The sequence below is a fragment of the Sipha flava genome, unplaced genomic scaffold (genome assembly GCF_003268045.1).
Source record: "Sipha flava isolate LNK unplaced genomic scaffold, YSA_version1 572_pilon_pilon, whole genome shotgun sequence".
In the NCBI taxonomy this organism is placed as follows: Eukaryota; Metazoa; Arthropoda; class Insecta; order Hemiptera; family Aphididae; genus Sipha; species Sipha flava.
The window spans coordinates 264,158-328,449 of NW_020273552.1; the positions used below are offsets into that span (position 1 = coordinate 264,158).

Sequence of the window (64,292 nt, forward strand, 5' to 3'; positions counted from 1 at the left end):
GTTACGTTATCTAACGTTAACTTTATAAGTTCTTTCATTACCGCTTAGAAATCAAAGGCTAACTCGGAGTGAATTTGAACTGTGGCCTCATAAATGTATTAAAAACATCCCTGGAAATGTGTCAATGTGAACATAGGCTCTATTTCCATGATAACTGTAAGAGTATATAGATATCATTCGATAATGAGATGTTTTGTCTTAGTCCATCACATGTTCAGTATTTTAAAAACTAACCATTTTTTAGATTTGAATTTGAATACAATAAAAGTTTCAAGTATTTTATATCCTGTTAAAAAAAAAAAAATTAATTTTCAGAATTTTCAGCGCTTCAATAAATCAAAAAACCGGTAGTTTTTACTATATTGCACGAGTAATAGTCAAAACATATCGATATCAAATAAGCAATGGTTTAAATAATAACTTTTTATTTCAATTATAATTGCAGTTCATTAATAATTATTTAATATTTACATATTTGAATTTCTTATAATTATATAATTTATATAGCTAACAGAAAAAAACATTATTTTTCTTACTATTTTTTATGTTCATAAGGTATATTACAGTGCTTATTTTGAGATATTTTAAGTTATAAATTAGCCCATATTTCAACATTTTTTAGCACTATAAAATTTGAACATTTATATAATAACTTTATTATGAATAACTGTAAATTATAATAAATTAATAACTAACGAAAGGATATTATTCTTAAAAGAAAACTCAAAAAATATATGTGTTTATTAGCTGTATAATATAAACATATAAATTAAATGAAATAAACATTTAAAATATTCTAAACATTTTATGTTATAATGATATAGAAGTAAAATCAACGTTTCATGTTCGTTTTTATTCGATAGATAATAAATAGTTTAAGTTAATATGAATGTAGAATACATATTAATTTATAGATTTTTTTCACTTCTGATTAAATAAAATTAAAGTGATGTAGAAAAATGCTGACCCAAAACTATCTATGATAAAATAAATAAATTGAAAAAAGTAAACTAAGTAATCCCTAAAAAAAATATTTACTCACCTTAACTATACGTCACGTTGATATAATATTATACTAATATTTTCGTGGCGTATTGTAATATTATGTTTTACGCGTTTTAAGGTTTTGAAAATAGTGTGTGAAAAACGAATAGATTCAGTAGATTTCGTGACGTCAATTAGATTAGCGTTGAAGAAATATTTTGGCAACGAAACGGTTGGTAAGTATCTGCGTACGACTATATTATTATTATTATTATTATTTATTATATATTACTTATTTATCCGAAAAAATAATGTACCACACTCAATAGGTTCGTGTTTGTGAGTTCAAAGTTTACAAAAAAAGTTTTCAAAGTATCAAAATAATTGTTGATTAAACGATTCACATAGTAATAGTTGAAAAGCAGTTACGCAAATTCAGTCTAAACTATTTGAACATAATATATTAATAAAATTCGATGATATGAGCTACGTTTGTCAATTAAATGTGATTGTGTTATTTGTTTTTTCAGTATTGGGTGGAGTGATTTTAATAGAAAACGGTAAAGTGAAAGTTCACGTGTGTCCGGACTATTCGAAGACACCTCTGGACTCTGAAAAAAAATTAAAGGATTGGTTAAAGATCTACGACTTGCCTACGCCGTTGGTGTGCCTCGGTTACGTCGCCTCTCATGACGCAGTAATTATACTTATATTATTAATCGTTATGGTCATATATTGTGTTCGTTTTTCTGCCAAGATTTGTATTCCTGTTAACATTTATTCACGATTATGACATATTTGTCTTTAAAGCGAGAAAGAATTTTGCCATTTTGATAACAGTTATAGAAAATATTGGTGTATGTTTTTTTTTATATTTTAAAAACATTTTTAGTATATTATTTTTATATGAATATGGTATGAAAGAAAAGTTTAAAAATTAATTTTTTTTATTTATTTTTCAAAATTATCATAAAAAATTGTTAAAATGGTGTACCGTAATTTCGTCGCTTGACAATTCGACGGGGTCATTTGGATACACAAAATTGGTCTTGTGTAAAATCTACGCATGCTACATTTGGTCGTGTGTCGTTTCGTTAGTTTTAATATATATTTTGAGGATTCTGTCGCTGGACAGCCTTCCTCCTCATACTATTATCATGTATATATTCTCCATATAAATTACCATATTTGCTTAATGTACAAATGTTACAGATGGTAAATTTTCTATTTTAATAAAAAAAATACTAGTATACCCATTGCGAAAATTCGCAATAGATAATTTATTTATATTATAAAATGTATAGGTGCAACCGAATCAATACATAAACACATTTTAACAAATCAATAAATGAGTATAATATCGAAAATTGAAAGACATATCGAAATGACAGAGAGTGTTTATTAAAATATATGTTCCGCAGCATTAGGATAGACTATGTATAAGAGGGTGTAAATATTACATAAAATCATTTTACAGTGCTTCTTTCCAGACAATAACTAATATAAGTAATAATATTAGTATTGTTTGTGAGTTATTTGTTATTATACCACTGGGTAAAAGCCAATGAGAATGCAGTATTTGGAAAAAATTGAAAGTAAAGTTGATTGTGCACACATAACTTTCCTCAAACATAACGAATTTAAGCAGGTAATAGCTCAAAAAAAAAAGAGCTTGATCCACTGAGTGTTTTTAGAGTAAAACGATTAAGATCCATTAATTAGAAGAAAAGCTATGAGAATTCGAATATTGTTTGAGTGAATGTGTTCCATAAGAAACGTACAGGGAAAATTGCGTTGATTGGAGTTGAGTAAATTTCAATGGTTGATGACATATCGGTGTCTGATATCGGTGATGGTTTACTAATTTAAATTTAAATGGTTTTCGTATTAAAAATTAAAAATGTTGAAATTTGTAAAAAAATAAAAATATATAATGAAAAATCTTCAGTGACTAAATGCATTACACTTCAGCTTACATCATTATAATGTACATATATTTGTTTGTGCTTCGCAGGGCCTGGACATGATGCCTCTACAGCATTTCCATGTGTTCAGCGATCACGGTTCGGGTGGACATTATATGAACGATGTAGAACCGGCCACTATCAAATACACAGCTTATTTTAACATCGCTAAAAACTTCATCAGAGTCGATCAGCCAGAAGCACCTTTTTCGTTTGAAAACTTCTAAACGTTCGTTTAACTGTACAAATAAACCATTGCGTTGCTTTAATGTTTAGTCTTGAAGTTGTAGCAGTAGAAAAAATTAGTATAGATACTGTTTTAGCTGTGTACACTACGGAACTGAAACGTTTGTAAAATAGTGAAGTTTTTTTTTATAGTACAATTCGCTGTTTTAATTTTAAATACTTGATCAAGATTCAGTGCGAGATAAACACTAATTACATAGGAACGTTTAATTACGCGAGACAGAGTTTTCTTCATAGTGTTCAAAGTAATGTCCATCGTGTTCGAAGTTAACCTTGGTGAGGATGCAGCTACAAAAAACGTTAAATCTAATGTATGGAATCGAAAGATTTTACTTTGTTAATTCTAATGTTTAAGAACTTGATTTAAAGTGCCATTTATAATATAAAATATTGACGATTATTTTTTAAATTTTTTTATTTATTTTTAATCTTTTGTAATTTTATGCTGTGTCTGACATTTGAATGTCTCGCCAGAGCTTCGGAACAAATCTCGACACTCCGTCGTGTCCGCTTCCATCCAAAGGTATACGCTGTAACCAGTTTCGTCTCACGAGTTTACACTATTTCGATGCATTTTTTTTTTTTTTTTTTGAAGAATTCTCACTGGGCGGCAGACCATTTTTTCTCTCAAAACAGTCAATGTACAATAATTGGTGGTAGGATTGTGATATTAGGGTACCTAGTATTTCACGTTCTCTCTGCATAATTATTAAAAATACATCTTAATGCTGATAGAAAAAGTAATTATCGATAAAATATGACAATATATTATATTTTGTACAGATCTATAGTTCTGTATCCTGGTTATGTATCATAAATGGGGCTTAATTTTGGTTTAAGCTTTTTTCTGGTTGGGAGTAAGAATATATTTTTATTTAAATAGAAATATAATTTTCAAATGATTATGTAGTAGGTGTAAAACTACATTGTTGTATTAGTAAATTATATTCTGTAAAAAGTATATTGGCGTTTTTTTTTTATCTGATATGTAAATAAAATTATTTCATGTACCGAAATGCATGGTTATAGTATTCAACACACAATACTGTTATGACAGTATTGAACTGTCATAACACATTAAAACCTGTAGCTAATACACAATGTTGGAACCGTTTAATTAGATAAAATTTAACTGTTATTACACGGTTAATTAAACCAAATGAACACTGTTCTAATAAAGTTCTATATGTGCACGGTTACTAAATCGACATTTGATCTCGAAGTATACGGTTTAACCCATGTAAAATATCGGTATTCAAAATCAGAAAAAATGGTGTCCTGAACAGAATTTATACCGTGTTTTGAACTATCACAAGTGAATATTTTAAACGCTATCTGCACTGCAAATGCTACTCGGGTATTTATCGTAAATTAGCTAATTATTTTTTTTATACAATTTAGAATAAAAAAAAAGTTTTTTGATTATCAACGAATTGTGGTGTGTTCGTCCAGTCTTTCAATATACTATACAATATAACTAGGCAACAAAATATTTTTACTGAGCGACATTTGTATTTCCTAAGTAAATGGTCTTCAACCTTTTCGACTCATGACCCACTTTTCTTACCAAATATTTTTTGCGACCTATGTTAACTTCGTTGACCATGAAAACCAAATAAAAAAGTTAAAATTGTTTGATATAAGCCATTGTAGAAATGTTTTTATAACTGAATAAATTAATATATATATATATATATATTTTTTTTTTAAGTATCTATGTAATATTTAATTTTTATTATAAATAATTATACAAAAAAAATGTATGTAATGATACCGAAATAAGTATATGTTATAATACATATAACTGAAATTAAAAATGGTGTAAAGTTAAGATTTATTAATAATATTTGTGATAATTTTCAGAGTTTGGCTTTCGCTAAGTGGATTTACTATGTTGGATGGCATGTTCAGGTCTGTGTGTATTGAGGTATATTGTGTACACTCCTCTACTATGTGTTCGACAGTTAATGATAAGTGGCATTTGTCGCATATTGGTTGAGGCTTTTTTTCTAATTAAGTATGAGTGTTTGAGAAAATAAGTGTTTATTCTAATCTTCTTCTACAAATTTAAAATAGTATAAAATAGTATGGTTTCGGGTTTATACGAATATTGTTTTATTCGATATCATATGAAATATATAATAATATATATATGAATATGAATTTTTTAAATTTTTAACAGAAGACTTAACGTGACCCAAAATTGGGTAAAAGAACGCATTGTCTACGTAGTAACGGTAGTGTTGATAGTCGTCGTCACTGGTTCTTGCCAATACGGCAAAAATGCAATATCGCAAAGCATAATATGCAAACAAGATATTTAAAATTTAAGTATAGGTTACTAAGTGCAGTTACTCTGGTAAACTTTTAAAAACAAATTACCTAGAATTAAAAATAAACATAGCGCATACCTAATTCCAATATTCCCACTAAGTGTACGTGGCTCGAAAAAGTATCAAAAAAGTTTAAAAAACACACTACATCGTTTCGTGGTACGAGTCGCCGTCCGGGCAACGGTGAAAAGTGACGTACTGGCGACTGACCCGGCAGTGAACTATGTGCCGTAGTGGTGTCGGTCACCCCATCATAGTGTAGCCGAGTCGTATTAAGCTGGGTCCACACCAAAGCAACTAATTGTTCCTGAAAGTTGACAAGTGTTTATAATTGTTTTTGTTTCCTTGGAACAAACTGAATTATTTATATATACTCACTATCCACATCATAGCAACAAATTTCCTGTAACAACTTAATAGAAACAATTCAAAACCTGTTGATTTGTGTTTTTTGCGATCATGTGTCCACACACGTGGAACATTTTAGTATAGTCAGTACTAGAATTAAATAATTTTTAAGGTTAAATACACGATAAAGTGATTTTGAGGTTTTGTTATTGTGGAAAATTTCATTAAATTTATTTATGTTACAACGATTTAAGATATTTAAATCACTTCGTGGATTTCACAGACACTCTTTTTCATGGTAAAGTTCAATCAATAATATAGTTCTGTCATTTGTCCAAGTCATAATGATAAAAACCAAAGTAATTATTAAAACAAATTAATTAACTTAATACTTTAATTAATAAATTGAAAAAAAATATGACCAGAAGCATCGAGTATAAAAACTACACGCTATAGAGACACGTGGCAACTGGCAACACAACTGTCACTATTTGTTACCAATTTTTCATTGTTTAGTGGAAAAATGTTTTCCCGTGTTTCGATTTTAATCGAAACATGAAACAAATAGAAACTTTTGCTACTGGCAACTTAAACATGCAGTGGTTTTTGTCAACATTTGTCAACTTTTGAGTAAGCAACATGTTGCAAGTGAAAAAGTTGCTGTATGTTGCTCTAGTGCGGACCCGGCTTTACGTTACATCGGCCGCGGAGAGTCATTTCGTCGACGTCGATTGCGGCCAACGCGTTTTCAGAGTCGAGTGGGCAAGTGTTAGTCCGGCCTCACCACCGTCATCGTCGTAGACCACGTCACGACCGCTAACTGTGGGCCGTACACGAAAACGGTTTAACTGTTGGATTCGGGATGACACATTCCTTCCGTTCCACCGATACGGTTCGCAGAATTGGAACGTCGGAGCACAACATTTTTCTCGTGCGTGCACCGTCATTCTAGATCCGCCGAATTATCAACGCCCCTTTGAAATGTGACGACTAAGATATGTAGGTTTATGTTAAAAACTGTCGACTTTCCCTTTGGTCAGGTCCTTTGATCTTTCAACGTGTTAAACGTATTTAAAAACAGTATGGGTTGTTTATTTAGTTATGTGTGACTCAATAATTCGTAAAAATGTTTACGAAATGGTTTTATTACAATATCGAATTCACTTTCAAATAAATCTTAACTTATAAATATTAAATATTTTGTGACGAACGCAATTGAAGCTCCTAGATTTAGAATGTTTACAAAGTCTTTATGCTTATCGAAATGTCTACTTTCATACATAAGAACCATTCTAGCGTGTAAAGGTTTTTTTTTTTTGCTTTGACTTGATTAACTGATATGCGCGTGTATAAAGCAAATTGTTTTCGGTTGACTAACATAATTTTGGTCTTTTGGTGTGCGATAGGCTAACTCAAGACTATTCTAAATTGTGTCTACTTACGTCACACGAAATGCAAACACTAATAATACAATTTTTTGTTAACGCCAGAGTGTCTGGCTGCTGTTGCCGGTTGTTCTTCAATGAAAAACGATTTGCTACTTCGTGATCGTTTGTTCACCAAATGAAAAAAGAAATAAGATAAAATGATAACAAAATTGAGACACAAAAGAACTCTATAATTATTTTGCATAAATAAATTAGTAAATAAGTAAGCTGCGGCAGGCGACGGCGACCGGTTGATCGATGAGTGTTTTTCTTATCGGTCACGGAGAAACACAAATAGTTGTTAACAACTTATAATAATTTATAAAGTTTAATGTACTGGAGGCTGGAGCGTGACATGTTTTAAGGATTAATATTTAGGCATTTCATATAGTATTTATATTTGAGCTGTGTGAGAAGTAAATTAATGTTAGTGTGTGTAATTCATAAAATTTGTTATCGTGTTCTTGTACCACCGGCACTCAACCACATTATGTATTGCCGGAACTACAGCGTACCATGATAATTAGTTTATCTAGGTACTTGTTTTATACATCCATAATTTTTTCATCCAAGTATATTAAACAAATGTATAATAACGATCTAATGTTGTAATCACTTACTGTAATTATTTTTTATTAAAATCTAATTTAATACTAATGTATGAGGTTCTTCTATAGGTGATGTATATTCCTAACATAAATATATAATAATTAAATAAAATGATTTTGCCCAATGATCATCATTATAAAACTCGCCATTTTCATACTGTTTATAAGGGGTTATAAGTTCTGATGTTAGACTATGTTGAAAATTATCTTCCGGTATAACTTGTAGATTTGTTGTATTCGAAGAAGTAGATGATGTTTGATTTATAAAATGTATTTACAACAATTTATAACTTTAGAAAATATATGATGACAAGTGGTTACGGTTGATGTACAGTAGGTTATAACTTATAAGTGGTCCACAAACTAAAATTAGGTGGTTTTCATTGTCTGATTTCAAAATGAGAAAAATTCAATTTTTTTTTTTTTTAATATTATGTCTATATCCTGTCGAGTTCAGATATGTAACTAGAAATTTATAAATATTTTTAAAACTCAAGTTATAGCTATTTTAATAAGACATTTTTCAATATATCTAATATTTTATTTTAATTTCGAACATAAATTGCATATTTTATATATTTTATTTTATACATATTTTTTGCCACAATAAAACTAAAAAAAAAAAAAAAAAAATTTATTTTTCAAATAGTACTATTCGTATTCTATAAATAGAAACAATAATGAGAAATATTTTTATTTTTTTTCAATGCATTCATAATGAAATTGATTCGGAATTACAATTTTTATTTCTCAAAGACTATGGATAAAATTTACTCAACTTTACAATATACATCCATATTAAAGAGAACATCCATATTAAAGAGAAACTCCTTGCCTGTTCAACGATATACATTTTGTTTGCGGTTATTTGCAGCAATAACGTACACAAATAATTATCACTTCTAAAGTACCAGACGTTTGTAAAAATTAGGTTTTTACTTGATTATTTTATTTTGATCGATATAATTGACTTTTACTTTTATTATTTTAGATTATACATTGTAATAAAATAAAGATAAGGTTTATCGGGTACTTCCTACACATACATTTTCGATCTGGTATATAGTAAACTATTGCGACAATCTTACGCGAAACGTACCTACTTATTTAGCTACAGTGCAATATTAATATTAATTCATATTGTACAAATATATTTTAATTACACCATTGATTGTTTTTTTGTTATTTTTATCAACTAATTGTAATTATTTTATTTTGAACACGAATAATCATACAGAAGGTAAGATGTATAATGTATATATATATATATATACAAAAACACATTTTCTAAATTCTTACAAGATAAATTTTGTTTTTTTAGTTGATCATACAACTAAGGATATAAATATTATATATTTTTATTTTGTGACAACACATACTATGTAATATGTTAACATTTAATTTTAATACCAATAGAAAAATATAATTTATTGATATTTTTAGTTCAAGTTTTTTGTATTATGATTTTACTTTTGAGTGTCTTTAATGTGGGCAAAAGCGATGCTTGGATAACATTCTCAAAGCATGAGGCCCTGGACAAATGTCCCACTTGCCCTACCTTAGCGCCGTCCCTGTTCCTGGTGCATAAAACAAATTCATATATCAATTTGCTATTTTTATCTGTATTCTATAACGATTAGCAAATGCTATAAAACCCGAACCTTTAATAATATTCATTATTAATGAGTATTATTACAATATTTTCCAAATATATAATAAAAATGTGCATATTATGTTATAATCAATTCATTGTCAATTTTACCCATTTCTAATGAAAAATGAGTTTGAATGAATTTGGATAATTCAGTAAACAAACCTTACTTATCACGGCAATTTTTTACACAAAATACCTACTCAGAAACGTAGAAACGAAATTTAGTTGAACATTTTGTAAAACTTAAAGTATGGAAAAATTCATTGTTTAATCTAAGAGAGTTTTATATATAATTTTCAAATGTTGGAATATTATATCTATGTCATACAATTATAAAAACATTATTATTATATATTATTACTATGTTGTCTTATAAATATAAAAGGTAATATGCATTATGTTTACATTTTTTACATACATAACAGTTAGGAGGGTACTGTACACACACACACACACACACACACACACACACACACAACACACACTAATGATCAAAATTCACACACTGATAGCATATTTTGATTAAACGTTACAAGTATGAAGAATTGTTGCATTAAATATATTTTTGAGTTTAGATGGGCATCACATGGATGCAAGCCCATTATTAAATTATGATTTATAAAAAAATAAACGTCAATTACAAATAAGATGTCTTTTTTATCCATTATTTTGTTTGTCTATTTATTATAATTTTTTAGGTTATTTTTATTTATACATTAGTTGTTATTACCTACATTATCTATTTGCTTAAATTTGTTTCATGTAGTTCTATATGTATCAATTATTATTATTATTAACATCATAGGTATATAAAACATTAATAATTATTATTTACAGAGCGTACTTAAACCGTTATAATTGGTTATTATAATCGATAATCAATAACGGTGTTATTGACTATTCTAACCTATACTCATTGTACTCTTCACTTAAATGAATGCATTTGTGACTTATCCCATATTCTACTCGACTGCCCTGCACTTCAACTCAATCGCATTATTTTAATTAATGAACTTAAGACTCTTAATATCCCCTTAAATATCCACTCCATACTTAACACAAAATCCACTACCGCCATCAAATTAATAATTTCCTTTATATTGGATGCTGGCTTCATTATTTAATATGTACAATAATGTTTAATGTATAATGTTGTTTTATTTATAATCTCTGTAAATGTCGAGCTATCATAATTGTATACTAATAGCTAATAAAAAAAAAAAAAAAAAAAAAAAAACCTATACTCATGTTTTAGTTTTATATAATGAATTTTTAATCTATTTATTACTGTCTATGTGTTAATTTTAGAATAATTATTATTGTTAAACTATGGAGGGCACCCGACATCAAAGGAATTTAATGTTAATTCAATAAATACTAATAGTAATCATGGAATTATTTTTCTCTATTAAATTTATTACACGTAATTTAAATTTATTCACAATTTTTTTTTACTATTTTTTTACTACACAATTTTTTCCGAAGTCGAAGTTTTTTTTGTTAAATTATTATTTTTTGTTTAATTGCTTTTTCTTTTTTATTAAATGAAAATCTAATTCGTTTAATGAATTTTCATAGCTACTCGCGATTCTCGATGTAATTAAACCAATCAAATAATACATTTATTTGAATATATGACAGATAAAATGTAGTCGGTGATCCGATAAGTTCACTGAGTCACGTAAATATAATAATTCACAGATTCACGTGAATAAAACTATGAATACATGTGAACTTTTAAGCAACGGGTCATATACTATTACTACTTAATCTTAATTAGTTTATAACTTATTACTACTTAAATTCATATTTAATTGATTTTGTTTCTTCAAATGTACGTTTATTCGTAAATTATTGATTAAAACATAGACAACATTTTAATAAACGTTGGAAAATTAATATTTATGACACTATTAAGATTCCGCATAGTATATTCCTACAAACAGTAGCATTACTTTATTGTTGTTCTTTATTGATGATTGGTTGAATGTTCTTTAGAAACCCCATCATGTTTACACGAATTATTTACTCATTTTATATTTATTTGTATAGCGATTTAATATTGATACTCGTATATACCAGTACCTACTTAGAATAATAACACATTTATTATTTTTACTACAATAAACTTCCTAAACTAATTAAAACAATACAAAAAGGAATAATAATAATCTAAAAATAGGGTAGAAAAAAAAGGTACATAAAGTAAACGATATTATAAGTCACGTTACATTAATAACTTACATAACTAGAATTATGCTTATCCACTGACTAATAACATATCATTATAATTTTCTTTATCACCTTTTATAACTTTCATAACTCGGAACTTCATTATTCTAAACATCACTATCGCAATCCATATCAATATTTTCGTAATCACGATCATCATTATGGCTGTCTTGATTATCGTCACGTGTATTATATTTTTTTCCATCAAAATAGCGGCCGGTAAATGGATTTATTCCTGCATTTAAAATTTGTTTGTACATTTCACGCATTGATGAAGGTCTAGGTGGAAATTCAGCTGTAAGTCTGGTGCGGTTAAATGGAAAATGCTTGAGGAGATACGGATGTATATATTTAGGGTCGTCAATTGTTGAATAATCTTTAATAAAGTGGCCATTTGTTGGATTTATTCCGGCCTTGACAATTTGAGTATATTTTTCAAGCATCGTTAAGGGATATAAGGTCTTAGATTTGGGTCCGAGTCGACTGGTTTTTCTTAAGTATTTAAAAGGAAAGAATTTTAGTAAATTTGGATGTATATAAATACTATCAACAAACCAATAACCTTCCTTAGGGCGGCAAGTAAGTGGATTTATCCCGTTATCATTAACCTGTTTTATCATTTCATCTAATGTTAAAATATATCTGGTTTTAGACTTAGGTCCTGGTTTCATAGATTTTCTTTCATTTTCAAATTCATAGTTTTTTATTAAATATGGATGTAGGTTTTCAATTTTACAACTATATGGTTCTTTAAAATGTAAAACGTAAGACCCGTTATTGTAATCGAGAGCACTACAAAAACCATCATCATATATTTCTTCATCAACATTTATTTCTTCATCATTATTTATTTCTTCATCATTATTTATTTCTTCATCGTCATTTATTTCTTCTTCATTGTTTATTTGCGGAATATGCTGAACAGCTATTGGATTTTCTTCAACCGTTTCCGAATCCGAGTTTTCGAGTTCCATACCAGAATCATTATCTTCTAAGTCCATATCTACCATATTAAAATCCATAGTTATTGATTTTATTCTTCTTATCAACGTACCTAAAGACAAAAAACAAAATATCAAATTCATACGTAGGTTAAACATAATAAGTTTTTAAATTTTTAATCGCAGACATTAAATACCTACAAAAATAAAATTATTTTTTTTCCCAGAATATAAGATAGTTTATACAGTATTTTAAATACGTTTTAACCAAGAATTTTAACTATAAATACGAAATGGCACTTTTTTATTTATAGTACTGAATAATTTTTAACTAATAATAATACAATATATTTATATAATGAAACCTCTAAATATCGGACACTGTCAGTCGTTGAAATTGTATTCGATTCAGAGATGTATTCAGAATAGCGATTCAGAAATGTACAGGGAGTAGTGACGGATCCAGGTTTTTCTTTTTTCTTTTTTTTTTTGGGGGGGGGGGGAAGGGAGTTGAAAAATGTTTTTAAGGAGTTCAGTATAAGCAATAATATTAGTGCAACCTATAATGCGTGTGCGTAGTTAATGTTAGTGACTTGGACCAACAATCACGACTAAAAAACAGAATAGTTTGTAAATTACCAAATCCGGACTATTTAATCAGCATAAATAAAGATACAGGTGATTCATCGAACCAATAATCAATATATCTATCCTTCTAATGTGTATAGTGTATTCAGTCACTATTTTTGTTCGAATATAAAAACATAACTTGATCTAATCGACGAATAAAATACGAGAAATCAAAATATCCACTTCATTAGAACAGAAAATTACATTTTATTGCTTATTTGTGTCCCTGTTTCTTTACGGAGCTTTTGGTATTCATGATTATATGTACATGTACCTATATATACTTAGCATATTTAATATCGTTGAAAATTGTTCTACGCTTGAAAACCACTATCCAGAATTAATTTAGGAATAGATTAAAAAATAGAATGTAAGTCTACGATTCATCTACCTTCAGACTAAACCAAAGTAAACTTAAAATGTATAAGTTTATTTTTATTAAAATAATCATGGAACTAATAATAGTAGAAATTGCTATTGATAACCCTGTAATTGAGGAAACACTTTCGCGCACACGATAATGGCGATATTTACTTAATTAAAACATTTAAAAGTTTAAACACAATTTGTATACTAGTGAACAAGCCCGTGTTAGGCACGTACCCGAGGACGGCATATCTTAGGAATGGCAAAATATTTTAGCGAAATTAATTTTAAAAATGTAATGAAAAAAAAAAAAAATGCATTTTATTTAATACTTTTGTCATTTATATTTTAGAAAAATATTATGAATCTCTGTCAATACAGCTATATTATTACTTACAATCGACAAAATAATAATGATAATATGTAGATGGTAAAAATGTTCGGAACAAATCAATTTTTAAAAATTGATTAACTATTTGACCCAATCAATGGAAACAATGATTATTGTATAATGATGACGATATTCGATGGTTATTAGTAATTTTAAAACATTTTTAGTATTATTGGGTCATTTTGTTGGTTTTTAATGCATATTTGTTTAATATACTAAACAAATTTAGCCTAACAAATAAAATCGAAAGAAATTATTTTCTTGATATTTAAGTAGGTTTATCGAATGTTTCCATACATATTGTCAATCTTTATTCTTCTTTTTGGTTTTTATCTTTTCTTAATTTATTATTGACTGTGGAACGTCACCAGTATTCGGTTAAATAATAAATTATCAGTCAGTTACTGTTACATCGTAGACGTTGCGATCGTATAACGTGTGTTTGTGATTTTAATTTATTAAATAGTGTGTTAAATAATGCCAAAAATAAAAAATTATGTCATTTTTAAAGTCATCTTAGTGGTAAAATATTTGGCTATTTTTTTGAGCGTTAAAATCAAAATTAAATTGCCATAAAAGTGTCCGGTATTTAGGGGTTTTTCTATTTGAAGTAGTGAAAATGTCCCCGTTCCCATAAAAACGTCCGCTATTCGGAGGTATTCGTTATTTAGAGGTATCCGTTAAAGGAGGTTTCACTGTACTTATTTATATATATATTGTTATGAACTTATGCGTGTATACAGTAGAATGCATTGATACATTGATGGCTCATATATTGAAAGTCATTTTCGATACTTCGGTGTATAAAAACGTATATAAGATCAAATATATCCACAGACCGACTCAATGCACTGGCAATTTTTAATATTGGATCTCAATTAACTCGTCGTATTAATTATAGTAACATAATTGAAGATTTCGTCAATAATCAAGCAAGAAAAAAATTACACTAAAAAAAAAGAAAATTTTATGTTTTATTTATAATATGTTGTACATGTTATACATAATATATTAATTTGTTATTAAAAATGATTTATTAATTTATAAGTTAGATTTTTGTATTTAAACACATAATATGAACATTAAATGTATTAGTGTATAGAAAATATTAAAAAATCTCGATCATGAATGAAATTATTAGTATAATATTATTAAATAAATATTATTATTTTGGTGGTGGGGTGATTGTGGCATGAATTATATGCAGATTTATTTATATACACGTCCATTTTTTAAATACATTTCTGCTATCAAAATAGATGCAACAATACATTTGATGTACATTTAATCAACCCCAATAATTTAATAATGTGATAAGATTTCAAAAAAATAATTTGAATTCATTATTAAGTCTATATGAGATCGTTTGGACCACATTTAAAAATTTTTAATCTTAATTTCGAATAATCGATAAAAAAAATGTCTAGAATTTTAAAATATTCAAACTAAATTTAAAGTATCAACATTTAAAAAATCGGAAAGATAATATCAAGTAGATACAATAAAGAAATTAAAACAATCGTCTAAATTCTTATCACATTACTGAGACGATCAGTATACTGTATCGCATACGTATATCGTATACGATTGACAATTATAGTACGGTATTAAAACACGAGTTAAAACCGTTTTTTCGTTGTTAGTGATAATTATTAATCCACATATTTTTTCCGCAAAAACCACCAAATAATAATAGGTGTGTGTGTGTGTGTGTGTGTGTGTGTGTAAATTCATAGAGCGAAAATCTGAACGGTAATATATGTTTTATGAATAAAGAAGTTCAGATTAATACGAAGATTTCGTAAAGATAAAAATAATACTGAATCAACTCATGATATAACGAAAATCTCGATGTAATAAATGAAACTGTCGTTCCTTTAAGAATCTCGTGGTACAATAAAAAATTAAATGTTTTCTGTCTCCTCGATACAGTGAATTTTTTAATTTCATAGGTCTCATAACGTAATGAAAGTTTTTCAATTTTGTAATTCGATATTACGAATTTTCAATTTTTTATTAATGTAAGATATAGTCGGGTCCGGATCCCCCCCCCGTGGGTACGCTCTTGATCCCTGCAGTATCCAGACGTGTTGTTGAACGCCAAGACCCCATAGATTATATATTTTGCGTAGGTATGACTAATTTCCCTATTAGCGTTTGACGCGGCATTCCGCGTCAATACCGATCCGAAAAAAGGTACGCTCATACTTATAATCATAAAGTTGCAATCACAACCGGATCAGTCCAATAGTTTTTTACGTTAAAAATCTATAATTAAACAGCATTGAATTATAATATGAATTAAAACTCCGGATATAGTGGCTCGATGGTTAACGTTTGTCCTAATTGTGTGTTCACACAATGTTGCGTGGAATGTAAAACATTGTATAAATAATTGGTCAAAAAAACTGCCATCAAATTAAAAATATATTTGATTTATTTTTACTTTAGTACTATAAAAAATATGGAAGTAACTGATGCTGATATGTCTACTAAATCTACTATGAAAGAATCCTTACCTGAGGATGAAAAAAATATACAAAACGATGAAGAAAAAACAGAAAATATTATATTCGATTTGCAATCAACTTTATACGCAGGAAAACGAATTAAGTTAAAAGAAGATAAAATTTCTAATAAAACAATTAAAATAATATAATAAAAATTAAAAATGGCTAATGCTAGTAAATTAATATATAAATAAATTATTTGTTTATTTATTTATATATAAAATATCTGTTATTTTGGCCAGTCGATCAACAAATACGAAATATGCTACATTTATATTTCTTTATTACGAAGTAGTTATTCACAAATAATATTATTAATTATATTATTAATAATATTACAAAAATATGGCACACAAATCGAGTGCAATGACTTCCACCTGCATTCGTGATCGACAATGAATGAACTATGTATATACGATGACTCTGAATCCAATCACAATCCAAACACCGCAAAAATCAAAACCATTAACCTCCTAGACTTGGTTGGGCGATTGTAAACTCCGCCAGAATATCAGTTAAGATAAAAATGTAATAAAAGGTTTAATGTAAACTCCGCCAGTTTTTTTTTTTGTTTTGCCTGTGAATCCTTTCATAGTCATCTAAGAAATTAATTTTATAAAAGTCAACCGAATGTTCATATTTTTATTAAAGTTCTTACCAAATTTCAAACCAATACTTATATACAACTAAATGGCATATCTTAAGTAAATAAGCTAAACAATTTGAAATAAAAGTTTTTAGTTTATCACTAATATAATATAAAAAAAATTGTTCATAAATTAAGTTGAATATTATTATTGAAACAAAAAAAAATTTCTAAAAAAAAAAAAAAAATGTCTATAATTTAAGTATAATCTTAGTTAATCACTATTTTAAAAAAAAATTGTTCATAATTTAAGTATAATTTAAGTTGATTATTATTATTACATAACATTAAAAAAAAAAAAAATAAATAAATATCATATATATACAATAACACAAAAAAAATGTTCTCAATTTAAATAGATAATTTAGATGAAAAAATTTATAATTTCTACTAAAAATAAAAAACGCTCTAAGTCTAATGATGTTAAGGAAAAAAAATACAAAAAATGCTTTGTATCTAAATTTAAGTTAAATTAATCATTATTATAACACAGAAATGTAATACCATTAAGAAAAAAATGTATTAATTTATGTATATGTGTATACATGCATGTAATTGTATATATGTGTAAATGCATATGTGCTCTTTGCTTCGTTAATTACTCATCTAATAATATTCAAAAACCTTAATTTTTATAAAATGTGTACACAAAATAATATTACGTAAACTAATTTATAAGAAATGTTATATATATATATTCTTTAGGTATCACATGTTATAAGTTTTTTTTAATATTATTAATAAAATAATACAACAAAATATTGTAACAAGCACTCGTGAATATTGTAAACAACAACACAAAATTCAAAATTGTAAATCATAAAATTAATATCACCTGATAATGTTCAATGATTAGTAATACATCAATATTTACATTTTCATTGTATTTATATACATACTCATTATAATCCACCAGATAGAAAATACATTAATAACAATAAAGTAGACTTTCTGTTTTACCTTTCACCACTTCATTGTAACCTCTATTTCAGCATAAAACTATCAATACTGTCCCTTGCGAATTGTAAAAAAAAAAAATCTCATCAGAAATATCATTCTTGTACTCGTATTTTAATTTTCATTCTATACTCTTGATCAAAAATATGTTTGCAAGTATTTATATTATTCTCACACTAGCCGGCGAGCGTTGTTGTGAGGACACAATAAAAAAGTGTAAGGTAAATGTAATGATGAGCATCATTCGATTGTAAAAGACTGCACAAATATTTTATAATACTGTATACTACGTGATTTTAAACCATTCAAAAAAAATGAATAACCGTCCCTTCGATACCCGCACGAACAACATAAATCGAACAACAAAGACATTGTAAGTATGTGAAATCTTCAAAGAACCGGTCTAAGGTCCATGCCGCCATACATCCCTAAATAACAGGGACACACAACCCTCCTTGGAGCTCTTTACCTTAGGTCGTTAGTGCATGCGCACAGATCGTAAAATTAACGAAAGAGTACCTATGTGCGATTATCTAACGTGCAAATATCTACTAAATAAGAACGTACTAACGCTAAAATTTGATCTGCGTATTATAAACCCCATAATTGTCCATTATATTTTTTACAAATTCTACTAAATAGAAAAAGTTCTCGATTTAACAGATTGAGGTTTTAATGTACCTAACCCTCGTAAAAAATTAAATAAATCTTCGTGAGTTAAATTATGCAGTACACATGAATATCGTCCCAAATTTGGTTAGGTTACTTTTTTTCACTCGAATTGCCTCCCTTAACTATCTATATATTTAAATCGATTTCGATATTTCTATATTAATCTGTATAGGAAATTATAGCACTCGCCGTCTTCTATGTGTTCCATTATAAGTATTTGATATAAGGTGAACAGTTTTAAAATTTAATAAATGCTTGTCAAATCGTAGTTCAAAGCAAAATGAAATAAAACGCGCATGGTTATATTTGAAACCACGCAATCGGGTAAAAACCTATATGCTTTTAACTATAAGGCGGGGATTACGTTTTATATCCAGCAGATATTTTATCAACTTAATCGCGGTAAACACGGGTAGTACATTATATCGGTGTAAAATTTTGATAACATTTAATCGTATTTTGAAAATTGAGACATACGTTCGCTAAATTTGTTTTTCAGACCACTGTGCGACGGTGGCATGCGATTAAAACAGTTTGAATACATTGGCATGCACATACTTACCGGCTGGAAAAGACTGCCGTACAGGTAGAAGACGGAAACGTGCAAAAAGACCGACTGCGAAATGCTCAGTAGACGTATGCGAACGCGTACAGCGCTATTCGTGGACTGAGGCGGCAACGGCAAACACACCCTAACCGGTTCGCAGCGCGCTGATCTCGACAACCATGGCAGACCCGCGGTTCGCTGTGATCGAGTGTTTGCCCCACCAAATGAAATACAAGGTCCGCGCCACTGCGACCGATTACGAAGAGGGTGCGGCGCGAGACCCTAATCTGATGCATACAAATGCATATTTTGAATTTTTTAGTGCATATTTTATCAAATGTTAGTGCATTATTGCATGCTTATTAATACATTTTTTTTAGTGCATGGACTTACGACCCCTGATAATAATAAAAGCAATAGCAACAATAGGTAATGCGCGTTCCTCATTATCCGAAGAAATAGGCATTGGGCTCGGTACATTACGCACCGTCTCTTCAGGATAATATGTACATCGGGTTATCGTCGGGATCTTACCGATACGTGCATATATTTTCATTGGTTTTCAATCGTGTGTTTTACACACTCATGTGCAGGGCCGGATTAAGCACGGAGACTAGGATCCCGGGCCCTAAGCCCTAAAATATTTAATAAATTTATAAGTCCAGTTCAAAATCTTTAAATTTTATTTTGGTTATATATTTTTTTAATTTTTGTAATTGTATTATTTGTATCTGTAATTGAGATTTCTACTAAAAGAAATACTCGTAAATACTGTTGAAATTATTGCGGAGCTCCAAAAAGAGAAGAGAAAATAAGAGAATAAAGTTAGTTTTAAAATATTACATTTCAATTTTTACATTTAAAAAATAATATTGTATAATTGCATATAACAAAAATTGACAAATATTAAAAATTGTTAAAGATATTACTGCATAATCAATAACTTTTTATCATTTTTTTAAAGAAATAAAATGCAGTTATCGGTAATAAATATTATAAGGATTAAGGGCCCTTTGGATTACTAGGCTCCAGGCCCGATAAACTCTTAATCCGGTCCTGCTTATGTGTGAATATACATATAAGTACGATAGTCCGATCGGGTGTACCAGGCATACCTTATAATAATAATAATAATAATTTCATTGTGAAACGATAATACTGAGTGGCACACTCAGTGTCCAGAGAACCACATATATAAATATTTAGATTGTAGATTAGCGTCGTATTTTATCGGTTTAAATATTGGAATCGACCAAGGTGCGTAAGGTACAGAACAAATTGTGTTCCTTTCGCAGTGCTACAATAAAATATATTATTGTTGTAAATGTGCGATTCAAAAAAAAAAAAATTAATTAGATAGTTTTTTTTTTCGTCCCATTTTGTGATAAATATTATATAAACCTTTGTATAGGTTTTTTCGAGGCGTTCCGAGAGTTTTGAGTTAATGCGCATGACAATATTATGTGGATGGGACATGAAAATGTGAAAAATTTCATTAAAACGTGATTAAAACAACATTAACAGGATGTATTTACATACCTACTAGCTGGCTGCGTCGGCGATAAACTGTGAAAACACTGACCCTGAAATGCCAAATGCATTGTACAAGTTCGCCGCGCAACGCTATATTGTTGTACCACTGAAACCGATTCGCAGCATTCCTTTCGACAACTGTAACGGCAAACGTTGGTCACATCCAGTTGCAAGGGTTCGACTGCAATTTGGTCGTTCGCAATGCTGCGTCTTGCGAATACTTCAATTATTAAATCATTCACATTTATTATGAACTTTCGACGTACCCATCTTATTCGTAAAGACGTTTTTGTCTATACGATTACTAAAAATGATTTTCCATAAAAATTCTGATTTCACAACTTCGTTGTTAAAAATATCGATGCCGGTCATATTGGCAGGTTTCCATAAACGAATGTGAAAATATAAAATTATAATAAAAATAATAAACGCGTCGTTACTGATGTTACAGCGTGTCCTATTTCGTAAAAACCAATAGATTTGAATGTGGTTCCCGCCGCGGACGCGATAATAACGGCGGACCAAGTGCCGAAAGTGACGTCACGCAGCGTTAAAACCGCGCTAGTCCGTTGTGTGAAAACGAGAGCGGGTACATAAAAATAAAATAATAATATATACATAATTAAATAATGACTCGTGTATTTATCAATTTTTACTAACTGCACCACCCCGTTGTGTATGTGTATTGTTAAATTAACATCAATACGTATTTATAGTGTATCGAATTACATATACGAATGTTGTTGGTTTACGCTCATGATAAAAATAAATTTGAATATACTGAACTTTATCCATGGTCCCTTTAAATTCGTTATATTGCGAGTTGACCGTATTTATATTTATTTTTTCGTGTAAATTAAAGTGTATTTATGTGCTTATGACGACGGTGTGATTATAAATTGTATATCTTTTCTTGTTTTTTTCATAGTATAAGTATTTAAAACTTTTCGAGAAAACGTAAAATGTAGTCTACGGTGGCATGGTGGCCTTCATCACAAGCTTGCTTGAAAAAGGTAGATAAACCAAAATGTACACAGAATAATTGTTTTTATATTGTTTAATAAATGGTTATTTAAAAAATATGTATATATTATCCTTAACGATTGAAATCGTTTTATAAATCTAACCAAGGTGAGGGTTCTCAGGCGCAATATGTTGCAGCGATAAGTCGACCGGCGACCACTAATGGACGTTGCGACGCATTTCTTGTAAAGTGGTTCCCAAGACGTGACACGTCGTAGCGGTACAACTGTTTTTCGGTTAACGTTCGTGGTAAACATACTTCCTTAGCTCATTTACAAACTTGTTCGGTTGCGCACGTATTTTTATTTTTATTTTACAAGAAATAATTACATTTTACGTATTAATAACATTCTTCTTTCACAATAATAAAAATAAGAACAAATAAATTAAGTTACTACTTAAAATAATGAAAAACCTACAAATGAAATGTATAAAAATCGAGACAGTGAAAGATTTTATGAAATAGTTATGAATAGCAATTCAAAAAACAACGACATAAAATCAAAAAGAATCGAATTATTCTGATACTTTCGTATCATCGTCAAAAAAATCAAAGTTGACGCCATTATATCAAAAAATTAACATAGATCGTCGTGATGTGTTGTGCAGTAATATAAATGTGTTTTTAGCGAACGGGTCTCATTGAACACTTGTGAACCGATTTGGATCGTAAAAATATAAAAATCAATTCGTTCGGGTTGCACTGTTGTTAACGAATTGACGTTTTATTCATCGATAAAATAAATAAAATATATACATTTGTTATTACTATTATTATTAGAATAAGCTATGAAGATAACCATGAATTTATAATAAATTATATTGATGTGGCTTATGAAAATTGGATATACAAAAATAATTAATTTCTACCACGAAATCTAACCACCAGAAGCTATTGCTAAAATCGTTTTCTTTAACAGCAATAATGTACCAGGGTACTATGGTGTGTATGTCTAACGGGTGAAATATACAACAGTTATGATTGAAACTAATGAACTATTCAGATTGTTTTCAAAATTTTCATTCAAATGTTTTAGTAAATCAATCTAACATTTATAGTATATATTATGTACATAATATGATATATGTATGTACTCACTACCTATTTAAAACAATCAAATGATCATTTAATACACGATTTATGATTTAAAGTACAAAGGACAACAGAAGGTGATAGTTAAACAGTTTTATTGAAATAGGTATACATATTAAAATTTTAAAAATACTTATTTAGGTAGGTACTACATTCATAAGTTTTGGTTTACAACAAGGGTATTAAGTAGGTACCTGCAGATTTATTCAAATATAAATTAAACATTAATCAGCAATAACAATTTATTAATTAATATTTTTTATTATTAATCTAATTAGTACTTACCTTTATGGCTTTAGGTCCAAATTGCTTGAGCTAACCTATTAGCACATAAAATATACACTTGCACGGACACAATAAGTACAACGCGAGTTATGTTTAGTCCATATAAATAATTACAAATGGAAATCAAAGAAAATGTATACTTTGAGTTTTGATGTTCAATACTGTTTGTAGTTTCATACTTAATAATTTTAACCAATAAACTGATTAGCGTATCGCTGCCGAGTGCTGGTCGGGAATATCAACATTTTTAGGATTTATAAAAATAGACTCTACAATTGTTTCTGATATGAGTTAACTATATATTATAGAATAAATATATATTAATTATAGTAGTTTCAACCTTCCAATTATCATACTAAATTATTACTTAAACAATTGGTGTATCTAACGAAATTATAGGTAGTAGTAGTAATTATAAAGTTGCGACTATATATTTTTATTTATGTCTACTAAACTCGTTAAGTAGTGGTTACTACAATATAAGTTATATTAACTTTAATATCTTTAACTATAATTTTATAGTTAATATTTTTTTCCGTATATGTGGGATGGTAACTTATACTATGCACATTGTTGACGTTCGGTTGTATGAAATTTGGCATAACATTTTTAATATTTATGGCTAAGGTTCCCAACCAGGGTGCCGCAAAAATATTTGAAATATATATTTATTTTTAAACGCCTTCATAAAAAATAAAATTTTTAGAAAATAATAAAGGGTGCCGTGAGTCAAAAAAGGTTGAGAACCTCTGATTTATGGCCTGTAACTGTCAGGTGAAACCTGTACCGCGTTATTTACAGAATTTGTGTGGACTAACCACCTGGTTATTAAGTTTCTCCCAGTATAAAAAACGAAGATTTATATTTTATTTGAAACATAATGCTAAGTATACACGTATACCTTAATTGTAATATACGTATGTGCGTTTCAAACTGACTGGATATTGATTTGAACTACAAATAATAACCACTTCCGACGGTCATTATGTTCTTATCGATTATTTTCGAATTATTCTTTAATATAAACGTTTTTAAACATCGGAAACCAAGAAAATTAAAATAATCAGAAATAGAATAATAATGGCCTATTAAAAACGAATATTTGAATACTGAATAAGCTAATATCATGAGTCACACATTACATATCTAATGGTCATTCGAAGAGGAATTTATGGTCATACAATAGAACTCTAGAAAAAAAAATCAAAGAATAATTTATTCATTCCAATTAAACACATTTTTTTAGATTCAGAGATAATTATGTCCTTACTCATCACTCTCATAAGAGATTACTAGTAAGAAATGTTGTCTAATTATAAAAATACGGCAAAATGTACAGCAAATCGGTTTTCGACAACATTTAATTTTTTGTTTTCATTGTAACATAAAAAATAATAATCATATGGATATAAAATGTTCGCTATAGAACATGTACTGTTTTTAAAAGAATTTTCAGGTATTAATACAAAATTTATATTTCAATGTTTTCTTACAAAATTGTTTTTAAAAATGTCTAAAAAATAATTTCGATTTAACAAAAAACAAAAAATCTAGAAAATATAATACAAAGTGTCATACATAGATGTGTGTATCACTAATTATAGAAAACAATTAAGCTTTATATAAAAAAAAAATAACTGGAAAATATCACGGGCGACACTCGGAAGATGTGAAAATATATATTTGAGTTTAGAAATGTGGATTTACTATGCACAATTTGAAGTTATAAAACTTATTTGGTTGTCGTATGAAAAATAATTCTTACCGCGAACCACCAGGAGCTATTGATAAAATCGTCATTTTTAACAGCACCGATGTACCATGTGTATGTTAATACACTACTACTCCGATTTCAAAGGCATGGAAATACTATAAAAATATAAGATTAGAAAAAGTGGTTGAAACCGATGTTTCGGGTCATGCTGGTAATAGTACAATAACAATTTTGTGTAGAATTCTACGTTTTACATAAACACCAGGTGCGTAGTTAAGTTGTAACTAAATTCAATTCGTGTCTGTTTCTGGAATAAAATATGTACGTATTATGTTGTATTATTCAATTCTGTTACTACCAAGAATGGGTGATAATTTATTTTTATAAGCCATAATATTGTTGACGATCGATTAGGTTAATTCCATTAGGAAATCGTTGCTATTTAAAGCCAAATACTGGTACCATACTACAATGTCACGTTATTCTTATCTTATATCGACAGTGACTATTGTATACTTGAATATCTACTTTTAAAACACTTTTGAGCGAGGGTATTGTCATTATATTGATTTGTATAGAGATATAGAATAGTATTATAGTCGTCGGTTGGACACACATTCAGCGCACGCCGCACTTACGCTAATGTCATCTACGTTAATATTTGTACAATTTACAGTATTTAATAAATATATAATTACATTTATATATAAATATAAAATACTATAAATACTATTTATATGTTTTATTTGATGAATTTTTGCTATTTAATTTAATTTTAAAATGGCACCTCTCAGTAGATCTGCTAAAAGAAAACTAAAACTACAAAGAGAAGAGCAAAATTATAAATATGCTATTATTAGGTTATATACTTATATAGTTGTTGTAGTAATGATACGCTGATATCTACCTTTTTATAATACAAAAAAGTCAGGAAGGAGGGGCTCACCTAGTTGAATATTTTCTGACTAAGTGACTGATAAACACTAGAGATGAATTGAACCTGATTTTTCGGTATCGAACCAAACTCGAACTGAACATTGTCAAAATATTGCGAACCCGAACCGAACCGAACTTATAGTTATTCAAACAAACCCGAACCGTACCGAACTATTATATTTTTTTATTGGACGAAGAATTCTAACTCGTCATTTTTTTTTCACTTTATAAATATATTTATATCACAAACAATTGATGATTACGACTGTTACAAATAACCTATGAGGGATTCGTAAGTTCTTACGGAGGTTGCACCTACAGATCCGGGCCGTGCTTGAGCTCCAAGAGCTGTTCACGAACGCCAAGCGAATCAGCCGAAATGCCGTGCCGTAATCACGCCTTAGTAATGGCGTCTGATAACGATTCGTTTTTCTACACATCTGATCGCATTCAACCATCGAGCCCAACCGAACCCGATCCATTCGACACCGAGTCTACGCCAGCCGACGCGTATAGAAACACTTTTTGTTCGCGTGCCTTGGCGACCCCTGTTGTACGTAGTGTCAGATCTCTAAGGGGAGGCAAGTGGGTATACTTATGAATGTATTATGTTATGCTTATAAAAAATAAAAAAAGGGTCATAAACATACCGCGTACGTAAGTGCGCTGCATTTGCATTAGTCCCGGTCGTCGAATTTCTTAGAGCCGACACTGAGTGTACAGCACAATAACGTTCGCAACGTATAACGGTCAAATTCGTGAGTGTACACGACATTAATTTTAATAAGGTTGTTGAAACGGATTTATTTTTTAACATTTTTTATTTATTGGTTGTGCCTAAAAATTAGCGCGAACACAATAATAATATGTTTTTAGTTTTTTTCGACACATTAGCCATAAGCGCGTTAAGCAGTCACACGTCGTTCAAACTAGAAGTCGTGGTTGCGAACGGGTATTCGGGATACTGCACGTTAGTATAGAATTCATATATACTTTAAATATTAATATTTATAATAATCTAATGTTTTGTATATTCCAATAATTATTCATTTGTTATTAATTGAAAATACAAATTGTATAGCTCTTAATTACTTACCTAACCTTTTATTATTTAAAGATGTTTTGATTGAATTTGAATTATTCATATTTTATATTATTCATATTTGAATAGCAATGGCGGCTCGTGGCTTGGACGATCATATCTGTTAAAACTAAAGAAAAGAAGAATATTAATTGTATTATACATATTTAAAATACATTTTTAAAAAATAACTTTTATTAAACTGCATTTTTTGAATAATTATAATATATAATAATATAATTTATTATATACATTTTGTCATGTGTGAACATGAAAATTTATTTTTTCATATACCAGGAGTACATGTGTAATATGTACTCACGTAAACACGAACACTAAACAGTGTTAGGACGACCGATAGCGTCGTTATATAGTTATATAGTTATTATTATTATATATATAGTATTATTTTATATATTATAACTAGGGCTGAGAATTTGTAGGAAAGTGCATTTTTTTTTTTGGTGATTGTAAAATGTAGCTTTGTAAGTACATAATTTGAATTATATAACTATGAATCTATTTATGCAACTTTTATTTTGCATTTTTTTTTGCATTTTTTCTTGTTTTTAATTTTTTAGGTCATTTTTGTACATTTTTAGGTCATATTTTCCTTTTTTAGTTAATTTTCTGGTATTTTCAATCAAATTCTAAAGACCAAAGACTGAATAACGTACCCGAAAATAAATATATTAAAAATTTTTTTTAATATTTTAACAAAATAAATACTAAAATATATTACATATAGAAAAATCAAATTCGATCAAAATTTTCCTTATTTGTTTTTTTTTTTTATTAAATAAACACTTATTTATACATTTAATGTACTAATATATAATATCCTGTACCTAATATTAATATAAATATAAAAATTAAATTAAAAATCATTTTATACTATAAATTTTGACATTTTATATTGAATTTTTTTTTTTTGCATTTTAACTGCATTTTTTGCATTTTAACTGCATTTTTTGCATTTTAAGTGCATATTTTATTGAATTTTTTTGAAATTTGTAATGCATTTTATAAGGTTCTTTAGTGCATTAAATTCACAGCCCTAATTATGACAAGATACCGAATTTTTATGCTTTTACATATTTCTACTGAGTTTATGCTACTCCTATTGAATAAACTTTCTCGACGATGCATTATTTTCTATCAATTGATATACGAAAATTTGTAGAACATAAAAAATAGATGATCACTAGAAATGTTAGAATATGCTATGAAAAATATACCATGAGCCAATTATACTTATGTGGTTTATAAAAAAAATGGATATACAAAAATAATTCATTTCCAACCTAGAACCAATCTTTCTTCTCTTTCTTTTTCGAAGCTTTTTAGGATCAGGATATCATAAAGTGTGTATGTAGTTTTCGTATGGAAAATAATTTTTACCGCGAGCCTATTATTGAATAGGAGCCATTGTTAAAATTGTCTTCTTTAAGAGTACCAATGTACCAGGGCACCATGGTGAGTTAGTGCCTTCAACGCGAGTCATGCGACGGGTGGTTATCTAACGGTGGGTGAGGTTTAAAATACGACCGCGGCCGATGGTGGCCAAACGGTAATATGTGGCCGCCCAAACTTCCTCCTCCGTGTCGGTGTTTTGCAATGCAACGCCGCGCCACAGTCTTGGTATCGAACCTATATAGCAGGGGTGGCCAAACCGCGGCTCGCGTCATAGACTTTTGCGGCTCGCATCTTATCGTAACATTTAAAAAAAAATTTTTTTAATATGAATTTATGTATTTGAAAAAGTATAATATTTTATTAAATTAAATTTAATTATTAAATCACTGTGTATAGAAAAAAATTTGTAAAAATAAAGTATTCTTGATATCATTTTTCTTAATTGACTATTTTCTTATTTGTTGCGTGTTTATTTTGCTTGTAAGCTTTTTAAAATAAGGACTATATGTTGTTAACGCAGTCCTTAACAATTCAGTTAAATGATCATCCGTTAATGTTGATCGATGTTTAGATTTAATCATTTTCATGGTTGAGTATAAAGACTCGCAAGAATATGTTGTTCCAAAAATCGATATTAACTTTTGAGCACAAAAAGTAATTTTTGGATATTTAATAACAGGCACATGTTTCCAAAATTCCAACAAAGAATGACAACTGTATTTGAACTGCTTCAGTCCTTCATCTTCCAATAATTCTAAGAGTTCAATTTCTAAAGCTGCCGTATCCATTGATATTGATTTTAATATTGGACATCCATTTTCAATAACGTTAATTACAAAAGGATTTTCTAGAAATGTAATCGAAGGTTTAAGTAATTTCAAGTCTTTAAATCGATCTTTAAAGTGAGTTGATAAACACTCTAATTTTTGTACATAATCTTTACAATTCAATTTTGTTGCTATTCCAACCAAATAATCCTCAATTTTTTTTAAATACGGAAAATGGTTTAAATTATTTGTTCTTAAGTCTCTTTGAAAAAGTTTAAGCTTATTTTGGAAACTAAAAATGTCTTGTACTAGGTTATTTATAAATTTATTTTTACCTTGAAGTGACATATTTAATGTGGCTAAGTGATGCACAACGTCAGTATAAAATGACATATCTCTTAGCCATTGTGGGTCTGAAAGTTGTGGAAAATTTTTATCTTTTTCTTTTAAAAATGTTTTAATGGGTTCTAATAAATCGAAAAATTTTATTAAAACGTTATTTACCGATAACCATCGAACTAAACAATACCACGGAACATCATTTGGAATGTCATCCTCTAAACTTTCAACTAAGTTTTTAAATTGGCGATGTATTTTTGAACCTGAACGTATGTAATTCACAATTTTAAGAACAACACTCATCACATGTTCATATTTAAAATATTTAGCCATTAGGTGTTCTCTATGAATAATGCAGTGAATTGGAATAAAGTCTAGGAAATCAGTATCACTTTTTAAAATACCTATCAATCGATTTTTACAACCTGTCATACTGGGTGCACCATCAGTTGAGACGCTAAAAATTTTTGCATTAGGTACTTCTGCTTTACGAAGTACTACGTCAAGAGCATCCTTAATATCACAACCTCTAGTAGTTTCTTTAAGAGCTATAAGATCTAATAATTCTTCTTTCACTTCCATATTCATCGTCACATAACGTACAAAAATAGCTAACTGTAGTTTATCCTGAATGTCAGTAGATTCATCTAACGCTAAACTTAATGCAGAACAATTAGCAATTTTATTTTGTAAATTAGAGAAAATATCTGAACTTATCATTGAAATACGCCTTAGTATGTCTACTATTCGAAATATTTTCAACCATATAAAATAATTTTTTATCTTCCGGTTTTAAAATGGAAATAACATCTAAAATGTTTTTTGTTAAATATATCCCATCTGTGTATGGGCGCTTTGCTCGAGCAATATTAAACGCCATACAAAAACTCGCTTCAGTAGTTATATCGGTTTCTTTGGAAAATACCGCCATAACATTGGTTTGTTAATTTAATTTTGATTTCATTGTGCTTAATTTATTTTTTCTCAAATCAGAACCAGTAGGAAATTCGTTACTAAACGAACTGTGATTTGTTTCATAATGACGTTTTAAGTTACTAACCTTAAATTGTGATAGTTGGGATTGACAGATGAGACAAAATGGTTTACTGTTTCGTTCTATGAAAAAGAACTCTTCTTCCCATTGTAATTTGAATTCTCTGTGTTCTTCTTCATACTTGCGTTTCTTAGACATAATAATTATTTTATTAATGTTGTGTTGTTACACGCATGACGTCAAAAAACACTATGAAGACATAATATCCATTATCCATGTGTGTCTATGTCTGTATGATATTTTGATATTTATGGTATTTATGAAGATAAAATTTAATTTGAGATTATTGTACAATTATTGTTATCTTATTCTTCACATTTTATTAAATACCATACCTTAACTTATCTTATTTATAATAATACAATATCATATATTTTTTTTTTTTACATTTTGGCTCTTCCATATTTATTAATATATTTGGTGGCTCGCAAGTCTTTTCTCGCTGGCCACCCCTGCTATATAGGATGCACCGAAAATTTAATGCTTCTTACAACTAGGGCTCGGAAGTTGATGACCAAAAGAACCTTAAAAAATAACATAAAAAAATATGAATAAATTATCTAAAAATGATGGAAAATGACTGCACAAAATGACCCAACAATATTCAAATTATAAAATAAAATAACTTTATTAACTATAAAATGCAAAAAAATGATTTATTTTATATTTTTAAGAAAAAGAACCTTTTATTTAACACCTTGTTAAAAATTGTTATTTAAATATAAACCATAAATATCCTACTAAAATATTTCAAACAAAATATAAAAATGATCCTAATTAAAAAACCTAATCAAATTTATTACATTGATGAATATGACCTGCCGTTGTCTGAAAGTAAATTCTTATACTTCGAGAAACTTTTTTCTATATCTACTGATGTAATTGGTGCAAATTTAAAATGAGTAATATCGGAATTATTGAGGTTGTCTGGAATGTTTTGGTTTGACACTTTTTCACCATTCAAAAGTTTTGAAATTTTTGTCACTGTTTTAAAGTCAGTATTTTTATCCAAAACGGATTTTAATTTTTTTTTTTAATATTTTGTCCTACTCTATTTTCTGCTTGTTGAATTTTATTTTCTAAATCTTGTATAATTTTTATCGAGTGGTGAAAACTAAGCCCAAATGTTTCTAACTGAGTTATAGAATCACTCAATGTTCCAAAATTGGAGTAAATGTATAACAAGTCACTTTTCAAATCACAATCGTCCATGAGATCTTGAGCTTTCTTAATCAATGCAGTGTCTTCTCTATTTAAACCAAATATTATTTCTTTTAAAGTTTCGAAGTGTACTTTTTTATATTGTTCATTTTTTCTTCGTAACATTTGGCAACATAAGATTTTCTCAGTATCGATTCGGCGGTAATACTCTTGCTCATATATTTTTCCAAAAAGTTATGAAAACAGTCCTTGGATAATTTATTCAACGGAATATTAGCCGATAAAAGGGCTTGACACAAATCATAATTAAATATACATTTTCTGGATGGTTGTGTCAGTAAACTTTGATTTTTGATTTTTCAGTTTGTAAATTTTTGCGCTCAATATCATGTATATGCTTTTGACGTGACACGTATTGTTCCACAGTGAACTTTTTATCTGCGGCAACCTTAACGTCACATATCTTGCAAAAAAGTATATATCCATTAGTTGAAAAAATATCGCTTCCGAATTCTGACACAAACGCACGTAAATAAATGAGCACTAGTCGAAGTTTTATTTTTAGGCATTTTTAATAGAAAAGTTCTTAAAACAAGACAACAGTCAACAACACGCTACACGATACGGCCGAATACTAAATTATATTATATAAAATATAGTGACTACAATACGTTTTAGCTGTTATTGAAAAATAATCATTTTATTGTTTACAATAATACACTGTAAATATACTATAAACAATAAATATACCTTATTTTAGACATTGCGAGATAAGCAGCTCGACCACGGCCAGTAATTTTAGTGTACCTATTTATTTTCGTAACACTGACAACAATAAGCTATATTTAAAAGTTAAAATAAGATATTATATTTTATTTTTATGATATTTTCACATTTAATGAAAAAAAAATTAAGCAGTAAATGTAAAAAAATGATTTAAAATGTAGGACCATGATAAAATGATATAAATGAGAAATAAAGGCGAAAAAAGCAAAAAATTGCAAATAAAAATTTCAGATTATTTTAGTAAAACATCTAAATCAGATTTTTAGCTTGATAGATTAATGACTACATCAATTAAAAAAAAATGCAAAATGCATCAACTTCCGAGCCTTACTAATAACTAATCAATTAATTACGTTAATATTAATATGTAATAATTAATAATAATTAATACGTTTGAACTTTTCTACTCAGAAGACTCATCTTTACATAAAGTACTCACGTTAAAAAAAAAAAAAAAAACTTGTAAATCGGTGCAGTAGAACTTCATATAAAAATCGCCTCTCCTTTTATTATTATAATAAGGTATCGAGCGTTACGAGCGTTACGCGAAAAAGGTAACACTTGAACATTTTCACTACTCAAGCGGAAAAATCTGAACACTGTATAAGATGTTTTCACATCAAAATGACGATTGTTTAAGTATAAAATGTTGTCAAAACTTAAAAATCACGATAATCTGCTACATTCTGGAATCAAATATTCGTAAATTTTTCTATTTTTATACTTGAGGCTTGGAAATTGAATCCAAGATATGAATAAAAGATTTTCTTTGCAGTAAAATAAAAATAAAATAAAAAAATGAAAACATGCGCTTACGTATTAAATTTTGCTTACAAAAAAATGTTTGTTAAAATATATATGCCTTGCGAGTGAAGTTTATCAAAAACTTTATTCAATTATATAATAGGCTCCAACGACGATATCGATATCGGAAACTTTTTTACGAAAATTTCGATGTCGATATTCCAATTATCTATTACAATAAATAATTTTATATTGTCAATTCATGGGTTTAATTTATTTCAGAATCTACTTAAAAATATCTCATGATTACGGAAAAATAATTAATTTGATCAATAACACATTTAATTAGTTTGTAGTATTTGCACTGAAGTCAGTAATCGTTATTGATCATTTTAGTTTTGTACAAGACTTTAATTTCGTTATTTGAATTTGTTCAAATGTTTTAGTTATTGTGTTTTATTATTAATATATTAATTTTAGTTAATTCGTTAAAATTATTATTGCTTTTTTTATTATTAATATATTGGTTAATGATATCGACAAATCGAAATTTCAATTTTTTTCAATATCGTGAAAAAATATATTCAAAAAAATATCGTTGGAGAAGCCTAACAAATACAATGTACTTCTTATTATATCATTTTGATTACAGTTACGAAAGACAGGGAAGATAGATAGACTACACGTGTTTGAGAGGAAGGTTTTACGAAAAATATATGGTCCTATATATGAGCATACGCAAGGATAGGGGTTATAACCAAGAATTAATGGATATTTTTAAAAGACCAAGTCATATATCTGTGAATGCTAGTATAGACACCATGCAGATCGACGCAAGCGCTCTGGGTGGTTTACGGTCTAAGTTTTAGTGTAAAGCGCCTCTGCGTCTAGACGGCCGGATAACATTGCAAGAGCTGCAAGAGTAAGGGATTTTTTCTCTTTCCGGATATTTTAGAACACTACAAGGAAAGTTTAAGGAAACTGGAGATTTCGACTATTTTTCAAGGATTTTTAAATACTAGCAAATTACAAAAAAAATTTTAATTAGTAATTTTATTGGACATAAGTGAGCTTTATAATTCTTTAGCAATAACATTAATAAATTATATTAAAACTGTGGGTAGTTTACATAAAATAATTATTTATAAGTAGCATTCCAAGATTGATTGATATGAAGCAGCCATTATATCGTAAGCAAGAAATATTTGAGGACTTTGAGACTGAAATAGTATATTTAAGGTAATTAATATTGGTAAAACAAATTTTAAAAACTGTAAGTGTAGTTCAGTACATGGGTTTGATAATTTTTCAAATATTTGCTTAGTTTTATGATCTATTAGTAATTAACCTTGGTAATATAGTTTTAAAGCATTGAACTGTTCAAGAACTCTTTTTACACACAGATGAAGTAACAGCCAACGTGTTGGGCTTGGTTGTAGTCATTTATGTGGCTTACTTTTTACAAAAGTTTGAAAATTTTGAAATTCAGATTGCCTTTTAAAACCTAGTTTCATGTATGTGTATACTTCTCTTATTACTTCCTCAACATAGGTAGTTTTTCTGCAGCATATGACGCATATAATGCTAATGAGTGGTACATAAATTTCATGACAAAAATGTGTGGAATTTCATTCTCTAATAATGTCTTTACAGAATGTCTGTCACCAAACATCGTTGAAGCGCCATCTAAAGCGAATCTAATTACATTTTTTTTATAGGGAATAGAGTTATTATTAAAGAAATTGACAATTTCGCTATAAATACTATTAGATACAAAGATCGATATGAGAAAACCCAAGGAGTAAAAGGTCACTAGGTAGGCCAAAGCTATGTTGGCAAGATGGTAAAAATGATACAGATCGGAACTGGAAAGAGAAGAATAAATAAGCATGGAATAGGATTTGTTTTAAGCAAAATGGTCTTAGTGGACAAAAAAAAAACACATTGTGTTTTTAATTATTTACATATTTTTAAAGCTACATTTTTACGCGTTTAACTTTTAGTGTACATTTTTCATTGAGGGAGTAATCGATTACTTAAAAAAATTTAAAACCGGGAAAAATTGTAAAAATATACCTCCACGGCGGGGAATCGAACCCCGGTCTCCCGCGTGACAGGCGGGGATACTGACCACTATACTACCGTGGATTGTTGTTGATTGATTGATTCCGTATGTATTTAATCCCTTTAATAAATTACATGAATTAAGGGGCCTTGACACCAATATTTATTAAAGAACATTATATAGGTAATTTCTAAAAATTCTTGATATTACTTACTCTGATTTTACTTTTGAAAAATCTAGAAAGTTCTTAATTACATTTCCAAGACATTGCTTGTGTTAAAATTTAAAGAATATTTTTGATTATTTAATTTTTTCTATTAAAAAAATTACAATTTTTAAATTTTGGAATCGTTTTTAAAATAATGTCGTTCGTCAAACGGTATTTAAGCCTATCGATTATAATCGACAAATAATCAAATATTATATTTACTATCGAAGCCGTTGGTGTTTGAGAGGAGCAATAGATGGTAACGACCTAACGACGTAACGACAGTTTGTAGCTGTAGTTTCATCTACAGAAATCCAAATATTTTTTTACCAATTTCATTTTTAATTTTCGTTAAAGTATTATGGTAGCACGGCTCGAGATAATTTTTACGTAACGAACTTTCATCTGGTATATTTTTTTGCCAGTATATTTCTCTAAATATGTACGAAATTGAGGAACTTGCATTTTATACCAAGGAATATCCACTAATCATCACGAGATAATACCAGTATAAATATTATGTGTTGTATATTGTATAATATTTTTTTAATTTGTTTATTTCTTAGTGCTGTTTGACCTAAATAAAATAACATAATGAAATAAATAGATATGTTACAATTTATGCTTGTTAATATTTATAAATAACCGCAACTTAACGTTGTAAATTTTACAAAACACTCGTCCGTTTTGTTCAAAGCTTAAACCCGAGGGTTTTTGGAAATCGCCAACAATTTTTCGTCTAAGCTCTAGGGCCCCCCCACGAGAGTAATACGTGCTCCGCGAGCGCGCATAAATTAAATCGAGTTTAAAATTGTTATTGGATGAACTATTGCATTTACATCGATCGCGTATAATTCCTTAGTAATATATACAACAATAATAATAGTAATGCATTACTTAAATCTACGTACAAGCCACACAAGCGCATAAAAGCGCTGAATAACTATCTGCCGTCTTACTAAATATTGCAGTAAGCTGATTAACGGAAGAAAAAGAAAACAATGTGGTATTTTTCGCATTAAAAATAGTATAAAGATCTACTCACAGAACATTCAAATATTACGTCAGTACATTTTTTAGCATTTCACCTCCCCACAGCGTACATCTACCGCAACTCCTACTATCCTACATTACGCGCGTATTAATTATATTCCACTAAAACTATTTTATTCTTTTTAATAAAATACATTTCTTCGTGCATCGAAATCAAGATATTATAATAATTCGAATTATTATAGATACATGGTACTCAAACATTACATTTGATATTTAGCCCCCCCCCCCCGTTTAAGTTACTGTCACATTTTCAAACCCTCCCCCTTGGTTTGCTGATATAATATTTGAATCAATCCTTTAGTGGTTATGATTTTATTTTTATTATTTAAATTCAATATTTTGCGCACGTGAATATTATAATAAAACGTATTAATATTAAAAATCAGCAAACTAACGATTCGTCATTTTTATTTTATGGTTATATTTCAGTTAGGAAATAAGTTTTGTCGGTCCTCGGGAAACACATCACTACTGCTTGGGGGAACGGTTGAAACCGCTGCGACCGGTACAAGGGTCTCGTGCACTAGACGTTAGTTTTCCGTCACGCCGAGCCGCTCGCAAGGTGACCGATCGAAACCGCGCGTAAGTTCCTGGTACGGTCGCGATCGTTTCTGTACGTCACCACGCTTGAACATAATTGTTCTTTTTTTAACCAATATCAGTCGTGGTAAACAATGGACTTTATTGCAATAATTGAAATTATAATTGTGATAATTATTATCATTTATAATTACCCATCGTCACCCAGCATTGATCGATCAGTGACGAATTCAGGATTTTATTGACTACTCACTACAGTAATTCACATATTTTTAGTTAATTCGGTCGTTCAACCAAAATTAATAGTATAAGGATATAATATTTACCGCTATCGAGGATACTACAATTGGGGATTTTAAACATTTACCAATAAAAGAGTAATACCATATAATTACAAAATGCTTGTAGATAATAAAGGAGGGAATATATGCCATTGTGGTTGAGGCAATAGAAAAAGTTTGATAACAAAAATATGGTAAATTAGACTTACCGTGAAAATATTATTAATACAAGAAAACTATATCAAAAAAAGAGCTCTGCCTAGTAATTAAATAATACTATTATATTGGAACTTTTTTTAGTTTTTTAAAAATTGATTTTGAGCAATAAAAAATATCATTATTTTTTAATACCCACTATATACAAATTATTAAAAAAAATTTCCCGTGACTTAGACGATCAATTAGAAAATTAATTTATTCAATTCAAGGTTTTATACCAAGAGTTTCTAAAAGATGTCTATGAAAATAATGATAAAGTTATATCTCACAAAAGTTGGACGTACCAACTTTTCTTTGAAAAAAACATAGCATTGTGAATGAAATTAAAAGACAAATAAATTACGAAGATATTGCATGTAATTACGAGCACAAAGTTTAGACGTAAGCCTATCAAATTTTAAATATTGAAACCTAGTCATTATTAAGCTGTATAATCGTAGGCGTGCGCAGACCTGTATTTCATGGAGTACCTATTATACTTTTGGACCCTATCTTAACAAAACGTGTTGGTATATCAATAAGTTATAATGTATAATTAATTAAAAATATATAACTTTAGTTTTTTATTTAATATTAGTATACATTAGTCCTAGTGAATATGTTTTCCTTAAATCTCATACAATTTTTTCAGATAGCTTCAACAATTGTTTATGATTTATACTTTTGTAGTCCATTATTGCTGAACATAAAATAACTGTTGTATTATTATAAAAAGTTTTTGTACAAAAATATAGAAAATTTACTTTTATTTGTCTATAAAGAAACATCATTTATTTTTTACCAAATATTCAATAATAAATTATATTTAATTTGAATAACTTCAGTTTAAATATGGACTCCTTACTCTTAAACTGAAAGTTTAGAGTTCCATTTACAACATTTCAGAGGGTGCCCGAGTACATCTGTCACTTCCTGTATGCACGCCTATGTATATTATATTATGTTTTTAATTGTTAATTTTATTATTATCGTCGCAAATAATTATAGTGCTGAATACCTTAACTACCGTGTGGTAATTTAATATATACTTTAATAGAACATTTTAAATGTTTTTTTTTATCAGGCAAAAAACTAGAAGTTCAAAGGTTCCACTACATTCGATTTGAGAATAAAATTATTTGAAAATGTTTTAGAGGTGATTTATACCATCCTCTTTTGAAGAGTATATGTTAGTTAGAAGACCTTTCTCATAGACCCAAATACAGTTTGAGATTAGGAAGAAAGGCGGAAAGTCCATTTTGAAAACTCTTTTACGATTTCTATCTAAAAACTCTAAAAATTAACTAAAAAAAAAAAAAAATTGGGAGAAGGATTAGCCTTTTAAACCTTGAGAAATATACAAAATTTATATTTTAAGGGGGCTTATTCTCTCTTACCCTCTGTTTTATGCATATGCATTTCCTATTTTCTAAAATTCAAACATTTGTTGACTGATATTATTTCAAACATTGTTTTGGATTGAAAAATTTTTGGTCGTTAATCTTTTTACCGGTTGCCGGACGAGACTTGAGTAAAATCAAAATACTTGTTAAAAACATACTTTTAACACCTGAATCTCAAGAGTATCGAAAATAAAATAATTCTATTCCCGATTGTTAACCCCATGAATATTGTTAATAGATATGTTTTTCATCAAGATACTACAACAAAACGAATTCCGGTATTGTCTGAACGCAAAAAATACACAAAGTACAATAAGTATCTTTTTTTTCTTAAATCGTTTTATAAATGCAACGGTTTTGATAAACGCCTCGGAACAATGGTATTGCCTGTGATAGTTTAAAAATAAATAAAAACACATTTTATTTGGAAAAAAAGTCATCTCCCATTACAGTTAAATATTTAAATTGATTGTAGAAAATATTCCAATGCCAAACGGTTATTAACATTTATTTAATTTTTATTCTCCTTCATTTCCATCATAAGAAAATAATTGAAAATAATTATCTAAACCGGGTCAGTAGAATTATCCAGAATTAGTTTTTTTTTTTTTTTGATGGAGGGGAATACATTTTTAGTAAAAATCTGTCAACTTAATATCGCTTCAGCACAAAACCTTCAAAGAATACCATTTTATTTGTATTACATTGTGAAACTAAATCTAATCTCCTTGTTCCTTTTTTTTTGGGATGCTTACGATAGAAAATAAAATATAGGATATGCCATATTAGTGATATAAAAAGTTTTTGAGGGGTCTACTCTCCTTAAATACCTTAAATATTTTAAAGTTCTCACGACTCAGGTCTTTAATGAAAACACGCGAATACAGAATATTCGTATAATAATCCATCAACTAAATAGACCGTTTCGACGATGAGTCATAAATATAATTAGAAAAACTCAAGTGAATTTTATTTCACATGCCTACCAATCGTGTATATTATCAAATAAAACGATCTAATGAGCTGCATACGCTTAATTATTTTAATTTTTAGATACAGTTTTTGTTGAATATCAACCACTCAATACATTTTATACGTTTTCAAACTTATTTTAATTAGATTGACATAAAAATATATTTTGATGCATTTTCGCATATTATATGTATTTTGCTTTTCTCAGTGAATAGTTTAATGATTATACGCGCATAAATTCGTGTAGAGGTTTCGTACATTTTTTGTGCATATAATTCCGGACCTTAAATATTATCAAAAAAATATGTTCAATGACTATAATAAAGTGAAGCGTAGAATTTATATTATAGACGGTTTTAATGAGTTATAATTGTAACACATTTATGTTGATTTAATTTATCACATCGATGCGAAACAGCCGTGATTAGATTTACACAAGTCGAGAATTTTATTATTCACGGGAAAAATGAAAAACACCGAATATTTGGATTAGCATTAATTTTCTGAAAGCCTAGAGTCAATAATAAAAGTACCTTAATAAATTAGTAATAGTTATTATAGAGGACAATTTATTCTATTTTCCTGCACTTATTTAATAAAAGTTTTGATTGTTAAGAAATATTATTCATTTGGTTATTCTTCAAACAATAGTGGATAGTGAAGAAAAATGCAATAAAAAAAAAAAAATTCAAAACTTGCTTAGGACTCTATTGTTAAGAAAATTATTCTTGTTTTGCATTCGGTTGCTTAGTGTATGTATGAAATAAAAATTAAATAAAAAAAAATTGTTTGTATTGTTTAATGTGTAACTAATCAAATAACTTAAACGTATTCAATCAATTATGTAACGGAATTGTATATGTAATATCAGGACATAAAAACTGAAGTATATAATTTTCCTTCATTTATACATTTTTATTTTTTTCGATGCAATGATGATTACGATTTATCATGATAATATTTGGGTTTAGTTTCAATAATATTTTATCAAAGTTTCATTTTTCACAAATAACTTATAACTGTGATTGTAGGATACATTTCATCAATGTTTGGTCTCGCAAAAATAATTGAATTATAATATCATATGATATAAATAATAAACACAAAAAATGTGTTTCAGTTTTTAAATTGTTTACAATTTAATTATTATACTTTATAGTGAAAGTGAATAAATAAATAAATAATGATTTACATTCAAAATAAAAATATTATATGAGGTCCACAAATGCGAGCGTGTTTTCAATGAATCAAAAATTACAAAAAAAAAAAAAAAAAATAGTCAAATGAAACTAAAACAAATCATTATTTGTTTTCAAAACATAACACCATGTTAAAAGTCACGGGCAACTAAACTTTTGCTAAAATTAAAATTTAATATAATGGACCAAGTGTTCATGAATTATTTATAATACATCTGAATAATTTAAAACCTTATAACTTATAATAATCATGTTTTGTAATAGTTTTTAGCTATAAAAAAGTTTAGCATTTTTCTCTCTCTTTCTCTAACTCACTTCTTACTTAATTTTTTTTTTTTATAGTTATTGCTTTTTATCCACAGAAATATATAGTGTAAACCAAGTGTAAATCGAGCTTAAGGCTAGACATAAATTTTTGTTAAAATCATTTAAGTTGTTTTCATTGAGAGTAGCTTCTGATAAAAATAATTGTTTTGATGAAGTATTTAATTTACGTTGTAAGTTTACAACTTACATGGCGTTTCATAAGGAAATATATATAAAAAAAATAGGGTCGCCAACCTATTGGGCGAGATCATAAGGTTGGACCACAATAGGATTTTTTTTAGAAAAATAACGCGTTAATCAACGAAGTTAACTTGGCATTTTTTTGGTAATAATTAAAATTTAATATATAACCATGGTGTTGCTCCATTACCGCATAAGAGTCGATTACATAACATGTGGGATGGTCGTTGAGGAGACCGTTTCCCGTACTTTAATTACTAAAGATTTTTGATAAGTACATATAAAAAATTCGTGATCCCGTTGAAGATGGAGCACACAAGAAAAAGACAATTTTTTAAAGTTGAAAAATTAATATAAGATTTTATTTTAAGATAATATTTTATGTTACTATGAGGCAAAAAATCGAGCGATCAAAAAACCTCATCTAAAATTAAAGAAAAGAAAAAAATAAATATATTAATCAAAAAAATAATAATATGCTTTTCAATTTAATGCGATGAACGCCTTCGGGTTACTCGTCCCGGATTTTTCTGTGAGGTTGAATCGCCATCACATAAGAATTTTAGCAATATGAAACGGAGCGAATGGTCTGGTACACATCCGTCACCGTTGTATAATTTAATAATTAATAATAATAAATTTGGCTCATACATGATAATAAATAATATACATTACTAGTCCCGGAGGGCTATAGAAGCTGCGGCCCAGTTTGGCCGACGCCATAAAAGAAATTACATTTTGGTTGGTGTGTAATATGATATAATAAAAACTACGGTTGCTCCGTACACAATCGGTGACAAAAACGGAGTATCTCTTCAACTGGTGACCATCGTATCAGCAGAGCCAGTATTGAAAATAACAAAAAAACCTTCTAATTAAATATTTATAATTTGCCGATACGATGTGCAGTGCAATCCGTCGTGCAACAGACAGAAGGTGCAACGGGGTGAGTACACACACAAACGTCGTCCGTCGACCAAATTGACGATGTAGCGACACAGATAAGACCTCGCACGCGCAACAGAGAATCAGAAAAATAATTGGGGCCTCCCCGTGTGTATAGATTAAAATACACATATATTAATATCATTTTGTCACGTTACAACGTTTCAAACTATTTTTGTGGACAGCCGTATGTACATGTTGTGTTACCTGTGATTTTTTGGTGCAAGAAATATTTCTGTCACAAACTTGACGAAAAATTGTTGCACCATCTGTCGTGAATATCGTTTTTTGGTTATTATATGATGAACTCCATTGAGCAAATAAACTTTTTAAACTGCTTAAAGTTTTCAATATATTTGTATGTTATAGTAATTTGAGACAAGTGGAAAGACAATATGTAAGCAATAATATATCGCACTCAGATATCGACACGAAACGAGACGCACGACTAGAAGATGACGAATAGTGGTGACAGCTAACGAAATAATTCCTATCGCAATCGATAAGGAATAACTGGAGATTAATTTTTATTAAAATTCAAAAACAGAAATAAATCATTTACATAGTGAACATTGTATTTATCAAAATGTTGATATACGTGAAATATGTTCATTATATGTCGATATTACAAAAATATTCTCAAATATTCTCTAACGTGTTAAATACTCTCTAACCCCTAAAATATAATTTTTTATGCAAAATAAATTTTTTCTTCTGAATTCTGTGTTTCATGAATCGTAAAAATTGCTCACTCCCATTTAACTGCATAGACTAGAAACAAATATGTAAAATCATAAAAATCCGACCTCTAGTTATAACTAATGACTAATGAGTAATATACCTGCTTGGGCATCTAGTGCGGCCCGCATGCAGGTACAATAGAATAGAAATCGGACAGAAATTGCATGAACTCGCTGTACTAGCTACGACATAGTGGTTTTAGTGACGTAATAACAGGCCATTAATAACATTTTCATCAATTTTTTTTACCTACTTATTTACAAAAATGAAAAATACACTAAGATAATAAAAAACTAAACGCGATCTAGTGTGTAGGTATATATAGGTAAATTCTTTAATAATAGAAAAAAAAGACCAAGGGGGGGGATTGATCCTCCAAATCCCTCCCCCCGTAAATACGCCGCTGATTGAAATAACGAGTAAAACTTTTTGTATAATGATAATGATGAAGCTGTAGTCGTGGGCGTATACAAATAAAATAAAAACTATCTTTTTAAAGCTACATTTTTACGCGTGTAACTTTTGGTGTACAATTTTACTCAATGTGGTGAACATTTTTCTTTGGGGTAGTAATTGATTACTTTAAAGAAAAAAAAAAAAAACGTGAAAAATTGTAAAATAAATTTTCCGCTTCGGCGAGAAATCGAAACCCGGTCTCCCGCGTGACCACTATACTAAGATTGTTGTTAAGAAACCGAATTCGTACGTACTTAATCCCTTTAATATCTCATGTATTTGATATATTATATGATATATATTATATGGGACCTTGCATTTATTAAGGACCATTATATAGGCAATTTCTACAAATTTTTAATATTGCTTTCGTTTTAGTTTTGAAAAAATTTGCAAGTTCTTGATAACATTTCCAAAACACTGTTAGTGATACAATTTAAAGAAAATTTTTTATTTTTTTATTATTTCTAACTGAAAAATTACAATTTCTTAAATGTTGTAAAAATAATATCGATAACGATAGTTAAAATGTATTGCGACCGATTGTACTCATATTATACCCATGAATATTAAGAAATTAATAATTATTAATTAATTAATTATTATTATATTTTCTAACATTTTTTCAGTATATATTTTTAAAATACTATGAGCGAGGGTATTGTCATTATTAGGCTTAGGGACTTAAAACTCTAAAAAAATACACAAATATGCATTATTATATGCATAAAAAAAAAAAAATGATCACATAGTACACAAAATAAAACGTGTTCATCGGGAATGTAAATGTATCTTTAAACTCCGAAATAAAACTTTGTAGTCGGCTACTCGTAGATTGTTATACTTTCGGCATTACACAATGTTATAAAATATACGTGTACGACGTTTTACGAATGATTCGACGTTGTGTGGTTGCGAGATGCAAAAACAACGATGAATAATAACAATGCCGTAACAAACATTGCGCCCGGGGCGAAACTTCAAAATGCGCCTTTACGAATTTTCAATTTGAAAATATTACGATTTCCGATGATTGTTTTGATTATAATATGAAGGCTGTTAAAGATTTTGTAAACAAAATATACGACATTGACCGTTGTAATTCTTAACATCTAATGCAAGATTTTCATTTTTGCGTTCTCCCAGTAATTGTGCCCAGGGCGTAGGCACCTCTCGGACCCCCTAGCTACGGTCTTGGATAATAATCAACTGAACTGAACACTAAACAAATAATCTATTATTCAACTATTACCTTTATCGACATCCGGTTGATAACTAGCGGGTTGTACGGTCGATACAGGTTTATAGTATTATTTATACTTACACGAAAATTTTAACGAGATATGAGAGGTAGTTTGCAGATAGCATATTACTGGAAGTATTAAGTTCTCTTAATATATTTTTTTTTCGATAGGTTGAAATATGTATCCATAGTTTTCAATTATAAATTTGGAAAATTTGTCAAAATATGCAAAATAAGCATAAACATTTTAAAATATGCACTCTCCTGCAAAATCTATCAAATATGCAAAAATATGCACATTCAAATTTTAGATCTGATATCATGGCACCGAGAAACGAATTTATTTCGCACTCTGCTATATTTAACAATAATTAAAAAAAGTATGCAAATGCTAGAAGTCCCTAAGCCTAGTAATTATATTGATTCATATAGAAATATAAAATTATATAATGGTCGCCGGTTGGACACTTACATTCACATTCAGCGCACGCCGCATTTATGCTGACGTCACCTGCATTAATATTTGTAAAATTTATAGTATTTATACATTTTATCTTATATATTTAATATTTAAATTAATTTTAAAATGGTACCTCTCAGTGGATGTGCCAAAAAAAAACTGAAATTAAAAAGAGAAAAGCAAAATGATAAAATATGGTATTATTAAGTTATATACTTATATACTTGTAGTAATGATACGCTGATAACTATCTTTTTATGAAAAAAAGTCCTGGGAGGAGGGGGGCCCTCCTAACATTGGCCCACCTAGTGAATATTTTCTGACTACGTCCCTGTTTGTTTGATAGAGGAAAATTGACTAATAGTATTTTCTATAATATTTTGATGACCTGGATTGGAAAACCGTTTTGATATTATCAACTATTAGTAATTAGTAGGGCTTGGATTTATATGTAAATACATATTTTTACTGTAACTTGATAAATTAATTTAGGTAAGTGATAAATTCGTTTCAAGGAATTTCCAATCAAATGAACTATATTTTATTTTACATATTTCGACAATTTGTTCATTTACGATTTATTATTTATTAATACAGACTTTCCCATGTTTCCAAAATTACAAAATAATAACAAAATAATACCAATTATTAAATTTAATCTAATCTACTGTCGATTTATGTTCGATTACGATTTATTAAGAAATGTTTGTGTTTGAAGTACTGGCAGTAGGTCAGTACTTAACTAACTTCCAAGAAATCAAAAATGTTGTTGCGGAACTCGATGCGACTACTTCAATGTATATTGAAAAAGCTGAAATTCTTTTAGAAAATAATGATTTAAAAAATGAAATAATAAACATTTCTGTTAATTATTATTTTTTGGTTTATGTCATTACGAAAAAAGAAACTCAAGACTTAACTTTAGTAGAAAGTTTAAGTGTAGTAGAGGAAGCGGTAAAAAGACTTGAAAAAGTCCAAGGACCAATTGGCGATAATGTAAACGCTAAAGTTAAAAATGTATTACAAAAAAATTCTGGTATAGCAGAAATGAAAGCTATTAAAAGTATTCTGACTGGTACTTTGACTGAAGCTTCATTGGATTAAAACTTTCTCCTTCAGACATAGTCAACGTGCAATATTGTCTTATAACATCAGTCGAAGTTGAAAGATCTTTCAGTCGATATAAAGCAATTTTACGACGGAATCGGCGATCTTTCGAATTCGAGAATTTAACAATGCATGTTGTTATTAATTGTAATAAAGATAATTAGATAGTTAGATAAATATTTTTTTTTTTATTACATTTCATTCTATTATTCATTTAATTATTATTATTATTATTATTATTTTTTTTTTTTTGATAATACATATTATATATACATTTTTTAGCACATATTTATGTACATATTTAAATTGTATTATTTGCATAGGCGAAATTAGATACTTTTATTAGGCCAGGCCAAATAAAAAATACAAAATTATTATTACGTACAATTAACTGTTATTTCTTATAATACACCTAATTATAAAAATAAACGTAATCAAATGTTTAATTTAAGCCACAACTAATTAAACCGATTATTTGAATACATAGAATAGACGTATTATGTTCTATTATAATCCTTTTTTGTACCAATTATACCTATATACTATATTAAATTATAGTATTATATGAAACGTTCAAATAAATACGTTTACATGGGGGCGAAGACCCCATGGTTCACATTGACTAAACTTATTTGTAGAGCTTCAGCCCCCCCACCCCAATATTTTAGACTTAGTTGCGCCAATGATTCAAATATAAGAATTTGACCTCCAACTAACCGATGACCCAGTCTGTTACCCATCTCTAAACCCAACGTCCCTACAGTAAATTTTACAATTTTTCAAATGGTATAGGTCTAATCGATGCCGTTTTATATTTTCATGGTGTAATCTCTGTTTCCGTAGATCGGTATACGTAGTCGAACATACTACATATTCAATTTAATGCTGGAGTTATAAGAAGTCGTTGAGATCGTATTGATCCATGACCATAGATGTCCGCAGACTTCAACTTCCTGTCGAGCCTGAATACAATAAGTGCCCCAATACTTAGACAGTACCCTCAATTTTTTTCAAACACTTCAACATAGTAGATTCTGTTGTAAATTAAAAATAATGTAGTATTTATATCTATACATAGAATCAAGTATTATATTGCTAATTTTTAGGCATATATTTTTGAAGTTAAAAGTAAAACTTTAAATTTTTTATAATCAAATGATATAAATTCAATTAATTGATTTCCACGAAAATATTAAAATATAAATAGACATTTTACTATAGTTAGTTAAAATTTTACTATGCCCCTAAAAAAATTTCTGTCAAGCCGGGGCTCGCCCCGTGCGCATGCATATGCCCATGTCCACCATCTGTTGCTCCTCTCAAACACCAACGGCTTCAATAGTAAATATAATATTTGATTATTTCTCGATAATAATCGTTTATTATAATCGATTAAAAAAATAATCGCACAGTACTACTCAGTAGTGCATTGTCAGGGCCGACGGGAGGGTGGGGCAGGAAGAGGTAGAGCCCGGGGGCCCGTACGTAAATTTTATCACAATTGATGTCTTGGAAATGTTATTAAGAACATTCTAGATTTTTCAAAAGTAAAATCATAAATATAGTAAATATAGTAAATAATATCAAGAATTTTTAGAAATTACCTATATAATGTTCTTTAATAAATATTGGTGTCAAGGCCCCTTAATTCATGTAATTTATTAAAGGGATTAAATACATACGGAGTCAATCAATCAACAACAATCCACGGTAGTATAGTGGTCAGTATCCCCGCCTGTCACGCGGGAGACCGGGGTTCGATTCCCCGCCGTGGAGATATCTTTTTACAATTTTTCCCGGTTTTAAATTTTTTTAAGTAATCGATTACTCCCTCAATAAAAAATGTACACTAAATGTCCTCTTTCCAGTTCCGATCTGTATCATATTTACCATCTTGCCAACATAGCTTTGGCCTACCTAGCGACCTTTTGCTCCTTGGGTTTTCTCATATCGATCTTTGTAAAATAGAATTTCGTAGTCTACACGCATGGCCTGCCCATTATAATCTGTTCCATATAGACACCATGCAACAAATGAAAAACCTCGCGCTCCGAGGGTGAACGCACGCACTTTTTGTGTATAACAATGTTATTAATATAATTCAACAAAATAATAAAATTCAAAGTTTGATTAGTACGGAAGCGTCAAAAGGCCAACTGCAGGTTTTTTTTACATCTTATTATTATAGATTATTACAACTCACTATTATCAATTATAACTCGTAATTATCACATAACGCAATTCAAACGTACACGTTGACAGGCGTGGTCAATTGCTTACGATTGAATTGACGGCACACCATACTTTATATTAGCTAATTTTATGGTCATATAAGATATTAGTATACTGATTACTGGTAACATTAATAGTTTTCTGGTGGACTGGAGATATTACTTATTAAATTAGTTTTTTTCGTTTCCTTGTAGTCGTTAATTGGCGCGCACCATTTGAAGCCGTCGACGGATACCACTCTCGTATGCGCATCTACATGACAATAACTCGATAACAATATAAAATTCACTGTACACATTTCACAACAATTTACTTACTATTTTGACAACATTAAAGTAAGTTAATATCGTCTGAATTTGATTTTCATAAAATATTTGAATTCGGTGAAAAAATGTCTGTGGATCGTATGAAACACTTTCAGTTTTAAATTTAAATTTTGATTATGATTTGCAAAAATTAATTTTTTCAAGTTTTCAAAAAATTTAATTCTAGAACACTGTTTCATAACTAGATATATAAAATGGAAATAGAATTAGTAATATGCAAAACATAGATAGATATTGGTCAAGCAGTTTTTAAATTTTTAAAAATATAAAAAGTATATTGTCATTCAGGGAGATTTTTAGTACAGATTAATTTTTTTTTTCTTAAATCAAATTAAAATAGTATATTGCATTGTTTTTAAATTCACTTTAAATAAATATTTACCTATTTTTTACACGCAAACTTTATTTATAGATAAGCTTTTTTCTTTTTTTATCAATAATTTATTTATATATTTCATATAAATAATGATGCATTCATCTATTCTTTTGTATTTGGATCAATTGTAATTGATGATATGCATTCATTTAATTTTGATTATTCTTCATCAATTATTGGTTCGAAATCACCCAAAGACTCAAGAGATGGACATTTATTCCAACGTGCGTTAGGAATTCCATTAGGAGGTAAAATTACACTTAGTATATTGTCAATTAATTTGTTCTTCATAATAGAATCTTTATCTGTAGTCGTTTCTAATGAAGGAGATGAATTCACTTCAATTAGCCAAGGTTTTAAATTATTATCAACTATAACATCATATCCATAACACTCAAAACTGTGTATATCATTGGTCATTATAATATTACTAACTGATTTTAAAGAATGAACGATCAATTGAACAATGTTATTAAAGAGAGCATCAGTAACTGCTTTTCCTCTGGTACCTTCCAGAAATAGTCTCAAATTTTGAATGCTGAATTTACCACCATGCGAACGATTATATTGTTTGCCTTGTTTCTGCAAAGAAACATTTGTCAAATGAACTAATAGGTTTTCTATATCTTCAACATTGCTATTGTACTTTATTGTGCAAAATCGACAAAAACCGTGCTTAAACAAGTATGCTTTTAACGGACGAAAAGTTGTGACCAAAACATAAAATCGTAAATCAAACTTATTACCACCAATTAACAATGGGTTATCAATGTATTTTGATATGATATAAGATTCTTTATTGTCAGGGTTGTTTGCTTTTATATTTTTGATTTTTTCGATCCACTTTGTTAGTTTTGATAGATTATTAATAAGAAATATTCCAGATCCATTAGACTTTCCAACTGGTTTTACAATCCATGTACTAGGGTTAACTCTGCGATATTCATTTACAAACATATTATAATCTGCAGGTAATATAAATGTGACTGGAATAAAATCTAAATTTAAATTTTTTCCGTTTAAACTTCTGTGTTTTTCAAGTTTACGTCTATAAAGTTTTATATTTCTGACCAACTTATCTTTGCGACTCAGTTCGTAATAGTTAGGAAAATGATTAATCATTTGGTTATCTTTCATTCGAAATCCATTACTTGTGTTGAATATAGAATGACATGTTTTAGTACTAGCCCAATAGAGGTTCCACTCATCATCAGGACTTACTTGTTTCCAACCTCGTTTTTTAAAATTATTTAACACGACTAATTTGTCAACATCTGAACAATATGAAACTGACATTTTTATTTAAAGTTTCTGTTTTGGAAAAAACTTAAAAAATCTTCAGTAATTGTGTAAAAATTAAAATTTTTATAAAAAATTGATCACTATTAATTTAAAGTGTAACAAACATTTGTAACTTTGGTAACAAATATTAGACACAAGGTGAAACACCGTGTGTTATATTGCATATCTTATGACTTAAAAAAAAGGTCCCTATTTATAAATAGGTCTATTTTTCTTCAAGAATTCGATACTCAATAACTTTAGGAAATTAAATGTTAATTTTAAAAGTTTTAATTTGATTTCTATTTTGTCTTAAATAAATAACTTGTTTTATTATAAACATTTCAGTCACCTACATTAATAAATTGTTTTATTTACTACAGATTGTAGATGTACATACTATAAAATCAAAATAACAGGATTCAATTTAAATGGTGGGTTTGATTATTTTTATTGGAAATCATAATTATTATTTTTTTTTTTTGGAAAATTACAGTATATTTTAGATAGTTAAACTACTTCTTCAAGAAGAAAAATATATATTATATAGGTATATATCATTTTCACTATTTTCCAGATAATTTTTAAGTATAAATGTGTATGCGTTCAGACGTTTTAAGGGTAATTCAAATTATTTACTATATTATATACATAAAATACACTGTAATAATGATATATAAAATAATTTATTTAATAGTTTAGACAGAATTTTTAGATGTCCGGTAAAGTAACAAAGTTCCGAAATATTACAACTATGTACACAACGATAGTCAGAAGATTAAACAAGGTTATAAGTTGTAATCTTTCACTAAAAAGATCTTGTACATAGATAAAGTATTTAAAAATTAACCACTGTCCTTACACCTCCAAAATTAAAATAAATGTTTTAATGGCTATACAATATACACTCTTGTGTCATGTTAGTTACCTATGTTTAGTTCATGTATGTATGTATGTACATTCATAATTAATTATTAACATCCTTATTCATGTCGTATTTAATGTGTTTGCAGCAGCAACAATGCGAACTTACACTCCTGCAATGGGTCATACATATCCGCTTATTACTAAAGAATAAAGACTTGAATTATATTTCTAAAAAGAAAATATTATTATTCCAATGCATGAAAAAATGATGTATACTACTTGAGTACAATGAAACGAGTAATTTAAATATATTTATGGAATAAATGGAATTAATTACTAACTAAAATATTCTTCAATATATAAAAATAAATTAAGTTTTTTGACAATACTTTTAATAGTTTTATTTAATTGGTTATTTTTTGGTAGCACAACATTGCAATACTGATTACAATCAATACAATCATTATCAATACAGATATATGTATATCACAACTCAGTTGCAGTCATACAAAAAGTAAACAAGAAAATAAATAAAAATTATTCATATTTTTAACAGTAAAATTGTTCACTTGATCACTTTTTGCATGACGACAACAGATAACTATAATGTTTAATAGAAAAAAAGTTATTGAAAGTCAGTAAAATCAAAATCTGGAGACATGGTGTATATTATTTATTTTTAATAAATAAAATATTCTAGTCTATAATATTTATTTTGTACATCAAAATCATTTATTCCATATTCACAAAATAATATTACAGAATATACATATATATTTATGTCTTTATTTACAAACAATAAATAACATGATGTGACTGTTCATGCAGGTTAGATTTGGTTGATAACTACTCATAATATGATTTAAATTTCGTATAAATAAATATCATTCACAACACACCAGTGACCACTTAAGTTTGTTATGTTCCTTGTCGTTTTATATTTTTTGAATACATTTGGTTATTAAGTTAAAATTACAGGTGTTATAAATAATTTTTTTTTTAGCGTTACAGGTTATTTAGGCTTTTTTTATTTTTAAATAAATTTATTTTATATAAATGAATTGTAAGACTAGTATAATACGTATTCAAACATTCAACAACAATCCGCGGTAGTTTAGTTGTTAGTATCCCCGCCTGTCACGCGGGAGACCGGGGTTCGTTTCCCCGCCTTGGAGAAATTTTTTTACAATTTTTCACGGTTTTATTAATTTTTTTAAGTAATCAATTAAATTTGTGTATGTATGTATGGTATGGGACCCCATTGAAAAATGTACATAGCTTTCAGTAAAAATTTACACTAAAAGTTAAACGCATAAAAATGTAGTTTTAATTATTAAAAACAGGAAGTGTATTTTTTTTTAGGCCCTACGCACACCACGCGATTCACTGACGACGCGATATCTATTACGAGCGATATCACGGCAAATTGAACCAGGGATCCACTAACGACGCAATTCGATTACGATGCGATTGCGACGCGAGCGACGGACGGTACGCGCAACCGACAATGCTAATCGCCTGGCTATCGTATCGCGCGGATTGAAGGCGATTTGAAATCGAAAACGAATTTAAAACGAAAATAATCGAAACAAGTCTCGCGGTTGACGTTGTACGGATTGACTGAACATCGTTTCGTATTGGCGTGACTCCGAATCACGCAAATCTGTCAAATCGCGTGTGTATCACATACCACCTGTTAATCATGTCGCGTGTGAATCGCGTAATGTGCAGAGGTCCTATGACATAAAACAAATTCTCTTCTGTTTTTCTTTATTCTCCACATAATTCGCCAATGTTATATGTTACTACAGCATTATTTTGAAACATGTAATGTTACATTTCATATTAACATTCGCGTAATTGTAATACGTATGGAACTGCTTATGTTCTAAAATAAAACTTCGATTGTAATATGAACACCATATTTTATGTACCATCTTATGAACGTCCCGAAATAACGTTCTATTCACGCTCTAAGTAATCCCATTCATGTTCCAAACAATGTTCCCATACATTTTACAAAGTAGCATTCAATACACGTTACACTTGACATTCAATTAATATTACTGAATAAGAAATATAACTTCAAAACAATTTATGTAATATTCTATTTCAAACAATTATTTTTGCAATGCATGTACAAATAAAATAATAATAAATGTATTAACATAATAAAGTATAATAAAATAAATATTTAGTTAATTTCTTTAACATTTTATATATATATATATTTTTAAAATCATATATTCTAAATAAACTTAGGTGATATAATAACATAATAATATAATGACAGAGTGTATAACTACAGCTTTTTATACTGATATTTGAATATAAAAACACTTACGTTTAAAATTATGTGATACATTAAATTCTTCATTCCGAGTTCTTAATTTATCACATAAAACTATTTTATTATTTAATATAGTACAATCAATATTATTCATAAACTGTACTATCGAATTATCAATCATACACAAAAAAAGAACATAAGTTCTTCAAAATTATTTATAGTATTATTTAATATTAGTAAACTATGAACTTCATCACAAATCATTAAGGTTTTACTTGAGATTTAATTTAGTAAATGGGATATTGCAGTTTTTGACATTATGTTTATGCACGTAAAAGGTTGTTGTAAAGAAGCTTCCGAATTAGTTGTGCTTTTATCTTGTTCAGCTTTTATTATTCTCCTTATGTGACGATCTGTTACTTCTCAAGATTTTTTCTTTTCTTTTTCTAAAAATAATAAATATTTAATACCAGTACTTTACCAACATAGCAAAATATAATTTTTTTGATCTTAACCTCTTGGAAATAATTACATAATGATTAGATAAAACTATAATTATTTGCAAAGAGCTGCAGATGGTGGAAACAAACCACCAAAGTATTCCACGATTTAAAATTTACAATCGATAGGCGTACAATTCAAATGTGAAACCAAACTTAAAAACACTGTCACACTGAAATGCTGAACGATACGTGAAGAACGAGACAAGGACGCGATCGTGTAAGCTGCAAAGTGTGAAGTGGTTGGTAAAAATATTTGTTATATGTACTCAATAAGATGAGTATGAATTGTGCGCGGCAGCCGCGCGAGCAATGTTCGTCTTAAGCAGTCGGTTAATTTAACGCGGGAGTCGTTTTAAGTAGGTATCAATTCTTATTAGAGCACTGCAAGTGATACAACTCTCCCAGAGCGGTCCTGTTCCGTTTTCGCGTATCGACCACGGACGTTTCACGTGCACGAGTAGCTGCCACTTTAATTGTGATATATCACGTTATTATTATCTAATAAAAAAAAAAAGTCACCTATACATCAATCATTTTATTCCTCCTGATCATTAAATCTCATTTGCTATCATAAATCTTACCATGTCAACTTCCATCGGTTCGGAATCATGATACTCTTCTACCTTCATCGGTCCAGGACGATAATATTCGTCTACATCCATTGGTCTGGAAACGTCTTGGTATTCCAAATCAATTGGGTAATCGTAGAACCGTCTGTAGTACAGACACAGCGAAGAGCAAGGAGTGCCATAAAAACCGTTGACAACAGTCTGATTTCTGCAAAAAGATGCAACAGAACACGGAACGATTAATGTGTTGGTCGAAACAAACGTCAAACGAGTAATTCTGGTTCGTGTTGATATAATCAGATGTATAAGTCAATAAAAACATTTACTTACCCAAACACCGGCATCGCGTACGTTGGATTCGATGGCTTTATTTCCGCGGGATGTTGAACGTAATAACCACCGTTACAATTGTTCATTGTGTACGGTTGGGAAAAATATATAAACAATAATAACTATAAGGATAGAAAAATTAACGATCGTAAATCAATCACGGTTCGTGTTAACCTTTACATTCGTAACAATACAACAATTACATCGATTACTATAATTGCGCCAAAAATGAGAGTCCACATTGTGTATTATATGTGTGGCCAGCTGTTTATGAACTTCCTTGCTATAACACACATTGATTGTTGTTCAATTTTTTGAAAGCTTTTAATCTAAATAAAAATTGCAAATATAGTTAATAATCATCTTATACACGACTGTACAATGTGCAGTGCACATTAAACAATTTAATGTTAAGTCGGCTATAAAATCAACGAGTGACTATAGTATTGTATATGTAAATAAGTACGTTAATTAGTAATAAGTTAATAAGTTTTAGAACAGAAAAATGTCCAAATTTTTTTCGGAAAATCATAGTAATCAAATACAGTAGAAGCTGCTTATTAGGAACACTTTTAGACCCAGGTGTTATGTATCAATTAACCGATTATTTCTAATATACAATTTGTTTTATTCAACTACGCAATTGTATCAATTATCCGAGTTTCTAATAGCGGTTGCTACTGTATCATGATCTGAATAAAATATGACGAATACAATATTTACAAAAAATTGTACGTCATTGTAGTTCTAAATAGAACTATCATTTCTCTATACTATAGAACAGCGATTCTCAATTAATTGAGTGTCTTAAGTTCATAACGTCATGTACTCTAATATTTCGCTTCTTTTTTGTTCAATAATTATAGATCCTCAAATGAAAATAATTTTACTGTCTGGTGAAGCAAGATTTACGTATTGTAAAAGAAAAAGCGATTAAAGGAAATCAGAGTATTCTGTCGTTTCTTAAACCTATACTAAACAGGAACCATCTATGGTATGTTTTCCAACCTTTAAGCTAAGGCGAACCATAAATATTTTTTTTGTTATGTAGAAGATCTACCAAAAAAAAAAAAGAAAAGTAATACCTATGCTAACATAACATAACATCTAACTACTGATAATTATATTTGAAGGCATTTTATCATATATCTTAACACAATACTACAAAACTAAATTCTCAAATATACATATATAATTATACTTAGATAACTAAAATATTTTTCTTGTCATATAGTTAACCAATCAACAATATTTTGCGGTCCATAGGTTAGTAGGATACGCTGATCTATGGCATACAATTCAGAGCGGAAAATAATCCATCCACTTTTTCTACTCTTGGTATGCTTTTAAAATAAAAAAATAAGGTTGTAAAAAAAAAACATTTTTTAACAAAGAAATTTATTTTTATAAAAATACGTTATAAAATACGTTTTAAATGTTTTATACATTTATTTTATATATATATTTAAAATATACCCAATTGTAGAAATTGTGCCTCTGACATTCCTTAATTGAAATTTTTTTACTTTTATGAACATCTTAAATTTAAAATTTAAAAGTATCTAAAAAAATATGAAATAATTAACTATGTTAGGTAAGATATTTACATGGGGTAAGGATTTGGACAAAAATGAAGGTCTTAGTAAATTAAACAATGGAAATTCTGAAATATATAACACAATTTAAGCACTTTTTTAACAAGAAAAGCAATATATACAATTGATAAAGACCTTAATATATTTTATTACTCCCAATGTAAAATCAAAAAACTGTAGTTACCAATCAGATTTTTAAGGCACCTAGTTAGTAAATTAATTTTTTTTGTTTTTTATTAACTTAAAAAAACTATTTGGAATCAGAGGTTGTTTTAATTGGTTATTATTTAATTAGTTTAAACATTAAATGCAGTTTACTAACAGCTTATGAATGAGTCTAAAATTAAATTATCTTCAAACGTAAAATTGAAGATATTTTTGTTTTCAAATGAGTTTACTTTATTGTGTTAAATAAAAAAGACAATTAGATATAAATAAATGAGAAATATATTTTATAAAACAGCAATTTCAACACCAATGAAGAATCGGTAAGTTAATTTTTAGTAATACCATACTACAAATAATGTTTTAATAGTATTGGATAGTGTTACAAATATTAAACATACATTGGTAATTGTAATATTGTTAATACCTAAGGTATATTTAAATGTAAGTTGTGTTAACTTCTATTTTTTTTTTTTCAATAAAAGAGAATATAAATTATCTTAATTTATTTAATAATATTTTACATAAATATAAATAAAAAAAACATCACAAATTATAGGAATTATTAATCAATAAAAAACAAGATAGTTACATATCATACACACTAAAGACTATTGCCGTTTCTCAACAATAACCAGTCTTCGTGGACACAATTCAATGTTGCATTTTCTTTTGAGAAAAGTTTAAAAAACTATCAAAACACTGGAGCTGGATATAAACGTTTTGGTTCTTCTGGATGAAAACCTATATCTTTTCCTTCACACCACAATTTATATTTTTTAGGTTGGAATCTTTTAACAAATGTGTCCATACTGAATGCTACTCTACTCCCTCCACAACTGCACAAAGTAGCCCTTTTACCATATTCCACCCATCTATCCATTGCGAAATTAGTAGACTCCGCAATATTAAAACCATGACTGAATCCCATATGATAGGAGAACGGGAATGTTATCATGAATTCACCACTCTCCTGAGTAATCTAAAACAACAATAAAAACTGTAATTTATTTATAAACTTATTAATACTAATACAATTTTTTTTTTCGTCAGAATTGATTACAATCCCGGAATTGTTTTTTGCATTGTTTCAGGGCCAATACTAAAATAAATTAACATATATGTGAAATAAATATTTTATAATAATTTAAATTACTTTGTTCGTCAATATGTCATGCGATTTTAATATAGATGGTGACATGACAACCATCTTATGTCTGAGAAACGATGTGCAGGTAGATTCTCCATAAATGTTTTTAACTACTCTTTGAAAACGGTGTCCCGCTTTTGGAGGAATTGCGTACCTAAAATAAAATACATTAATAAATTACATTATAATTGAAAAGTAAAAGAAAAAAAGTTTACCATGTTTTTGGACATCCGTCATGTAAATAGTTTATACTATACAAATCCATGTCTTCTGTATGCCAAGCAAATGTTGCTTTCCACATACCAAAATAAAGATAAGTGGTATTGATTCCTTCAACTGTCAAATTGTAATATTTTTTTAAATAGTCCAGTATTGTATCTAGTTTTCTTAAATTCCAACTCTAAAATTAATAAAAAAAAAAAAAAAATTAACATGTAAATTAAAATAATAGGAATTCAGAGAAATTAACAAATACATCCACATCCGAATCCATAATTGATCCCATCACATCAGCTCCATAAATTGCTGAACCGAAATTAATATTTTTCCAATATTTTTTTTCAATTTCATTGTAGTCAAAGGCGTCAGAAGCTGTACTGTTCGAGTTTTCGATCAATGTTTTAAATTCGGATACTGATATTGATCTCTTTTTCGAACTTGTTAAGTTGTATATTCCCCTTCCACCTTTTATTACCTAAAATAATTATAATAAATATTAAAATATTAGCCTATATTATTAATCCGTTAGAATAATAAAAATTATTAAACTAATTACTTGTTTAATTGGGGCTGGAATAATTGTATTCATAATATCGTAATCATTATAAGAGTTCTTCCTTGGATTCCACCCGATTGGTGGAATAACCTAAAGAAAAAATTAATTGTTTTGAATAAAGATAATAATAAATAATTTATATAACAAACACCATAAAAATGTATAATCAATTGCAATAAATTTCATAAAAACAAATAACAAAATATGTACAGAATTCAAAAACAAAATTATAAAATTGCTAGTGTTTATCCTACAAAATATAATTGATTTATTTATTTATTTTTTTTTTTTTTTATTGCTTTGCCTTCGTTAGAAAATTTCAGTAAATAATTAATTTTAATATCAATAATTTAGTTAAAAAAACTGTTCTCATATACATAGGTATACATTACATCTGGTGGTTTTACACTAAATCCAGTGTCTAATAAAACAGTTCTAACTAGCATTTTAGAATGGCTAAATAACTTTTAAAATTATTTGTGGACCACATAATGTTTAAAAAATATAAAAATGTATATTTTATACATTAATTAATTATAACTTAATAATTTATAATTATGTTACTAACAATTTATAGTTCATAAAAATTATTAAATTTATAATATTAAATTCAATAAAAGTAGAAACAATAAAATGAACAAGAATAATAAAAAAGTTATAGCTCGCCACATAAAAATGAAAAATATAAAATATATATTTTCTTTACTCCATAATTTTGTACATTATAGTGTAAATTTGGTTTTAGTGTAAGGCAATAAAAATTGTTAAAGGACTACATTTTTCCTGCAAATACTGTTGGTCAAATATAATTTAAAACAGAATAAAGAATTGCAAAGTTATAAAATGACGTACCTTAGCTAATCCAGCGTAATGAGCGCCGGAGGATTCCATGAACTCAATGTACGAAGGAAAGTTTTTAAATTCTTCGATGGTAGGTCTAAATACCATAATTCTTGGAGTACCACTCATCTTGGATAAAATATACATAAACATATTAATAACAGTAAACACAATAAAATATGTTCATTATTAATTAATCAGACTAATTATAGTTAGTTATAGTTATCGATTAAATTTCGACGACTTCAAACAAATTCCTTAGTTGGTAATAGCACAATATTGTTTAAAGTCGTAACGTAAGGATCGTTATTCTATTGTTCGGTTGAAAAATCATACGTACTTTGTAGTAGCGATGAGAATCCGACAAATATACGTCGAACGAAACTGAACGAATAATAGAGACGTTTGAGACAATTCACAACGTCCGATGCTACTAACAGCCAATGTGCAACTGTCGTCGTAAAACGTAGTTAGACGAAACAATCAACAATCGTAATTGACAACAGGTTATCTGGTAGATAGCGTGCCCGGTTTTCGATGCTACCAACGGCCAATGTGCAATTTTCGTCGTAAAACAAAGTTAAACGAAACTATCAACAATCGTAATTGACAACAGATTATCTGGTAGATAGCGTGCCCGGTTTTCGATGTCGTTTTCATAATCGGCATAGTCACTTCATGCTGTTATTAAAACGGTGAGGGGGACTTTTGAATACAAGTCATCCAATCCGGTGAGACGTCTATTGTTCCTTCAGTTTGGACATAACACGCGGGGGTGTTACTGGAGTCGATGATTTCGAGGATCGTACCGTTATCGTTACATTTCAGGCGTATATCGACTTCATATACATACATGTACAGTGGCGTACATTAAGTGGTTCTGGGTTGGGGGGTTAACAAAAATAATCATTATCTTTTTTTTTCGTTGTACAGATAAACAACTGCTATAAACAGTTATTATTTTACACAACTTTTTTACCAATTTATAGTTTACTTTTACATTACAGTAAATTAATAGCTATTGGAATATAAAAACAGCATAGTTAACAAAACTTTTCAAACACCTATTAATATAATTATTTAATTATCATAATATTTGTATAGTTGTATATTTTAAGTTCAAAGCGTAATAATGAAACTACGAATATATTACACGTCATCAATAATAAAACAATTTTCTTTTTTTTTTTGGCCCTAGGGGGGGGGTTTGAACCCGGAAACCCTCCTCGTATGTACGCCACTGTACATGTCACATCACTATATACACATTAAATTATATATACTATATATAATATTTATATATACCATACCTAGCAAGACGGTATAGTGGCACGAAGTTAAGTAAGAAAAAAAACTTATACATTTTATAGAATAAATAAATGATAATAATATACAGCGTGCGGCATAAGTCGGTTCCCCAATAAACACAACAAATTAAATATGTATATTGTATATAGATTTATTAGATATTATACATTTTATTTATATTATTAAATAATTACAAAAAATCACTGGGTATGCTTGAACTGATAATCATCTTTTTCAATGCAACTGCGGCAACGAGAGCACACAGAACGGCATGTGCGGCGCAGAATTTCGACCTGTGTCCGGAGTTCGTCAAATTCTTCCTCGATGATTTTTTTTTAAGTCTGGGAGCGTGAGCGGTTTCCTGGCAAAGACGCGATCCTTCAGTAGAGAAAGAAATCGCAGGGTGTTAGGTCACAGGATCGTGCTGGCCACACAATTTTTCCACGTCTACCAATCCAATCACCGAAACACGCATCTAGAAACTGACGCACAATGAGCGCGTAGTGCGGTGGGGCGCCGTCTTGCATGAAATGGACAATGCTTGCCAGTGCAGGGTCTTCATCCATCTGCCCACGTAGGTCCTCCAGCATATCTAGGTACGTTTGCCCAGTGACAGTGTTGTCAAAAAAGTACGGCCCGACTAACCCTGTGGTGTGAATTCCGGCCCAAACACACACGCCCGGTAAGTTCAGTTGTTTCTCAATGCACATGTTTGGGTTGTCCGTACTCCAATGAACACAAGTCACAATGACACTAGTCGATTGATTGTAGCATTTAATTTAAAAGTCGCCTCATCTGTCCACAAAATCTTATGATAGAGCTGCGGGTCCTCTTCTAAGCAGCCAAGGTACCACTCGCAAAATTCAAGCCGGCGATCAAAGTCATCCTCATGTAATGCTTGCACGAGCCGCGGGAGGTAAACTTTATAATGCATTCGTTTCAGCATGCGACGCAGGGACCTATCTGAAATGTTTAATTGCATCGATAATTTACGGGCAGACTGATTCCCATCTTCGGCAAGAGATAGCGCCACCGTCTCCATGTTTTCAGGTATTGTGACTGTTACTGGTCGACCGGAACGCGGTGCGTCTGCTACAGAACCCGTTCGAAGAAACTTATTATACAATTTTGTCACATTACGACGAGAAGGTACTGGTCGTTTCGGATAGCGTGCCTGGAAGTCAGCAAAAATCGTGGAATAGTCGGCATTCAACCGCAGATACGAAACGAGTAAAAAAATTCGTTCTTCTATCGTGAATTTACCGTTACCGACTTCCATGTTAATCGCGAGAATTGAATCAAATTGAGTAAATTACACACACACCTTACGTCCGTACTACACACTAAACTTTCCTAAAGATCAATTACTTGGACCGATAATACCTGCTGACATTAGTGATAATCGCAATAATTATTACATAACTGATTCTAATTATAATAATAAATTAATTATTAATAATAATAATAAACAATTTTGCGATAAAAAAACAGCGGGAACCGACTTATATTATAATTATAATTATTTATTGTTAATCAGCAACAACTGTAGTTGGATTGAAATATAAATTTTGAGCTGAGCATGTTTTAATAATATATCTAAATGCGGTTGCATACGTATTTGAGCTTTTGTCTGGCAATAAGAAATAAGATAATGGAACATAATATCTATTTTTAAAAATATGAATCGTAAATAATTGATAAAAATATTTTGTCACTAGAGCATAGCAATTTTAATTTACAATTTGTAGAATAGAATAAAATTTTATTTACTGTGTCAGTATTTAGTAGAAAACCTGCTGGAAACAATATTATGTATTTACAAAATCCGAAAAAGTTTTAATATTATCATATATATGTTATATTTTTATATACATATATAAATCTTCGGCGGAATCGATAAACTCCCAACATTTCAAAATTTGAAATTACATTTAATGTAATATGCTTATCAGAACCCGATGTCGCCGATAACCAATGGTCATGCAAGTGTAGTCGACGTCAGGGGCGTATTTAGGGAAGGGGTTGATATGGTTGTTAGAACACCCCCCATCGACCTTATTTTATGGTATTTCACCAAATTGTAAACTGACTTTGATTATTTGAATAAACGTTGTATACAACTTGTAGGTGTTACATATGCTGTCTTAATGTAATCATTTTCATTTATATAAATACATGGTATTTATTTATTTAATACGGGGAAGGGAGCAGTGGCTCTACTTACCATAAGTCTAATAAATTCTAAAACCACCGTTAAATGAATCCTGAATACGCTACTGGTCGACGTTGTTGTCTTGTCACACGCGCGACTTGGCGGCAACGATAAGAATATTGTGTTCTCTTCGGTACTACGTAATTTCTTCACTTGCGTCGCTGCTACATCTCGACGCGCAATCGTCATGTTAAAAATACATTTAACTGCCAATATTACGGAGAGCGAGTTTTATTGACGAGCATCGTGATCCCGTATTTTCGCCGAGTGTTTTCCCAAGACGATTTGGTCGCTTCCGCAACTACTCGTGTACACTTGCCTAATAATAAACGCGATTATTTATAATTTCTTGTGCAGAGTAAAAAGAAAATTCAGTTTATTAGGTACATATTATAAAAAACAAACAAATATTGCGTGTATTATTATTCTACATCAAAACTGATTGTTACTGGAACCAACACGTACGATTTTGAAAGTTATTATAAAATACGATCAACATTTTAAATTATTTTAGGGAAGTATAGTTTCAGAAATGTTCAAGGTACTCCCTGTGCTCTGGGTCCCCGGGGCACTGACCTGCTTTGCCCTATGATAGCTATCGCGAGCGTCTCGTCGAACAGTTCGCGAAAACGAATGGCAGCTGCTTGGATTTTTCTCGCGCCTCAAGGTACGGTTTCTAAGGTACGACATGTCGCGGCGACAAG

General features: G+C 29.0%; 3 protein-coding genes, 2 non-coding genes and 1 pseudogene across 5 annotated transcripts in view; 2 read left to right on the forward strand and 4 right to left on the reverse strand.

The window, feature by feature from the left end:
* Positions 1-3,597, forward strand: part of LOC112691172 (ester hydrolase C11orf54 homolog) — a 21,453-nt gene extending 17,856 nt beyond the window's left edge. Inside the window, exons 5-7 of the mRNA XM_025565330.1 lie at positions 1,124-1,220; positions 1,515-1,681; positions 2,999-3,597. Of these exons, the coding sequence (XP_025421115.1) occupies positions 1,124-1,220; positions 1,515-1,681; positions 2,999-3,175 (441 nt within the window). The 3' untranslated portion in view covers positions 3,176-3,597. The remainder of the gene's footprint in view (positions 1-1,123; positions 1,221-1,514; positions 1,682-2,998) is intronic.
* Positions 3,598-28,983: 25,386 nt separating this feature from the next.
* Positions 28,984-29,325, reverse strand: LOC112691176 (SCAN domain-containing protein 3-like). The gene has a single exon (XM_025565332.1). The coding sequence runs from the start codon at positions 29,323-29,325 to the stop codon at positions 28,984-28,986; it is 342 nt and encodes a 113-aa protein (XP_025421117.1).
* Positions 29,326-35,464: 6,139 nt separating this feature from the next.
* Positions 35,465-35,536, reverse strand: Trnad-guc. Its single transcript has one exon. It is a non-coding gene; the product is annotated as a tRNA-Asp (tRNA).
* Positions 35,537-48,473: 12,937 nt separating this feature from the next.
* Trnad-guc lies at positions 48,474-48,545 on the forward strand. Its single transcript has one exon. It is a non-coding gene; the product is annotated as a tRNA-Asp (tRNA).
* Positions 48,546-49,862: 1,317 nt separating this feature from the next.
* Positions 49,863-53,054, reverse strand: LOC112691179 (annotated as a pseudogene).
* A 4,805-nt stretch (positions 53,055-57,859) lies between these two features.
* Positions 57,860-60,495, reverse strand: LOC112691173 (probable lysine-specific demethylase 4B). Its single transcript, XM_025565331.1, has 7 exons — positions 60,409-60,495; positions 60,081-60,197; positions 59,229-59,318; positions 58,929-59,147; positions 58,669-58,853; positions 58,460-58,607; positions 57,860-58,285 (listed from the first exon to the last, which is right to left on the reverse strand). The coding sequence occupies exons 2-7, from the start codon at positions 60,195-60,197 to the stop codon at positions 57,998-58,000; spliced, it is 1,047 nt and encodes a 348-aa protein (XP_025421116.1). The 5' UTR covers positions 60,409-60,495; the 3' UTR covers positions 57,860-57,997.
* Positions 60,496-64,292: the final 3,797 nt, after the last annotated feature.

Excerpts from the sequence above, each read along its gene's own strand:
- LOC112691176 (XM_025565332.1), bottom strand. The coding sequence starts at position 29,325 with ATGGATACGGCAGCTTTAGAAATTGAACTCTTAGAATTATTGGAAGAT.
- LOC112691173 (XM_025565331.1), bottom strand. The coding sequence starts at position 60,197 with ATGAGTGGTACTCCAAGAATTATGGTATTTAGACCTACCATCGAAGAA. Across the intron at positions 58,854-58,928 it reads TTATGGATTCGGATGTGGAT|AGTTGGAATTTAAGAAAACT; the intron begins GTATTTGTTAAT and ends TATTAATTTTAG. Across the intron at positions 58,608-58,668 it reads GACGGATGTCCAAAAACATG|GTACGCAATTCCTCCAAAAG; the intron begins GTAAACTTTTTT and ends ATTTTATTTTAG.